Source organism: Arachis hypogaea, chromosome 4, assembly GCF_003086295.3.
Source record: "Arachis hypogaea cultivar Tifrunner chromosome 4, arahy.Tifrunner.gnm2.J5K5, whole genome shotgun sequence".
Lineage (NCBI taxonomy): Eukaryota > Viridiplantae > Streptophyta > Magnoliopsida > Fabales > Fabaceae > Arachis > Arachis hypogaea.
Window position 1 is genome coordinate 126254525 of NC_092039.1, and position 71544 is coordinate 126326068.

General features: G+C 33.3%; 8 protein-coding genes, 1 long non-coding RNA gene and 1 pseudogene across 18 annotated transcripts; 4 read left to right on the plus strand and 6 right to left on the minus strand.

The window, feature by feature from the left end:
- Positions 1 to 9479: 9479 nt before the first annotated feature.
- Positions 9480 to 21027, minus strand: LOC112740718 (F-box/kelch-repeat protein At3g23880-like). Its single transcript, XM_025789312.3, has 2 exons — positions 20951 to 21027; positions 9480 to 11071 (listed from the first exon to the last, which is right to left on the minus strand). Exon 2 carries the CDS (start codon positions 10843 to 10845, stop codon positions 9865 to 9867), a length of 981 nt encoding a protein of 326 aa, XP_025645097.1. The 5' UTR covers positions 10846 to 11071; positions 20951 to 21027; the 3' UTR covers positions 9480 to 9864.
- LOC112743418 (F-box protein CPR1-like) lies at positions 15399 to 16523 on the minus strand. Its single transcript, XM_072234604.1, has one exon. It carries the CDS (start codon positions 16521 to 16523, stop codon positions 15399 to 15401), a length of 1125 nt encoding a protein of 374 aa, XP_072090705.1.
- Positions 19775 to 20980, minus strand: LOC112743419 (F-box protein CPR1-like). Its single transcript, XM_072234605.1, has one exon. It carries the CDS (start codon positions 20978 to 20980, stop codon positions 19775 to 19777), a length of 1206 nt encoding a protein of 401 aa, XP_072090706.1.
- A 5398-nt stretch (positions 21028 to 26425) lies between the features above and the next one.
- Positions 26426 to 31227, plus strand: LOC112744748 (putative late blight resistance protein homolog R1A-3). Its single transcript, XM_072233982.1, has 3 exons — positions 26426 to 27186; positions 27360 to 30140; positions 30874 to 31227. Coding segments are annotated over exons 1-3 (3270 nt in total). The 5' UTR covers positions 26426 to 26698; the 3' UTR covers positions 30875 to 31227.
- Positions 31228 to 32685: 1458 nt separating this feature from the next.
- On the minus strand, positions 32686 to 36344 carry LOC140183998 (uncharacterized). 2 transcript variants are annotated; one of them, XR_011880636.1, is made up of 2 exons: positions 36060 to 36344; positions 32686 to 34972 (listed from the first exon to the last, which is right to left on the minus strand). It is a non-coding gene; the product is annotated as an uncharacterized lncRNA (long non-coding RNA). The 2 variants fall into 2 exon arrangements; XR_011880635.1 differs by having other exon boundaries at positions 32686 to 33131; positions 36060 to 36305.
- A 2685-nt stretch (positions 36345 to 39029) lies between these two features.
- On the plus strand, positions 39030 to 52882 carry LOC112744749 (putative late blight resistance protein homolog R1A-3). 9 transcript variants are annotated; one of them, XM_072233983.1, is made up of 6 exons: positions 45486 to 46100; positions 46265 to 46376; positions 47216 to 47321; positions 48232 to 48654; positions 48828 to 51626; positions 52514 to 52882. In XM_072233983.1, the coding sequence occupies exons 3-6, from the start codon at positions 47257 to 47259 to the stop codon at positions 52572 to 52574; spliced, it is 3348 nt and encodes a 1115-aa protein (XP_072090084.1). In that variant the 5' UTR covers positions 45486 to 46100; positions 46265 to 46376; positions 47216 to 47256; the 3' UTR covers positions 52575 to 52882. The 9 variants fall into 9 exon arrangements, 3 of the variants coding, with proteins under 3 accessions (XP_072090084.1, XP_072090086.1, XP_072090085.1); XR_011880637.1 differs by lacking the exons at positions 45486 to 46100; positions 46265 to 46376; positions 48232 to 48654; positions 48828 to 51626; positions 52514 to 52882 and adding exons at positions 39030 to 39802; positions 39967 to 40118; positions 40918 to 41023 and having other exon boundaries at positions 47216 to 47590; XR_011880638.1 differs by lacking the exons at positions 45486 to 46100; positions 46265 to 46376; positions 47216 to 47321; ... (1 more) ...; positions 48828 to 51626; positions 52514 to 52882 and adding exons at positions 39030 to 39802; positions 39967 to 40118; positions 40918 to 41023; positions 43361 to 43765.
- Positions 52883 to 54273: 1391 nt separating this feature from the next.
- On the minus strand, positions 54274 to 56235 carry LOC112744750 (F-box/kelch-repeat protein At3g06240-like). The gene is made up of 2 exons (XM_072234710.1): positions 54972 to 56235; positions 54274 to 54707 (listed from the first exon to the last, which is right to left on the minus strand). The coding sequence occupies exons 1-2, from the start codon at positions 56152 to 56154 to the stop codon at positions 54670 to 54672; spliced, it is 1221 nt and encodes a 406-aa protein (XP_072090811.1). The 5' UTR covers positions 56155 to 56235; the 3' UTR covers positions 54274 to 54669.
- A 3730-nt stretch (positions 56236 to 59965) lies between these two features.
- On the plus strand, positions 59966 to 65078 carry LOC114925169 (putative late blight resistance protein homolog R1A-10; annotated as a pseudogene).
- Positions 60364 to 61297, plus strand: LOC140184269 (TMV resistance protein N-like). The gene is made up of 4 exons (XM_072234606.1): positions 60364 to 60377; positions 60452 to 60598; positions 60706 to 60987; positions 61168 to 61297. Exons 1-4 carry the CDS (start codon positions 60364 to 60366, stop codon positions 61295 to 61297), a joined length of 573 nt encoding a protein of 190 aa, XP_072090707.1.
- On the minus strand, positions 63730 to 64887 carry LOC112743420 (F-box protein CPR1-like). The gene has a single exon (XM_072234607.1). The coding sequence runs from the start codon at positions 64885 to 64887 to the stop codon at positions 63730 to 63732; it is 1158 nt and encodes a 385-aa protein (XP_072090708.1).
- Positions 65079 to 71544: the final 6466 nt, after the last annotated feature.

The window sequence follows — 71544 nt, forward strand, 5'->3', positions numbered from 1 at the left end:
ATAATTAGGGTAGTGACTAGTGAGGGTCTTAATTTTAACTACTTTATCCACATTGTTATCCTAAAAAATTTTATTGGTATTTTTTTTTTTAGAAACTAATTTATTCGAAAAATAAATTTTCAGAAATTTATTTGTCACTTTAGTTTAGTTAAAATTTGTAAATTTATGAGTAATAATAAAAAAAATTGGTTTTTTAGGATATAAAAGTGAGAAATTAGTCTCTAATTTTTTAAACTTTTATATTAGATATATTGCTTTTCAAAAATATAAAACAATAATAAGTGTATTATATTTATACTAAAAATAAGTTATCAAATTAGTTATTTCACTTATTTGAATAAAACATATACTAAAATATAAAATAAATATTAAAAATAATTTAAAAAACACGTGTATTCATACATAAATATATAATAACTAAAAATTATAGTAATTAATTTTTGTTTTTTTATTCTAGAGTAAAATAACAATTAGGTTCCTACAAATTTTGGTTTCTGACTAATTAATTTTTGAAAAAAAAATACCAATATGATTCTATATATGTATAAAAGATTGTCATGTAGATAATATATTGAGTTAAAAAATTAATTAATATAATTGATGATAACAAATATTAGATTATTGGGTTAATTACCCAATTAGTTTTGATTATTTTAGTTTAGTGTTGCAGGCTAAAATAAACATGAAGCAGCAGCCCAAAAAGTAGCCCAAACTGGATGAAATCAAGAAATAAGGCTGGAGGGCAATAAAGCAATGAAAGTCCAAAGAAAAACAAAGCAAGACATATAACGGGCTGAACTTGAGTGATAATCAACCCAAGCCCGATTTGGTTTCAGCAAGCAAATCCCTCCATCATTGCTTTCAAAGCAACGTACACTTTTGCCTGCTTTGGTCAGAACTCAAAGAAAGTGAGAGAAAGCTTCCTCACTAAGCTGATCACCAAAGAAGCAAGAAAAAGAAAGATTGAGCTTGAAAGGCAGAAGTCTAATCAACCATTTCAAACCAAATCAAGCTTAGGTAAAAGTTAAAGTTAACCCATTTCTTTATACATGCATCATATCTTCTTCTCTTCATCTTCAACGTTCTGCCTATCCATTCTGAGATACATGGGAAAGATGTTGTATGTTCTTCACTGCTGTAAATCCACGGTCTCAAACGTATCTTGAGGACCAAGTTGGTTTTTAAGGGCTGAGATAAGGTATTACCATTGGAAACATTTGTTCATGATGACTTGTGGCTTTTGGTCAACCAAAGAGGTCAGAAGCAAAGTCCCAAATTTAAGTAAAAATGGGAGAAAGTGAACGGCTGGGTTGGTGAAGCACATTGCTCAAGAAGTTGACCTAGGAAGAGCAACGTAACCAAGCAACATGCAAGGAGATAAAAGAGGTTTGCTGTTCATTCAGAAGTCAAGGAGAGAAAACCAGAGTTTGGTAAGTTGTGTTCTGTGAAGAGTTTCCTGAAGAAGTTCCTCTACTTGGATAATGCTTTCTTTCAAAGAAGCATTCGGCCAATATTGAAGAACTAAATCAGAGGCTTGCAAATTTGGTTTATCACATAGCAAAGAGGCTTTGATGAAGTCAATCTCTTTCATATTTTACAGATTGTAATTTACTTTTCAATATTTATCTTTCTGTAATTTCTTGAGTGAAAATGCATATTGAGAGAGCTCAAGTAAAAGCCATGAGAGGAAAGAGGCTGAGTGATACACTTGAGAGAAAAGTCTAGAGTTATTCTCAGATTTCTTTAGGTATGTCTGTATCTTATATCTTGTACATGTGAGGTATCACTTTCTTAGTTGGGTCAGCACTAAGAGTAAAGAGTCAGGTATTAGCATAACCAATGTCAAGTTAGGTTAGAACTTGAGAGTGAAAGGATTGTGTCAATCTTGTGGAATTGGTGTATGTAATACTTTTAACTATAGTGAAAATTCCTCCATCGTTGTGGAGGAAACTGGACGTAGGTTGCATTGCACAAGGCAACCGAACCAGGATACATGCTGGTGTTAGCTTCTCTCTTCTCTGTTGTGTTCTGTTTTCTGATATTCATGAGACAAAAATAAATTGTCTCATAAATTTTTCGCTGCTGAGTCTAAACAGAATCAGAATTGAAAGTTTATTTTAAAGGATCATTTCAGTAACTGAAAAGAAAGGCACATATTCAACCCCCCTTCTCTAAGCCTACCACAACCTTCATAATATTTTTTGGAGCAAAACTTTACTTATTTTTTGTAGGATTTGTGATAAATAGAGAGCAGTTAATAAATATATATATATATGAAAACTTAAAAAACAATGAATGTTTCACAGTTCAAAACTATATCGTTTACATACTAATGTGTTAGCAACTAGACCCACACCACTTTAGATAATGTAAATATATGGACAATTATGTTTTGTTTCACACTATTTATTAATGAAAGGACATACAAGATTTGATATCGTAAAGAATTTTACTGGTATTCTTTTAAGAACTAATATATTCGAGATCGAAATTCTCAAAAATCTAATGGTCACTTTACTTTTAATCCTATTTATATTCTAAAATGATGTTCAAAATACGATCTTATAATTTATCTTTTTAAAACATATTTAAGTATTTCTCTATTATGAAATTGTTTGAGTAGTATTAAGTTATTAAAAAAACTTTTTTAAAAATTTATTTTTTTATCTTTTAGTATATTTGAAAAACTTTTAATGGTAGAAATAAAATATATTTTTTTTAGAAGTTATAATTCATGTACAGAAAGAAAACTAACGAGAAAGGCAATATTAAAAACACAAGGAATTATTAGTTAAACTTAAGGTATTAACCTCAAATTGTTATTTTTTAAATTTATGAGTAATAATAAAAAGAAATTGTTTTTTTAGGATATAAAAATGAGATATTAGTCTCAAATATTTTAAACTTTTATATTAAATATATTACTTTTCAAAAATATAAAACAATAATAAATATATTATGTGTATGCTAAAAATAAGTTATCAAATTAGTTATTCTATTTATTTGAATAGAATACATACTACATTACAAAATTAATATTAAAAATAAGTTAAAAAATACGTGTATTCATACATAAATGTGTAATAATTAATTTAGAAACTATTTTTTATAATCGGCTAGCATTTTTGTTACATCGATTTAGTCTCTAGATTTTTTAAAGTTATAATGATTAATTTTTGTTTTTTATCCTAAAGTAAAATGATCATTAGATCTCTAAAAATTTCGATTTCAAACTAATTAGTTTTTAAAGGAAAAAAAATACTAATTTAGTCATGTATATTTATGAAAGATTGTCATGTAGATAATAACTTTTAGAGCGAAATTTTACTTATTTTTTGTAAAATTTATGATAAATAGAAAACAGTTGATAAAAGGATATATGAAAACTTAAAAGATAGTAAATGTATCACTGTCCAAAACTATATCGTTTACATATTAGTGTGTCAGCAACTAGACTCACACCACTATAGATAATGAAATATATGAACAACTCTATTTCATTTCACACTATTTATTGATGAAAGGACATACAAGATTTACTATGGTATCTTCGAGAATCTATTATCCCTTTATTCTGTATCCTATTTATATTCTAAAATAATATTTAAAATACGATTTTATAACTTATCTTTTTAAAGCATGTTTAAGTAAAACATTCTCGATTGGAACCATGGAGAATGCACTAAAGGCAATCTGGGGTAAACCAGAGGGATTCAAAGTTTGCGACATGGGCGATAACAAATTTCAATTTTTCTTCTTTAATAAAGTGGATGTAATCCGTATTGAACGTGGAGCACCGTAGTTGTTCAAAGATTATGTGCTTCATGTCAAACGGTGGAATAAAGAGTATAGCCCTAATGTGGAGATCATAACTAGTTTTCCGGTCTGGACACAATTTTGGGGATTGCCAGAGCCGTATAAAATGCTAGAAGTTTCCAGGAAGTTGAGGGAACAGATTGGCCCAGTACTAGAGGTCGGACTCTTCCAGATGCAGGGTAGAGAGACAAGGATTCTCAAAGCGAAAGTCAGTATGGAGGCAAGCCAAAGAGTTAAAGATAGTTTAAAAATTGCTGGGCCGAATAGGAAGGAGATGGTGATTGGCATTCGATATGAGAGACTTGGGATATGTTATCCTTATTGTGCTCGCATAGGGCATGATGCAAAACACTGTCATCACCTGATAAGAGACATGGAGGCTGATAAAGTTACTCAAGATAGAGTAGAAGAATGGGTGAAAGCCAGCCAAGTTGGTGTGCGTATATTGATAGAAGGGGAAACTAACCATAACCATTCCAATCAGACGCAGAACAGCAGCACACAAAGGAAGAAGAAGCCCGTTCTAAGTTGTCTTTTAGAGGAGCTTGCTGGGATTAACATGAAGGATAAAGTGGAAGAAGAGAAAGCAAAGACACATTCTGCATTACCAGCATTTCCCTTACCCCAAAACCGTGAAGATGAGACTGAGAAGATGGAGGTTGTTGTAATTGCGGAACCATCTCCTATGGATGCCCGGGACAAGTACCCGCAGAGTAACCCTAAACAGAGCCCGAAGATTGGAAATGGTAAGAAGTGGAAGAGCCTCTCCAGACAAGGACTATACTCAACAGAAGCCCAGTTAGGAATAAAGAGACGACTGAAGAATGGGGGGACGGATGAATCTCCGAAAAGGGCCAGATTCGAAGAAGATCAGCTAACATGTTTAATGGTGGAGGGTACCAGCCTTCAAATGGTACCCAAGGCACCATGAAAGTTTTAGTGTGGAATTTTCGGGGTTTAGAGAGACCCCTGACTATCCACAACCTTAAAAGGATGAGTAAGTCCCACTCCCCCGAGATTGTTTTTTTTAGTGAGACAAAGAATCAATCTCGACTAGTGGAAGCAAAACTTCGTTCACGTGGATATAGTAATTGGAATATTGTGGACCCAGTTGGGGTGGCTGGTGGCTTAGTTTTGGGATGGAGGGACAGTATCAATCTGCGTATTCGAAATAGTGGTGATTACTTTATAGCAGCAGAGGTTCATGACACAAGCAAAAGCGAGATTTGGGGACTCATTGGAGTTCACCTAAATAGCTCGGACACTATTCGAGACTCTTAGTATAATGAGCTCTTCTCTATTATTCAGTAATTCCAAGGCAGAGTGGTTATTATAGGTGACTTTAATGCTATAGCCGAACAAGCAGAAAAACAGGGTGGTAGTAAAAAATCAGCAACCTCAATTCTAGCATTCAATAACTTCATTAATGTTAATGAGTTATTGGATATTGGAATGGTGGGTCGCCCCTTTACATGGACAAATAGAAGGCAAGATTCAGAATTAGTACAAGAGTGACTGGATCGCGGGTTAGTTGGATTGAGTTGGAAAACACAATACCCGAGTGCTATACTAAACAGGCTTTCAGAATCAAGCTCAGATCATGCCCCCCTCTCTTGGAAACTGATCCCCAAATCTGGCGCAGTAAACGAAAGTTTAAATTCCAAGAGCGGTAATGTTACGAAAGAGAAGTCAGACAGATTGTGGCAGAGGCCTGGGGGTTGGAAGTAGAAGGTTCAGCAATGTATTCTTTGGCCCAAAAACTAAAGCATTGTAGACACAGGATAGTCCAATGGCAGATTCACCATAAAACTAACTCGAAAAGAGAGATTGAAGAGTTACAATCAACCATAGAGGAACTTCGGGCAAGGGGAGTTCATGGTGGTCAGGAGTTGAATGGATTGGAAAAAAGTTAGAACTGGCGTTCAATAAGGAAGAAAGTTATTGGAGAGAAAAATCTCGTGTTAAATGGCTTAAAGAAGGGGACCAGAGTACAAGATTCTTTCATCAGAAATTCCAGTCTCGGATGCGGAAGAATAGAATTTGGAGATTGATTGGTCGAAATGGTGAAGTCGCATCCCAGCCAGAACAAATAGCAAGAGTGGCAAAGGAGTATTTTCGAGATATATTCACATCCAACGATACGGCTGATCCAAACTAGTTCCTTGAGGATTTGGAGCCTAAGGTTACAGCTTCCATGAACCGGAGGCTCCAAGGACCAGTTTCTATGGAGGAGATCAAACGTGCAACTTTCAGTGTCTATCCTCAAAGTGCTCCGGGTGATGACGGTTTCACTGCGAAATTCTTCCATTCCTTTTGGGATATTGTAGGGGGTGATGTGTTTAAAACTGTTAGGAGTTTCTTCCATAATGGTTAGATCCTAAGAAGTTTTAACCATACTCATATCTGTCTTATCCCTAAAATTCTTAATGCTAGCACTATGAACCAGGTGAGACCTATTAGCTTATCTTCTGTTATATACAAAATTATTTCTAAGCTTATGGTGTATAGAATGCAGAGCATTATGAATAAAGTCGTTAGTCCCAATCAAAGTGCATTTTAAAGGGGAGACTTATTTCAGACAATATCCTTATTGCACATGAATGCATGTATTATTTGAAAAATAAAAGAAGTGGTCTAGACTCTGAAATGGCTATTAAGCTCGATATGAGCAAGGCATATGATAAGGTTGAATGACAATTTCTTTGGTTTATTATGGAAAAGCTAGGCTTTGATTCAAAATGGATTAATTGGACAAGAGAACTAGTAACGACTGTTTTTTATTCTGTAGTTGGGGAAGGACAACCTTTTTGGTTTTTTCAAACCAAATAGGGGTCTTCGCCAAGGCGATCCTCTATCTCCATATCTTTTTTTTTCTGTGCAGAAGGGCTATCCTTCTTACTACACAAGACAGAGCAAAATAGGAAAATTCAAGGTGTTCAGATTAATCAAAGATGTCCATCAATTAATCGCTTGCTTTTTGTGGATAACTCTATTTTATTTTGTAAGAGTTCAACTGAGGCAACCCAGAGAATTTTGGAGCTCTTAGACAATTATGAGAGTTTCAGTGGTCAAAAGGTGAACCTGGATAAGTCTGCGGTCTTCTTTAGCCGTAACACCCCCAGGAAACTAGAGTTAACATTGCTCACAACCTCAATATTAATAATATCGGAACCCAAGATAAATATTTGGGACTAGCCTTTGTTGTTCAGAAAACGAAGAAAGCCACGTTCGGAGACATTAAAGATAAAATTCAAAAGAAGATACAGGGCTGGAAAAAAAGTTTGTTATCATCTGGTGGGAGGCATACTCTATTAAGGGCAGTTGGTGAAGCAATTCTCATCTATTCGTTGTCTTGTTTTAGACTCCCAAATACTTTACTCGATGAGATTCATAGAATGTTGTCTCAATTTTGGTGGGACCAACAAGGCTCAGAAAGGAGGATCGTATGGATTAAGTAGGATATTATGACAAGACCCAAAAAGGAAGGTGGGCTCGGAATTAAAGATTGGAAAGTCTAGAGAACCAGCAACTTTTTTAAGTTCTGGCCAGCATGTAACCAGCAAAGAAAAGTGAGCCATTGGATGAAATCTCACATTAATCTCACACCATTCAAATCATCATTGATGGCTACAACTCACAAAAGTTGCTAGCCCCCTAGCACTCCTCTAAAAGATTTAAGGGCACAGAACCTAGCTCTACTCAGAACCTAATTCAAATATTTCCAGATTACTAAAGGGCAAATACTTCAGATATAGTGATATACCGAGAGCTGAGTTAGGAAATGTACCTTCTTGAGGCTGGCGCAGCATCTTGGAGGGCCGAAAAGTGGTTGAAAAGGGCTTGTCATGGAGAATAGGCTTTGGAACGTCAGTTAAAATTACCCAACATCCTTGGTTGCCTCCCCCGGTGCCATTCATTGTTCCTTTATCAGGCTTCCAACAGCAATCTAACCACACTCTATTCTATGTCAGCGATCTAATGACTCCTGATCAAAGATGAAACCAAACGCTAATAGAGTCCACCTTCACTGCGGCTATTAGCTCGAGAATCCTGTCAATAACACCAGCAGAAGGAGAAGATGAAATTAGTTGGATCTGGTCTAAATCAAGAACATACGAGATAAATTCAGGTTATAAAATTGCTTATTCTTTCTACCATCTACCACTTTTTCAATGCCCCAATCTTTTCAAAATCATAAAGTCTGGGATAGTCTATGAAAAATGAAGTTGCTGCACAAGATAAAGATTTTTTCTGTGGAAATGCTTACATGAAAAACTCCCGGTGAGAGCTTATTGCATAGCAAATTTTCAGGCACTCTTTGTACTTATCCTTGTTGTCTAGTCCAAGAAAAAACCATCTGCTACTGTCTCTTTCAATGCCCCCTCTCTATAGCAATTTGGATATCAGCGTTGATTAATGAAAATATGTAGAGCAATTGCTTTGAGTCATTCTTCCATTAGTGGCAAAAAGTTTGCATGCGTGGGGCTGAAAATTCGGATGGATGCCGACTAAACACATTTCTGATAGTGCTCTGCTGGAATTGCTGGAAGGCGAGAAACCGGTACGTCTTTGACAAGGAAATGGGCTCTGCATATAAATTGGCTCAAGATTCTCACAAGCTAACCAACGAGATTCTGGAAGCAAGCCTTACTTGATTTGTTTGGTTCCCGTGCTTGAGTGCTTCACCACATACCTTTACCCTTTCGTTTCTCCTTATCTTTAATTCTTTTTGCTTTGACACATGTATTAGTGTCATTTGGAAGCTCCCCATTTCTTGTATTGTTTCAATTTTAGATCTCTTGTTATTTTTTTAAACTCTAATAAATAATATATATCTTTGGGGAAAAAAAAGTAATTTTAGTAAACACTTCAATTATGAAATTATTTGAGTAGTATTAAGTTATTAAAAAAACTTTTTTAAAAAATTATTTTTTTTTTATCTTTTAGTATATTTGAAAAACTTTTAATAATAAAAATAAAAAGGTTCAAAGATAAAAAATATTTTTTTTAGAAGTTATAATTCAGGGTAAAAAACGCATATAAGTCAAGGACAGATTTTAATTACGCAATTCAGCCAAACCAGATTCTCATTCATCAATCAACCAAAACACACTATTACGAAGCAACAAAATTCGAATTAGATTTGTTCATAATTCGAATCGACTTAGCTCGAATTATGACCAACCATTGCGCACAAGTAGTTCGAATCAAGTTGCCACGAATTACACGACCATAGTTCGAATTTAGTCAATTCGAATTACATGCATTTCGTGACATGGGGGAAGTTCGAATAGTATCAATTCGAATTACTCTTTTTTTGCATGTGTGCCACTGACGGAGGAGAGAGAGACTTAAAAGTGTTAAAGATGAAAGACTGAGAAACCAGCGCTATGTCTCTCACCCAATGTTCTGTGTTCTATCATAAAAACAATTAAGAGTTAACTAACGAGAAAGGCAATATTGAGTTGCATAATTAAAATCTGTCCTTGGCTTATATGCAATTTTTTACCCTATAATTCATGCGCAGAAAGAAAACTAACGAGAAAGGCAATATTGAGTTTTTCTTTGCACACTTTAAGCACGTAGAAAATTAATCAGTAAACTGACAGAAATCTGAATTAAAAATCTACGGCTTATACATTCAAAAATTAAGAAAAGAATACTGAAGAGAATACGTACAAAGTCAACATTTCAAAGTGCAGTTCACATCACAAATCTCATTCGGAAATGTGATATTCTGTTTAGAAAACATACCAATTAATTACATTGTTTCTACTTTCTACCAACCACAACACAAAAAAAAAAGACAATTAATTATGTAAACGCTTTATAATCATCTAAAAAGTCAAAAGCTTTAGACATGAAAAATATCTAAACTTCAAAACCCCACTACAAGACCAGACTATAAGAAGCAAGACAATGATTAATGATTCCCTGCATTGATACATTCAAATTTCAATATCCATAGACTAAAGTGATATTTTATTGCAACTTGATGCATAATGCATATTACACATTCCTTATTCATTTATCACAATGCAGCGAAAACTAACACGAATATCTCGTTGCAAAGCAAGGAGAATAGGTACATCCAGCCTTCCTCTTATTCTTCTTGTCCTTATCCTTAATGTCGCTAGGGAGGGACAAGAGACTCTCTGTATACACCGCATCTGCTCTACGGATGGGACAATAAAGATTTTTAAAATGCTTAAACAGGTCTCCTCTGACGTTATATATTAAGTACCCTTTTTGATCGGAGAAAGGATGACCTTTTCCAATAATATCACCGTTACTGGATAAGCACAATGGCTGAAAGGTTTTGCAAGGAATCTGAAAGAGAGTCCAAGATGAGTGCACTTTATATTCTTTCATCACCCATATCTCAGTTGTATGGCTACTATAATTGTGACAATACAAAGATAGGCAGTCTCCTAGTAGGGCGAGACATGGAAAGAGGCATTTACTGATTAGCAGTTGTCCCGGTGCAGATATCCTTGAGAAAGTCCTTTCCTTAAGATCAAAGATAAGAATAGCATCCCTGTAATCTTTAAGACAGGAAGGCACCCAATGAATAGCGCCATTCAAGAACAACCCACAAGAATTGCGGTCAAACCAATCCAATGGTCTGGGGAGTACAGCATCAAGATTAATCCATGAATTGGTTCTCAAGGACAAGCATTCCAAGTGATCTTCTTGCCTTTCATAATCCCTATAAGCTACAACAAGTAAGTAATCATCCTGTGATGCATCATAACCAAATCCATGCAGATTCCTACTGTAGGGAAGCCTAAAGCCTTGGTATTTAAGACTACGAACAATATGAGAATAGAATATTCTTTTGCTGAATCCAGTCAGTGGGTTCCATACCACAAGAAAACGTGGGTTTCCACGCAAGAGAATAAATCCTCTGCAGGATCCCAATACCTCAAAATCATAATCTGGTTTCTTCTCGAAAGGGGGAGACACTTCTTTTTGTGATGCATCGTTTTCGTCTAAGTAAATCAAGTAAGCCATAGCGCCTTTTTTCATGAAGACGTTGGTGGCAGCGGAAGAGTGGCAAAAATGCAATTCCGCAAAGTCAGGATCAGAAATTAGAGAGCACCACAGCTTGGAAACGCACTTGAGGCGAGCGACATGTCTGATAGGCACCCGCAATAGGATTATGTGAATCAGGTCACGAGGGAGAATGTCGTGAATGCTTTTGCTCTTTCATTCATCTTCTTCTCCATGGTAGATTCCTTTTTTGCTTTGTTCACTGTGTGCTTCAGCTTCTTATCTAAGCTTGGATTGATGAGCTTTTTGCAATTCAAATACCAATTCACTGTCAACTCCGGTCCCTGGGACTTGTAATTGCCTTGAAATCCTAAAAATAAGGGAAGGGGAAGCGTTAGTTTTGGATTGGATATTGGAAAACAGTTCAACTAGGTATCCTTTAAAAATCGTACAACATTCAGCCTTTTATTATAATAATTAAAGAAAATTAAAACAAACACAACTAAAAAGTATGAATAGATTTATTGTCTTTTTAAAATTAAATACACATTCAAAATACAATTTAAAAAAACTGAAATTTAAAATTTAAATTTTAAATTTTTGTTTCGGATTTAATATATTTAATTATTAATATATTATAATTTAAATATATATCTAAAAATCAAATTATTCAAAATTCAAAATTTTAATTTTAAAAATATAAAATAAACCTTAAACTATCAAATTATTAATTAAACTCATACAAAACACTCAAAGAAGCAGAGAAGTCACGTTTGCGCCATGTCGAAAATTCATAAGCGCACATGGAAAACTCAGAGGTGCACATCGAGAAGTCATCCTCCGCTATCGTTTATCCTCAAAACTCAGAGGTGCACATCGAGAAGTCATCATCCGCTGTCGTTCATCCTCTTCTGCGCTCATCCTCAACGCTGCCTTCCTCCTTTTCGGCACTCATTTACAACGCTGTCTTTTTAATGTTTAAATTTAAATTTTAGATTTATGATTTTGGATGTGTTTTAAAAATATTTTCTGTATAACATCATAATTTTAGATGTGTTACAGTTATTTTTTAATGTTTAAATTTAGATTTTAGATTTATGATTTTATATTTTCTGTGTAACTTCATAATTTTAGATGTGTTACAATTAGTTTTTAATGTTTAAATTTAAATTTTAGATTTATGATTTTGGATGTGTTTTAAAAATATTTTTTGTATAACTTAATATTTTAGATGTGTTACAATTGAAAAAGAAACTACAATTGAAAATATTTTAGTTTATGTATATAATTATATTCGACCATTCATAATTGTATTATTAACATTTATATTGTATTATTAAAGTTGACTGATTTTAGATGTGTTTTAAAAATATTTTGTATAAAATATCATACTATCAGATGTATTATAATTAAAAAATAACAACACAATTTTAAATTAATTGTTGATTATATACTTTATTTGCAACAACTTTATTAATAAAATTAAATAAGATCAACCTTGTTCCAATTAAATCAGCAGAGTGTTTTTATGTTTAAATTAAAATATAATTAAAAATGTTGAACATGATATTTCTTAACAAATTACATAAACACATGTGTGGAAAATAATGATACCTTTCACCAATGCAAAATGAGAGAGTGCTTCAGCTGGAAGGTGGTGATGGTCTTCACCAATAAAGACGAGATGGAGAATTCAGCTGACAGCGTCCTTTTTGGTTTGGGATTCACGTGTGAATATCCCGTAGAATAAGGAATTTTAAAAACTGTATCTGTTACGTGAAGTTACGAAAGTAAAGCAAAATCACCGTAACTACCAATGAAGTGGGTGTGTTTTAAAATTTAAATTTAAATTAAAATCTAATTATAGATATGTATCTACAAAATAGAACATGTTACACTAAAAAAATAATTAAATATTATTTAAATCTGATTAAAGACTGATTAAAGGCTGATTAATACTTAGATAGAGACCTAGAAAAAATAAGGAAAAATAATAAGAGACACAAGACTAGTATTAGTATCCATAACATAGTTTACAATAAAAAATTTGTAACAATTCTAAAAATTGTAAAAGCCTATACTCAAGACAGTTAAATTTTTATACTGTATGTGTAGATATTTAAATCCTAAATATACAATACTAACTGTGTATTTGAGCCTCATTGCAGTCTTAACAATTAACGCATCAAAAAATCAAATTAGAAAACTGAATTGAAAATCTACAGCATAAAAAAATTTATTACATTTAAAAATCAATATTGTAGAGAATATAGTAAAATAGACAATTTCATCGAAGTATTCTATCATCATCAAGCAATAAGCATAAGCAAGGTTAAACGGGTGTGTTGATTTAGTTTCTGAAAATAGGAAAATTTTAAGAGAATTCAATGTATCTGTAACTTCTAATTCAGGTAAGCATATCTGCCTCTACATCAATTCTTTAGTTAATTACCAAAAATTTTTTACTAACAATTTTATCAGTTACATATTAATTACTTATATGTCATTAGGATGAATTTTCTGAGTCTTATTTTATTGTAATGTACCTAATAATATTACAAAAGATACACATCAATTAAAAATTATTTACGTGTTGCCAAAGCTAACATCTTAACTGAAAGTATACAATGAATAAGAAAAAGTATATTATGTGAATAAGCGAGATGTCTGATCGGCACCCGCAGTAGGATTATGTGAATAAACTCAAGAGGGACGATGTCGTGAATGCTCTTACTCTTGTCATTCCGATTCTTCTTCTCCATGCTCATGCTCGATTGTTCTTTTGCTCTGTTCACGGTGTGCTTCAGCTTCTTTTTCTTATTTATGTTTGGATTGCCGAGCTTTTCACAATTCATATAACAATTCACTCAACCCAGAGACTTAAAATTGCTTTGGAAACATAAAGGGAAGGAAATGGTCAGTTTTAGTAAACATAATTTGCTTTTTAATATAGTAAAATATTTACATTTTATTACAATCACCATTATAGTAGTGATTAAGATAAAGTGAACTTTTTAATTAGTTTTTTATTTTATTTAATTCTATTTTGAGTTTGCGTTAAGCTTATTTTGAAATTTTGCTAATTATTCTAGATTGATTTATCTATCTTAGAAGGTAGTTTCTTTTACATTAAATTTAAGTGTAGCATTTTGATGTAAGGATATAAAATAAAAATCCTTAGTAACAGAGATGATAACAATATGATGAAGAACAATTTTTAGGATTCAGAGAGAGAGAGAGAAGAAGCAGAAGATAATGAACAAAATAGATAGCAAACTCATAAAAAACAATTTTGTGATTTCAAAAGAAGCTGACATGCCAAGAAGTGTACATTAAGCACTCAAGGAGCGTCACCTCCTTGGAAGCTTTATTTGTGTACACTACTGAAATTTGTTGCTACTTGCTACAGGGAGAGTGGGGGTCAATATTTAATAATAATGTTTGATGTATTTGATATAAGAAAAAAATGCTTATACATTTTATCCAACCACCTCACCTAATGCTTATTCATGACATCAAGTAATATGCATCGTGATAGCTTTCCAGCATGAATGATTCCTTTAGCATTTTGTCATCACCAAATCAAAAGCATAAGCAAGGTTAAACGGATATGCATGACATGACTATCTCCATGTATACAAACGGGTAGGAACAGAGTGGATATCCGCGAATTTGGATAGTGTTGCGATGTCTGGTCAATGGTCATACGTAAAATTATAAAATTTACACTACTATAACAACTATATCAACATACTACAAGGTTTCATTCCCGATACAACAATTAATGTGAAAATAGAAAATTTAAAGTGTTTCAATTAACCTACCATGATAGAAAGCCCTACTATTACAAGCACATGCTCTATGAACAATTAAGAATTCAAGTGGCAAACATAAAGATCCTAACTGTAATCCCAACAAACAAAATACTGAAATATTTACCACTAAGACCAAACTTAATTGACAAATTAACAATTTGTTTATAAGTTAAATCTCATATTGGCGAGTGATATTCTGTGTAAATATGATAATGCAATTAAGAAAATATTGAATAAAGATAAAGCATATAATATAACAGATTAGATTCAACAAGAAGCTATATTTACACTTTCAAAAGTTTCAGTTTTTTACATTCATAGTTGGAAGGAAAATCATACTTTAAAACAAAGGCAAAAAAAAATTTCTAGAAACTTCTTCCAGCTCAACTTGCCAATCCTACCCTTTATTTACAATAGAATTAAGTGTCTCAGTTGTTCAGTCAAGCTCTCGAAATTCTCTTTCCTTGTTTGACATCTTTCTGATTCTGATGGTGTACAGAAAAGATCACCATTGCATTACACATGAAAAAAGAAATAACTTAAAAGTTAAAACCCCTCACCACAAGACTAGGCTTGAGGAAGCAAGACAGTGATAATGATTTTCCTAAACATCGATAAAATTCAAATTTCACCATCCATAGACAAAAATCAAATTTGATTGGAACTTAATGCAAAATGCATATTACTCATTACATTTTCATTAATCACAATTCAATGAAAACTAACGGGAATAGCTTGATGCAAAGCATAGGAGAATAGTTTACATACCGTTCTTTAGTTATCCTTATCCTTAATGTTACTAGGGAGTCGCAAGAGACTCTCTGTATACACAGTTTCGGTTGCATCAAATGAATAGCAAAGATTTTTAAAATTCATGAGCAGGTCCCCGCTTGCGTTATACATGAAGTATCCTGTTACTTGATAAAATCTTCCAATAATATACCTATTACTAGATAAGCACAGAGGCTGGAAGCCTCCCAAGGAAGGAATCTGATAGAGCGTCCAAGAACATTGCACTTTATATTCTTTCATCACCCATATGTGAGTTTTATAGCTATCATTATTGTGATAATACAAGGCTAGGCAGCCTCCCAGTAGGGCGAGACTTGCATAGAAGTATGCACTCGTTGGTAGTTGTTCCGGGGCAGATATCATTGAGAAAGTCCTTTCCTTGAGATCAAAGATAAGAATAGCATCCTTGTAATCTTTAAGATGGGAAGACACCCAATGAATAGCGCCATTCAAGAACAACCCACGAGAACGACCGTCATAAATACCCAAGGGATTAGGAAGTGCAGCATCAAGATTAATCCATGAATTGGTTTTCAAGGACAAACATTCCAAGTGATCTTCTTGACTTTCAGAATCCCCCCAAGCTGCAACAACTAAGTAATCATCCTGTGATGCATCATAACCAAATCCATGCAGATGCGTACTGTCGGTAAGCCTGAAGTCAAGGTACTTACGACAAGGAACAATATGAGAATAGGATATTTTTTTGCTGAATCCAGTCAGTGGATTCCATACCACAAGAAAATGTGGGTGTCGATCCAAGAGAATAAAGCCTCTGCAGGATCCCAAGACCTCAAAATCATAAGGTGGTTTCTTTTGGCAAGGGGGACATACCTCTTTTTGTGATGCATCATTGTCGTCTAAGTAAACCAAGTAAGCCATAGTGGGGTTTTCTATGAAGAAGCATGCGTTGGTGGCAGCGGGAGAGTGGTGAAAATGCAATTCCGCAAAGTAAGGATCAGAAATTAGGGAGCACCAGAGCTTGGAAACACACCTTAGGCGAGCGAGATGTCTGGTTGGCACCCGCAGTAGGATTCCGTGAATAAGCTCAAGAGGGAGGATGTCGTGAATGCTCTTGCTCTTGTCATTCTGATCCTTCTTCTCCATGCTCGATTGCTCTGTTTTGAAGGATGACTAGAAGAAAGTAATGGTAAATATTTCTTGTGTTTAAATTTTATTCGAGTAGATCAAATTTAAATACCTACTGGTAAAAACAAATTTTTTTTAATGGTACAAAAATATAATACGTATTCATGACCAATTTTTGTTTGTCAACTTTTTTATTAATAGATATCTGATCTAAATTAAAAAAAATTTTTTACAACCTTTTATATATCTTAAACTTTTTTCTCAAGATATATATGTAAAGATAAAAGATTAAAATTTTTGGATTGGTTACTCTTTTATATATATATATATATAATGAAATTTATTATTAATTTTAAATTTAAACTTTAATTTAGATTTTATCTTATTTCAAATTTAAAATCTTATAAATCATATCATATCATAATTGAATTTATAATAAAATCAGTTAAAATCTCGTCTAAATTTAAAATTTAAATTTAGAAATAGAATAATTAATTATTTTTAATTCTCATTTATTATTCTCAATTATATTATTATTATTATTATTATTATTATTATTATTATTATTATTATTATAATAGTAAATAATATAATAATATTTTATTTAAATTAATATAATTATTTATTTGATCAAATCAAAATAATAATTAAATAATTTTATAGTAAAAGTTAAAACACTTATTAGTGTGTGACTCCATAGATTCAGTAACAACACTCCTTAATGATCGGATAGTATGAAGTAATATATTTTTACTAAGAACCTAAGAAGAATAAAATATAATTTTTTCCATCTTTCATGTTCTTGATTAACCCTTAGAGTATGATTTAATTGTCAAACTCTAACTTGTTACCATTATTATAATGAACTGTAAATGATCTAAAAAACTCATTTCTTCATTCGGTCAATTTCCTTAGCTAAGATTTTATTCATCTCAGTTATAGAGCTCAAACTCTTTACCGAAAGTTGACGAATTCTTTATTGACTAATTATTAATTTTATAAGTATTTAAATAATATACAATATCCATTCAACTAGCACCCTAGAGTCTAGGGTATTAGCCTATTAGATGTTGGAATCAAAATATATTAAATACATTGTTAATTACTATAACGATCATAAGTCAAAAGAAGTTTTATTACTATATTCATTTTAAAAATATCTTATTGACATATATGCCGTAATTATAACTATTAAAAATTTTTAATAAATAAAATATATTAATTTTCATCCAATAAAAATTGTTATATATATATATTTTTTGTTTTTTTTTTAAATTAAATTATTAAAAAAATTATTATTATGATTACTATCTTAATAATAAATCTCTAAATTTAATAAAAAATATTATTAATATTAATTTTTTAATATACAATAATAATAACAAATTATAAATTAAATTGTAAATTTGTGCTCATACTACTTTTTTTTCCAACACTTTTGGTTTGTTCAGCGTTTGCTTCAGCTTCTTCTTCGTAATTTCTTATTGGCTGTTGAAAACATAAAATGGAAAGGGAAGGGTCAATTTTGGATAGGCTATTAAAAAAACTTACTTTTTTTTTAAATAATAAAAAAGTTTAATTTATTTTAAAAAATTAATAAAAATATAAAAAATTATTAAAATTTATTATTTTTTACTATTAGTTAACCATCAATATTTAAAAATATGAATTAAAATATATTGTTAGATTATTAAAATAAAAAATTGAGTTATTGACTAAAAATAATAGCCAAAAATAATAAATTTTGATGACCTTTTAATACTTTTTTAAAGTTAAATATAATATTTTTAGATTTATTAAATGAAAAAATATATTATTTTTCTATTTAAATTGTATAAAATGGTAAATTTTTTTTAAGTGTATAAAATAATTCTCGAACATGCATTTTCCCAACGGTGAGTCAGATGTATATGCAAGGTGAGATACTGAGATGTATATGGATAAGGTAAAAAGTTTTCATACATTGAAATGACGTTTTTCTGTAACATTTCTAAATTCACTATCTCATATAGAAAAAATTTAAAATGTACCAAAAATATTAGTATTCCAATTGTTTTAACGGTTAATTTCAATTAATATATATTATATATATTTTTTATAATTCAGATCAACTATTAAAACAATTAAAATACTGGTATTTCTTGTACATTTAAAACTTTTTCTCATATATAGCTCTTAAACCCACAAATAAAATGCCTGACTCTTAGTTTCAGAATATGCAACTATTTTTCATGCTATTGATTGATTTGAATTCTATATCTTAAGCTAGCCAACAAGATAATTGAGTAAAATAATCAATATAAAATTCTACTACCAAAAAAATCATATATACCAAGATATATAAGGGAAAGATATCTCCGCCACTAGAGTTGGTAATTCATACCCTAGGCGCGGATATCTAACTCGGTCCAATCCGTTTGAGTAGAATAGGCTACTCGATCCGCTGCGGGTAGGATACGGTCCGAATATGCCTATGGATAGGGTAGGGTACGGGTTTAAGATATACCCTACCCTACCCTACTCTATCCGCACCTCATATATAATACATATTTTATTAAAAATTAGATATACAGTGAAGGAAGTGAGAGTTAAACCCACAACCATTCTTATGTAATGACCTACCATAAGTGAACAACCACTAAACTAATTAGTTAATTTAGTAATTTAGAGCATTAGTTTTTTATTTTTTATGTTATTATGTATAAAATTTGAAATGATTGAATTTTATATTTACTTTACAAAAATTTGATATTTCTGCGGGTAATATAAAATAGGGTAGAGTTTAGAACTTTAGGGTATGAGTAAGGTTAGGATTGAGAGATTCTCAACCCGTGAGTAGAGTAAAGTAGAGTTTTAATAAAATTTTCAACCCGCGGATAAGGTTAGGGTAAAATCCAAACCCTACCCAATCCTACCATTGCTAGTCCTATCCGCCACACACTCAAGGAGAAGAAAATAAAAAGTTTAGTTTTTCTAAGAATTTTAACTTAAAAAACTTCAACTAAAGATCTCAATAAAAATTAATTTAGTAAAACTTTAGACATGAAAAAGATCTAAACTTCGAAACCCCACCAGAAGACTAGACTATAGGAAGTAAGACAATTATTAATGATTTTCTAAACATTGATAAATTCAAATTTCAATATCCATAGACTAAAGTAACATTTGATTACAACTTGATGCATAATGCATACTACACATTACTTATTCATTTATCACAATGCAACGAAAACTAACAGGAATAGCTTGTTGCAAAGCAAGGAGAATAGTTAGAGTTTTCTTCCTCTTATTCTTCTTGTCCTTGTCTTAATGTCGCTAGGGAGTGGCAAGAGACTCTCAGTATACACAACATCCACTCCACGGATGGGACGACAAAGATTTTTAAAATGCTTAAGAAGGTCTCCTCTGACATTATATATAACGTATCCTACTTTATCATTAGAAATATAACCTCTTCCAATAATATCACCATTATTGGATAAGCATAATGGCTGAAAGTCTTTACAAGGGATCTGATAGAGAGTCCAAGATGAATGCACTTTATATTCTTTCATCACCCATATGTGAGTGTTACAGCTATCATAATTGCGATAATACAAAGCTAGGCAGCCTCCTAGTAGGGCGAGACTTGAATAGGAGTATGCACTCACTACAGGTTGTTCCGGCCCAGATATCCTTGAGAAAGTCTTCTCCTTTAGATCAAAGATAAGAATAGCATCCCTGTAAGCTTTAAAACGCAAAGGCACCCAATGAATAGCACCATTCAAGAACAACCCATAAGAATAGCTGTCAAGATCACCCAAGGGTTCGGAGACTGCAGCATCAAGATTAATCCATGAATTGGTTCTCAAAGACAAGCAATCCAAATGATATCGTCTTTCCCAATCGCTCCAAGCTACAACAAATAAGTAATCATCCTGTGATGCATCGTAACCAAATCCATGTAGAAGCGCACTGTAGGGAAGCCTAAAGCTATGGTATTTACAACGACGAACAATATGAAAATAAGATATTCTTTTGCCGAATCCAGTGAGTGGGTTCCATACCACAAGAAAATGTGGGTGACGATGTAAGAGAATAAAGCCTCTGCAGGATCCCAAAACCGCAAAATGAGAAGGCGGTTTCTTCTTGAAAGGGGGAGACATCTCTTTTTGTGATGCATCATTGTCGTCTAAGTAAACGAAGTAAGCTATAGTGTCGTTTTTTATGAAGACGCATGCGTTGGTGGCAATGGGAGAATGGTAAAAATGCAATTCCGCAAAGTCAGGATCGGAAATTAGAAAGTACCACAGCTTGGAAACGCACCTGAGGCGAGCGAGATGTCTGATCGGTACTCGCAGTAGAATTCTATGAATCAGCTCAAGAGGGAGGATCTCGAGAATGCTCTTGCTCTTCTGATTCATCGTCTTCTCCATGGTAGATTCCTCCTCTTTTGCTTTGTTCACCGTGTGCTTCAGCTTCTTCTTCTTATCCATATTTGGATTGCTGAGTTTTTCGCAATTCATATAACAATTCACTCAACACCGAGACTTCAAATTGCTTTGGAAACATAAGGAAAGGGAAGGGTCAATTTAAGATTGGAAATTGAAAAAACAATTACTTCTTTTTTAAATTAATTAAAAAGTTTAATTTATTTTTAAAATTTAAATATAATACTTTTAGATTTATTATATACAAAATTTATTTTTTTTATTTAAATTATGTAAAATGATAAAGTTTTTTTTTAAATGTATAAAAGAATTAAGTCTCAAAATAATTCTTCAAAATGAAAACTAACAAGTTAAGTCTTCATTTACTATGATTTTTTTCAGAGGTCTAAAACAAAGAAGGCAAAGAAGAGTAAAGAAACACAAGAAGAGTAAAAGCATCCTATATTGCTGAGCAACTAAATTCATCCAAGTTATGATTACTATTAAGAGATTATTTTTTAAAAGTTATAGTATTTATGTTTGGTAAATTAAATTAAAAATAGTTTTTAATAAACAAAAAAAAACAACAATTGTATTTAATAAAATAGTTTTTAAAATTTAAAATAATATAATAGACATAAATATAAGTATTAAATTTAAAAATTAGTTAACATATGAATTTATATTAGACTTTTAAATTTTGAAAAGCAGAATCCAATTTTAAAAAGCTCTATCTTAGGTGATTTCAAAATATCTCCATTTTAGCTTTTTTGATTTACCAAATATAAAATGAGAAGCTTGAACTTTTAAAAAATACAAGTACCTCTCAAAAAATTTTACCAAACCAAGTCTAAGTATATTCTGAAATCTTACTAATTATTCTATTTTAATTTGTCTGGTAGCTTTTTTTACATATTAGTTTTTTTTTTTTATTAAAGATAGGAAAATTTAAATTCGTAACGTTTTAAGTGAATATGAAAAGATTATACCATTTGAGTTATAACTCATTGACTTTTACCTATTAGTTTAAGTATAACATGTTAATGTAAAAATATAAAATAAAAATCTTTAGTAACTGACTAGATAACAATCTGATCAAGAACAATTTTTAGGTTAGGGTTCAAAGAGAAAGAAGAAACAAAAGGTGAACAAAATAGATAGCAAGCACATCAAAAATAATTTTGTGGTTTCAATTTTTCTATTTAATTCACTAATTTTAGATAATAATTAAATTTATTATAATGCTAGATTGCTAGCTAATCTTCTCTATTTTAAATTAATTAATAATAAATACCGTTTATCAATAATAAATTATAAATTATAAATATTATTGTTTTTATTTCCTAATTCAATTATTTGCAATTCTTATTCTCACTTATTTTTATCCAAATTATTTTTCATAATAGATTTAGGGTCTATTTGAAAAGTTTTAAAAATAATTTTTTTAAGCTTTTAACTTTTAAAAAGTAGTAGTATTAATGTCTGGTATAATTTTCAAAACCAAATTGCAGCTTTCTAAGAAGCTATTTAGGAACGTATAAAAAATTTAAAAAAATGACTTCTCTCATAATACTACTATTTTTTATCACATTTCTATAAAATAAACACTTTTAAAATTAAAAACCCAAATACAAAATAACTTATTTATAAGTAACTTTTTTTGTGACTATTTATAAGCTACTTTTAATATAGTCATAGTGAGGAGCATAGAAAACTGCCTTGTATTGTTCTTTCTTGTATTGAGGCAATCTGATGGGGATAAGCTGAAAAGCAAGTATGTTTGCCCAGTTCTTATTGGCAATCTCATCCTTCTGGTCATCATTCGAGAAAAGAAGGCGTTCGAGCCATGAGGGACCACAGTTTCGACGCAAGAAAGGAAGTGAAGTTGAGGTCTTCATTGTTGAAATTTTTACAGGAATGAAAGAGAGAAAAAACAGCCCAGATATGATCTTCAGTCGATTGGACGTCTGGAAAATTTGGTTAAAAGGAGGTCAGTCGAAACCCTTCGACGTGTTGCTTGCCAGATGAACTGTCCCTATCTTTATGCATGAACTTCTCAAAAACAACATTCAACCAAAGTTGGAGAAGCCAGAGGGGACCACCAACATTAATTCGAGAGTTATTTCGAAGACAATTGACCAGATAGCAATTTCTTCGAACAAGTGACCCTAGAGTAGCTTGGCCAGATTGAACTTGTATCTCTCATGTAAAAGGGCAGTCAGGGGAGGAAGAATTTCTGCATTTGGACACTTCAAGAGCAGAAGATAATGGCATTCAGCCAATAAAACAGAAACGCAACATGCTCATCATCAGTCACAGGTTTATTCTCATGACCCATGTTTTGAGCGATAAAATCGCTGTAGCAAGTCTTGTGGATTATCCTATATTCTCGATTCGGCTGTGCATAAGAAGTTAATTCGGGAAAGTTTACTGGGAGGCTAGTAATAGCAGATTAACAGCCACATCAAGGAGTGAGAGGCCAATCATTCCACAGTGGAGTTAAAAATTGTTGGTGGTCTTGTTCCAGAAGTTGACCACAGCCCCAATCATCCAGGGGTGAATTGAGGGTGTGAAATGGGAGAGTTGTAAGAGGTCTTGGATGCTTAGGGCCTCCAGGCAGCATCCTTCTCCGACTCAAGACACCTATGCCAGGTCCTAAAGTCGACCCCTCGAAGAGTAATTTTAGGGTTATTCCTAAAATGTTTTTGGGGATTGATGAAGGGAGATATGAGGAGATTTTGGTTAATCAACAATTCCTCCCCTTATGCATTGGGAAAGAATTGGAGACGTTTGTTTGCTTTCTCCAGAGATAAAATATGGCCAACAAAATAGTGAGTTTCTTGGCCGATGTTAAAGGGGATAAGAATCCTTGGGTCTTCGATTTGAGATTGAGGGTCTTCAATAATCTCATCGTTGATTCGGTTGAGTATTTGCAAGGTAGAGGGAGCTGATTGATGAGCCATAGGGTCTTTGCCCTTGTCTTGAGCAGTAATGCGAGTTGAAGGGGAAGCCATTGTTAAGCAAAGTGAGAAATGGGAATGAGAAATTGCAGTTGCAGAATAAAAAAAAGTCCAGAGGTGAAAAAGAAATTGGAGTTTCAGAAAGTAAGAATTCGGGAGGTGAAATGATGGTAAGAAAATTTAATTTAAGGAAGAAGGGTTGTTCTTTTAACTGTTGTTACAGAGGAGAATTCAAAAAGAGAGACAACTTCCTGAAGAAGGTGAAGTGGTGGAAGAGGGAGATTGTGAATCGTGTGAGACGTGTCAAACGGATGAAAAGTTAATGAGAAAAGTGAATGACATTTATGACTAATCAAGGTGATTTCCGTTAATGATTAAGTCAGGATTAAGTGTTTTGTCTTTCAAAAATGATTTTGAAAACAAAACACATTAATCCTAGGGGATAATTTGTTAGTAAAAAACAATTGAATTCGAAGAAAGAGATCACTTGAATTGTTAAGTGAGCTTACGGAGAGAAGTTGGTGTTGAAGGAGACGTGTTTGGGGACATTGAGTAAGAATTCGATTAACTTAGCAAATCGAGGAGTTATTCGACAAAGAATATCGAAGACTTTGAAATCGAAGGCTATTCTCTAACCGTCATATGATCAGGCAAAAGAGTGGGAACAATTATCCACATTTTCGCACACGTGGAAGTTTCATTTCAAATTGATCGGTTAAGAAAATGGCTATAAATACTAGAAGGCTCAAAGATACAAGGGTTGGAACTTTGTTTCAGAAATTACTCACGCACACTTATATCCCAGAGGCTTTCTGAGTCTGTTTCGAGTTAATTCTCTGTAAGGTTCCTTCTGTATGTCTTTATTTTTCATTTATCGTTTCTACAAACTTTACTTTTCCTGTTCAATTTACCTTTAAAGCAATGTTTAATTTCTTTGCCCAATTTATATTTCAGTATCTTTAATTTCCATGTCAAATAAAGTCCTTTGACTCAGTCGAAGGCATTTTACTGCTTTGTTTAAATTCAATGCAAACCATTTCAATTTCAGTCAATTCTATTTTTCAAAATCTTTATTTTATGCCTTTTTAGTCTTTCCTTCTAAATCTCGTCTAATTCGAAGATCTTTGATACACTTTTAAAAAAATTGGTACCTATAAAAAAAGAGTAAATTTCACATTAAGACTATTAGAATCAAACCACCATCGATTTGATAAAAATCGACACAAAAACACATTAATCACAAAGTAATAAAACCTAGTAGAAATAATGTGGTGCCAAGAATAGCAGAATAGTACTTGTCCTTTCAAAACGTGGTTAAGTAGTTTCAGTAAACACCTCTACTATATATCCTTAATTAAGTATATAAGAATTATCATAACTATAAGAATTAATAATCTATGGTTTCAAACCATTCAAATTTAATGTTAGATGACTTAAATTTTCATCAATAGTGGATTGATTTTCATGTTGTTTATTTAATTTTTTTCTGAAATATGATTTAACAGTTGCCATAATACCATTTTTATATCTATAGATAGTCCTTAACTCTAGTTTGGATATACTAAACACCAAAAAAATATAAATATAGAAAAATATTACATAACTTTTATCTAAAAATAATCTTGACACAAAAAATGTGAGAATAATCTTAGAATATTAAAATATTTATTTTTAATTATTATTTTTACTTGATATATTGATTTATATCCACAATAGTAATAATAATAAGAGAAAAGGACAAATAGGTCTCTGATCTTTTGTCCCACGGATATTTTCGTCCCTAACTATTGAAAAATACTTTTAAGTTCCTGACATTCATAAAACTTGGATAGATCAGTCTCTGACGAAGGCATTTGGACGGATCAGTCCCCGACGGAAGCATTTGGATGGAGGAACTGATCCATCCAAGTTTTGTGAAGGTCAGGGACTTAAAAGTATTTTTCAATGGTCAGGGACGAAAATGTCCGCGAGACAAAAGGTCAGAGACCTATTTGTCCTTTTCTCTAATAATTATGATGAAAAATATTAGAAGATTATTAAAATTTATTATTTTTAGTTATTAATTAATTATTAATATTTAAAAATATGGAATAAAGTATGTTATTAAATTATTAAGGTAAAAGAATTGAGTTGATGGCTAAATGATGATAAAAATAATAAATTCGGATAGCCCATAATATTTTTTATTGTGATAATTGATAACTAGAATGAAACCTATGTGATGGCAGAGAAGTAAATTATTTATACTATATAGTGTATTTTAATAATATTATATTATTTAAAAATTGATTAGATAATATGTAAATTAATGTTAAATTAAAATATTTTATATTAAAAATATTTTGCATAATATCTATTTAAAAATTTGTATACAATTATATATATATATATTCAATTAAAATGTAATACAAATTGAAATATAGTTTTTTGTTTTAAGATTTTAAATTCATTTATTTTTAGAAAAACCATAGATTATTTATACTAGAGTTATACAAAGTTCCATCTTTATTTTTTGTTTTTATTTTTAGATTTACTTCACTTACTATATTTTATCTCCTAATGCGATTTTCTTTGGTTTGCAAAAAAACTAAAGAACAATGAATGAATGAAAATGAAAAACATCAAAAATGCAATCTATTAATGACTAACAGCTAGCAGTACTTTACCTTACCTGCTTGACTCACCAAGTCAATCTATGAAGAAAAATCAAAATTATAGTTGATGCATTACTTGGTTTATTCACTTTATACCTAATTGCTTGTAGTTGTTACCCATTTTAATTCTCACAGATGTGAAACTCTGCAAGGACTATTATCATATTATCATGGCGGATCATGATGCAGAATCCTGCTCCTCACAATTCATATACGATGTTTTTCTGAGCTTTAGAGGCTCCACAAGATGTGGATTCACGGATACTCTCTACACCGCTTTGACCAATAAAGGAATCACTACCTTTAGAGATGATGAGAATCTTAGAGTTGGTGATAGAATCAGAGATACTCTTCTTGAAGCCATTAAAAGATCCAGGATGTCCATTGCTGTGCTGTGTCAGAACTACGCCTCTTCAGCATGGTGCTTGGATGAACTTGTCCAAATCATGGAGTGCTCTAACAAAGGATCAAAACGACCAGTTTTCCCAATTTTTTACCATGTGGATCCATCAGATGTAAGGCATCAGAAGAATCAATATGACCAAGACATGAAGCAGCATGAAAGCAGATATGGCAAAGACTCGCACAGGGTACAAGCATGGAGGTTGGCTTTGTATGAAGTTAGCAATCTAAGCGGAAAGCACTGTAAAGTGAATCGGTGAGTAACCTTTAGTTCATGAAGTCTCCTCATTGTTATATCGTTAGCTTCTATTTTCACAGCTTCATTACAAGATTTTGAGCATTTATAGCAACTTTGTTTCATTTATTGTTGTTGTATGTATATAGTTCTTTATATAAAATGAGTACATCTTGAAGAGGTATTTCTTGCAGCTATGAAAGTGAGATTATCAAGAGTATTGTTGAAGAGGTCTCGGCAAAGCTTCCTCCTGAACCACTATATATTAAGCATCCAATTGGTTTTGATTCTCACTTTGAAGCGGTGGAATCACTTTGGAATATCAAATCTCATAATACCATTTGCATGTTGGTCATTTATGGAGATGGTAACAAGACCACATTTGTTGGAGAGTTGTTTAACAAGTTCCAGCATCAATTTGAAGCTGCGAGTTTTCTTGATAAAGTCTCTGAAAAATCAAGAGGTGTTGATGGCCTAGAAAACCTCCAAGTAGCACTTTTGTATGAGATGGGTGTGCATAAAAAACCTATGCTAGGAAGTACATTAAAAGGATCTTCTGATATAAAACAAAGTCTCCGCAATAAAAGAGTCCTTCTGGTTCTTGACGATGTTGATAATACCGAACAATTGGATTCATTGGCAGGAGGAGGTGATTGGTTTTGTCCTGGTAGTAGAATTGTTATAACAACAAGAGATGCCAATTTTCTAAATAATCAAGTGTTAGATGGATTCAAGATTGAGAAATATTGCATTAATGAAGGTGAATTTGATAGAATGGAAGCTCTCGGGTCAAATCATCAAAAGCAAGATGAGGTAGTCGAGGAAGATATGGTGGGATTTGTGAATATCTTCAACGATGTAACTAAGCAGTTGAAGGAAAATGACTCATGTGTTGATGTTATCTCCATAATAGGCATGGGTGGTTTGGGTAAGACTACTCTCGCTAAAAAGATTTACAACAATAATGAGGTGAAGAAGTTGTTCCCTTGTTGTGTGTGGGTTACCGTTTCTAAGGACTACAAAGCCAAGGAGCTTCTTCAAAGCCTTCTAAAAGGTTGTGGGTTATCCGAGTCCATTAAAGGCGAAGACATAAGCGAGGATGATCAAAAGAGCAAGGTCCAAAAGTTCTTAGAGAACAAGAAGTATTTAATAGTGCTTGATGACCTATGGGAACCTGAAGTTTGGGATGAGGTAGATTGCTTATTTCCGGAGAACAATAATGGCAGTGCAATATTGATAACTAGCCGTAATGATGGTGTGGCAAACTATACAGGATCAAAATCTTACTACCCTCCATTGCTAGATAAAGATGAAAGCTGGAAATTATTCTGCAAGAAGGTGTTTAAGAGAAGAGAGTGTCCTTCTGTTTTAGAACATATGGGTAGATTAATGGTCGAAAAATGTCGAGGTTTACCACTTGCTATTATAACCTTAGCGGGAGTTGTTGCTAAGAAGAGGAGACTTCCAGTTGAGTGGACGAGAATCATGCGCAACGTCCTTTGGTATGTTGACAAGGATGATGGCAGAGTAACAAATGTGTTAAAGCTCAGTTATGACAGCTTGCCTAAAAGATTGAAGTCTTGTTTTTTATTTTTGGGAGTGTATCCCGAAGATTATGAAATTCCTGTGAAACGATTGAAACAATTATGGATTGCTGAAGGGTTAATACAACCGCCAAAAATAGGAATATCAGATGGTCTAGAAGTAGAAGATATTGCTGAAGAGTACTTGAATGAGCTGGTGGATCGTAGTTTGGTGATGGTGGTGAAAAGAAAGAGTGACGGAGGGGTCAAAAGTTGCTGGATTCATGACCTTCTCCTTGATCTTTGCATATCAGAGAATAGAGCTGAAAAAGGTATAGAGATCTGCACTGGAAAAGACATTCCATCCCTTGACAATGTCAAATCTTGTAGGTTTTCCCTTCGAAATACCAACCGGGATTCATTTAAGCAGTGTGATCACTCCTGCATCCGTTCTTTAATGTGCTTCTCCGGTCGCTACTTTCCAGAGGGACTTGATCTAATGAGTTTCAATTCAGCTCGCATTTTGGAATTTAGATATGGTTATGCTTTATCATTAACTACCCAGGATTTGAGTATGATCATCCATTTAAGATACTTGAGACTCTATCGAGTTGTGCACTCTCCAACAAAGAATCACCTTGATCCAATCTGCACCCTTCCGAATCTAGAAACTCTAATTCTTGACACAAATGATGTTGTTTATAACATTCCGCATGGAATATGGAGGCTCAAGAAATTGAGACATCTTGAAGGAATATTACGCATGAGGAGTAAGATCGTTCCACCTGAGACGTCAGGAGAAGACTGTTTGCCAAATCTCCAAACTCTCCAATATTTGATTGTTGAAGAACGAACGAAAATATCCTCCATTGTTAATGGAAGATTCCCCAAGCTGAGAAAATTGGGTTTAAAATGTTGGAAGCATGAGCTAAAAGGCTTGCATCACCTGAAAAATCTAGAAAAACTAAAACTTGAGGGCTTTACGCAATTGCCATCAAAAGCACATGAATTTCCTTCTAATATTGCCAAGATAAACATAGGGTTAAGGTCAGCCAATTTTACACTTGCTGTCATCAACTACAGTTGCTTGAATACTCTAGGACACCTTACCAGCCTCCGTGTTCTGAAAGCATGCTCGGGGAAGGTCAAGGGCAAATCTCTTTGCCTTGCCGCTGGAAGCTTCCCAAATCTTGAAGTGCTTCATTTGACAGACATAAGTTTCAAAAGTTGGATATTAGAGAAAGGTGCAATGCCATCTCTCCAACATCTGTTCATCAAAGACTGTGATGACTTGGATAAGCTTCCAGAGCAACTGTGGTCCTTGACTAACTTGCAAGATGTGCGTGTGGTGAACCCAAATCCAAAATTGAGAGAAAGCCTCAGGGAACGTGCTAAGCCCAAGGATGGTTGTAAGCTCATCGTAAGCGAAGTCCCAGATAAGTGGATTATATGGTAAGTTTTTTTCCCCTTTCTAAACCCACAGCTGCCTTATTAGTTATTATTTGTCAGTCTATTGCATATCTAGTAGAAATTTATATCTTTTTTTACCATTGAATTTGACCCTTCTTTTGATATATGACACTCTGATGTGATGTAGTAAACATAATTTATTTTTTAATACGATAAATCACCATTATAGTGATTAAGAGAATTTTTATTTTTTATATTGGATTATGAGTGGTGAAGTCTTTAAAAATGATCTAAATGTTATGAGTATTTACAAAACGTTAGTGACATTTTCTTCTTATATAATTAAAAAATATTTTTTTTTTTTTACAAAACATTAGTGACGTTTTATCTTTTTATATTTAAAAAATATTTTTTTCTACAAAACGTCAATTAAAATGAACAAATATTATCGTATTTCACATTAAAATTATCCATATCTAAAAATTTTAGCCTGATTAAGACCAAGTGAATTTTTTAATTAGTTGTTATATATCATTCTTTTGAAGCGGTTTATTGTTGCTTTATTTCTATTCAATTCTGTCTTGAGTTTGCATTATGCATATCCTGAATATATTGCTAGTTAGTAGTTACTCTAGTCTGATCTATCTGTCTTCGATTGATAATTTCTTTAGAATATTAATTTAAGTGTACCAGGTTGAAGTAAGGATATAAAATAACAATCTTTAGTAACTGACTAGATACAAATCTGATCAAAAACAATTTTTTCATTTCTAAGATATTTCATCAGAGGAAGAATAAGATGAGGATGATGATGAAGAAAATAGATAGCAAGCTCATCAAGAACAAGTTTGTGGTTTTAAAGAAGCAGACAGGCCAAGTGCACATAGTGGATTGGCCACCAAAATAGTGTTGTCACTTACAAGCCATGGTGGTGGTAGCGGTGGGTATGTTTTTTGTTTTGAAGTGTTGTGATGTACTATGTTTTCCTATTTAAGTTCGTGTAACTTTGTAGGTTCTTTGTTTCAGAGACCAACTTTACTAAATTATAAAAAGAGAAAAAGAAAATTGTAGTTAAAAATACAATCTTTATCAACAAGCTAAGAAGTGCACTATAGCATTTACTCTACCATTAGACCTGAGTTCTTGATACTTAAAGTCTTCAACAAATTCCCTGGTTAGTTATATTTGATACTCCAACATATCCAGTCATCATATTTAGTTGCCATTTTAAAATGCAAGTTGATTTCTCGACCTTTTTTTTCCCAATATAGATATAATGTAAATTTCAAAGGCCAAGCACCTGAATATTTTAAAACTAACTTTTATTTATTTATTTATTTAATAACAATGTAAGACTAGTTTTATGATATTTAAGTAGAAATAGTTCGCAAAATGGCCTCGGGTAGGCATCAATAATGCTGACGCAGAAAAATCTAAAATATTATTATTATGTAACATTTCAGCATTTATCACCTCATACATAGCTCTTAATCATCCAAATAACATGCTTGACTTTCATATCAGAAAATAGAACCCTCAACCCTGAATAACAATCCACTTTTGCTTAACTTATACTCAAGATGGTTATATTTATATACTACTTATGTGCAGAAAATGGAACTTCATGGAGCCAATACAGCACACTCTTGTCAAATAGCAAATCATTCAGAAATCTGAATTGACAAATCGATACATTCACAATTTTATAAGTGGAGTTCACATGCTAAATCTCATACTAAAGTGTGACATTCTGTGTATACAATGCACGACCTATTACATTGTTTCCAACAACCATCAACGCATAGAAGAAAAAAAAAAAGAAGAAAATTGAAGAATCAAATATGGAGCCCTTAAACTAGATATAACAATGATAGCTCCATGCTCTTGATCCATATAATCTTAAATGGCCAAGAAGAAAATTGAAGAATCAAATATAAAACTATCTCTACTATTAAGAAAGGTATATTTAACATTTCGGTCTAAAACATTTATTTGTATCTAGTTCTACTCATGAATCTCAGCCATCCCCTTTTTTTCAGAGTGCAAGAGCTTCCATGTTTTATTACACATCCAGAAAGGGGGTTAAAAGAAAATGGAAGCTAGCAAGTTAAGTCTTCATTTGCTATGATATTTTTATAGAGGTCTAAGAAAAACAGGGCACAGAAACACAAGACTGTTCTCACTGTCCATATCCCAGCTTAAAAATATATCTAAAAGCTAATCCTAAAACTAGGAAGTACGTGAATAAAATCAAGCTGAAAGCCATAAGTAAAATTGTAAAATTTACTCCACTATGGCAATTGTATCAACATGCTACAGGGTTTCATTACCAGATACAACAAAAAAAAAAAGGTAAAAAATAAGAAACTTAACGTGGTTCACTTAACCTACCATAAAAGAAAGACTTGCGAGCACATGCTATATGAACAATGAAGGATTCAAGTGGCAAACACGAATATACCAACTGTAATCCCAACAAACAAAATAATGAAATACTTGCTACTAAAGACCAAACTGAACTGACGAATTAACAATTAGTTTACATGTTAAATCTCATACTGATGTGTGATATTTTGTGTAAACATGATAATGTAACCAAGGAAATATTGAATAAAGATAAGGCAGATAATATAAGAGGGGTTTAGCTAACATGTGTCCCTTTAGGATATAGGTTACATTATTCTATAATAACTTTCTTAATTAGTAACTTTAACATGGGCTCTAAGGAAGGGCACATATTAGATAAACTCATATAAGAGATTCTATTATTACATTTAATACGAAAAAGATATTGGATTTATCTAGAGGAAATTCAATTTGCACTTTCAAATGTTCCAGTTTTTCACATTCATTGTTGGAAGGAAAATCATACTTTAAAAGCAAACGGAAAATAAAATAAAATTCTCTAGAAACTTCTTCCACTTCAACTTGCCAATCCTACCCTTTATTTACAATAGAATTAAGTGTCTCGGTTGTTCAGTCAATCTCTCCAAATTCTCTTTCCTTGTTTGACATCTTTCTGATTCTGATGGGCTACAAAAAAGATCACTACTACATTACACATGAAAAAAGAAATATCTTAGAAGTTACAACCCCTCACCACAAGATTAGGCTTTAGGAAGCAAGATAATGATCAATGATTTCCTAAACATTGATAAATTCAAATTTCCCCATCCATAGACAAAAGTCAAATTTGATTGGAACTTAATGCGAAATGCATATTAATCATTACATTTTCATTAATCACAATGCAATGAAAAATAACGGGAATAGCTTGGTGCAAAGCATAGGAGAATAGTTTACATACTGTTCTTTTTCATTTTCTTCTAGTTATCCTTATTCTTAATGTCACTAGGGAGTGGCAAGAGACTCTCTGAAGGTTGTGGTAGGCTTAGAAAATGGGGGGTTGAATCTATGCCTTCCTTTTAGTTGCTGTTATGACCCTTTTTAAATAAAATTACAATTCTGATTCTGTTTGAACTCAATAGTGAAAATTTATGAGACAAATTATTTTTGTCTCATGAATATCAGAAAACAGAACATGGCAAAGAAGAAAAAGCTAACACCAGCATGTATCCTAGTTCGGTTGCCTTGTGCTATGCAACCTACATCCAGTCTCCTCCACAACTATGGAAGAATTTCACTATAGTTAACAGTATTACATACACCAATTTCACAGGATTGACCAAATCCTTTCACACTCAAGTTCTAACCTAACTTGACATTGGCTATGCTAATACCTAACTATTCACTTTTAGTGCTAACTCAACTAAGAAAGGGATACCTCACATGTACAAGATACAAGACATAAACATACCTAAAGAAATCAGAAAATAACTCTAGGCTTTTCTCTCAAGTGTATCTCTCAGCCTTTTTCCACTCATGGCTTTTTTTCTTAAGCTTTCTCACAATGCTTTTTCTCACAAGAAATTACAGAAAGATAAACTTAGAAAAGTACATTACAATCAGTAAAACATGAAGGAGATTGACTTCATCAGCAGCCTCTTTGTTATGTGCAAAACCAGATTCGCAAACCTCAGATGCAGTTCTTCAGTATTGGCCGAATGCTTCTTTGAAAGAAAGCATTATCCAAGTAGAGGAACTTTTTTACAGAACACTGTTCTCACACTCTGGTTTTCTCTCCTTGCTTTCTGAATGAATAGCCAGCTTCTTTTATCTCCTTGCATGTTGCTGGGTTCTTCTTCCAAGGTCAACACCTTGAGCCTTGAGCTTTACCAACCCACAGATTCACTTTTTCACCTTAATCCTTAGAGTAGAAACTTTGCTTCTGACTCCTTCATCTTGACCGAAAGCCTTAAATCAGTAACCATAGAAATCTTCTCATGGTCAACTTGATCTTAGCCATTGAAAGACTACTTGGTTTCCAAGTATCACTTGTAACCGTAGATGTGAAGCAGAATAGGGCAGAGAACAACTTTCCCTTGAATGCCATTTTCGGATAGAGCAGAGAATTGGAAAGAAGGGAAGAAGATTCGATGCAAGCAAGATGAGATGGATTACCTTTAACCTAAGCTTGATTTGGACTAGATTTTCTGCTTTAACTTCTGTGCTTCAAGTTTCAACTTTCTCTCTCTTACTTCTTTGGTTACTAGCTTATGGAGGAAGCTTTTTCTCCCTTTCTCTTTTTTTCTTTTCTGAAGTCTTGATTTGACTTGATTAGAGAGGAGAGGAACGTTGCTTTGGTAAGAACAAGATGGAGGGAGTTGAAATCAATTCGGGCTTGGATTGGGTATCCATTTGCTTGGCCCGTTTTGATTTCTCAACTTTGATTCCTTTTGGGCTTTGTTTATTTCATTAACCCATTAGCCTTGTTTTATTTTCCATTCCATTTAGGCTGTAATTCAGATTTTGGCCTGCAGCAATTTTATAAATAATTAGTAATATGCAATTATAATTAATCAACACTAATTATTTATTTGCCCAAAAATAATGTTTTTCATCACTAATTAATTTAGTTAATTTCTTAACTCAACATTCTCCATATGCACAGTAACGGTTCCACAGATGGGAACGGACAACAAAGATTTCTAAAATCCTTGAGCAGGTCTCCTCTAACATTGTATATGAAGTACTCTAGTTTATCATAATCTCTTCCAATAATATCACCATTACTGGATAAGCCCAATGGCAGAAAGACTTTGCAAGGAATCTGATAGAGAGTCCAAGATGAGTGCACTTTATATTCTTTCATCACCTATATCTCAGTGTTACAGCTATCAGATACAAGGCTAGGCAGCCTCCTAGTAGGGTGAGACCGTGACCTGGATAGGGGTATGAACTCGTTCCCAGTTGTTCTGGGGCAGATATCATTGAGAAAGTCCTTTCTTGTAGATCAAAGTAAAGAATAGCATCCCTGAAATCTTTAAGATAGGAAGACACCCAATGAATAGCGCCATTAAAGAACAACCTACGAGAATGACCGTGATAAAAACCCAAAGGGATTAGGAAGTACAGCGTCAAGATTAATCCATGAATTGGTTCTCATGGACAAGCATTCCAAGTGATCTTCTTGACTTTCAGAATCGCTCCAAGCTACAACAACTCAGTAATCATCCTGTGATGCATCATAACCAAATCCATGTAGACGCCAACCGTATTTAAACCTAAAGTCAAAGTACTTATATGGAACAACATGAGAATAGGATATTCTTTTGTTGAATCCAGTCAGTGGGTTCCATGCCACAAGAAAAAGTGGAGGTCGATCCAAGAGAATAAAGCCTCTGCAGGATCCCACGACAGCAAATTCATAAGGTGGTTTCTTCTCGAAAGGGGGACACACCTTTTTTTTGTGATGCATTATTGTCATATAAGTAAACCAAGTAAGCCATAGTGGGGTTTTCTATTAAGAAGCATATCTTGTTGGCAGCGGAAGAGTGGTGAAAATGAAATTCCGCAAAGTCAGGATCAGAAATTAGAGAGTACCAGAGGTTGAAAACGCACCTGAGGCGAGCGAAATGTCTGATCGGCACCCGCAATAGGATTATGTGAATCAGGTCAAGAGGGAGGATGTCGTGAATGCTATTGCTCTTGTCATTCATCGTCTTCTTCTCCATGGTGGATTGCTCTTTTGCTTTGTTCACCGTGTGCTTCAGCCTCTTCTTCTTATCCATGCTTAAATTGCTGAGCTTTTCGCAATTCATATACCAATTCACTCAACTCCGGTCCCAGGGACTTGAAATTGCCTTCAAAAAAATCTAAGGGAAGGGTCGGTTTTGGATTGGCCATTCGAAAAAAAAAAAAAACTTTTTCTTTTAATTAATAAAAAGTTTAATTTATTTTTTAAAAAATTAAATATAGTATTTTTAGATTTATTAAAGAGTAAAGTATCGTTTTTGTCCCCAACATTTGGATAAGTCTAAAGTTTTCCCTCACGTTTCAATTATCCTAATTAAGTCCTTAATATTTTAAAATTGATTCAATGTTGTTCTGCCATTAGGGATCAGAATTAACGGCGGGACAAAATTGAGACGATTTTAAAACGTCAGGGACTTAAATAGGATGAAATCATTGGGGACAAAAACGATATATAAAAATAAATTTTAATTTTATCCTTCAATAATATCTTGTTTTTTACATAGTATTTAATTATTTTTTAATCACATCTAAATAAATTACATTTAATCACATTACTTTCATTCTAAATAAATTTATTTTTTTATAATTTTACATTTAAAATAATATAATTTTTTTATAAATAAATAAATTTTACACTCTTATTTTAAATAATATAATTTTACTTTCATTACTTAATCACATTACTTATAATTTTTTTTTATAATTTTACACTTTCATTCTAATTACATTACATTATTTATTTAGAATGAAAGTATAAAATTTATTTATTTATAAAAAAATTACATTACTTTAAGTGTAAAATTATAAAAAAATAAAATTATTTTGAATGAAAGTAATGTGATTAAGTGTAATTTACTTATATATGATTAAAAAATAATTGAATACTATGTACAGAAAAAATTGATATTATTAAAGAATAAAATAAAATTTTATTTTTATGTATCATTTTTGTCCCTAACGTTTTCATCCTATTTAAGTTCTTAACGTTTTAAAATCGTCTCAATTTTGTCGCTGCCGCCGTCAATTCTGTTAACTGTTCTCTAACTGCAGGACAATATTGAGTCAATTTTAAAACGTTAGGAATTTAAATACGACGATTGAAACGTTAGCGACAACTTTAGGACTTACTCCAAAAGTTGAGGACAAAAATAATACTTTACTCTTTATTAAAAAGAAAAAAAATAGATTTATTAAATAGGAAAAAATATTTTTCTATTTAAATTGTATAAAATGGTAAATTGGCTTTTTGAAAAGTGTATAAAATAGTAAAGTTAGATTTATTTAGTATTCCTATCTAGTTCAGTAACATATCACTCTAAATTAAATTTTTTTATTCAATATATTTTTTACTCTCACATTTCAATTATTTATTTAATATTTTTTATTTTTATCTTCCATAAATATTGTGCAATTAACATCAAAATATTTATACTATAATAAATTAATCAAATAAAAATATTTGAATAAACATTTTTTTAATCAATTCCTGAACAATCATAGTTTTATTTTCTTTTTTTTTTTTTATAAAAAAAAAATGTCTTTTGTTTCGGTACATTTTGTATGCAAAACATTATCTTAAGAAACTAAATTACATTTCATATTAAATTTTTGTGGTTTAACATACAAGATTACAAGGTAATTAAGCATTAATTTATTTTTATTTGGGTCTGCCATAATTTGCTAGAGAACTACTTAAAAGTTAAAACTAACCGCACTAACACCAGGATTAAAAAGAATAGTGTATATTTTGTGTATGTAGTTGATGAAATTAAACATCTTAAGTCTTGCATAGCTAAATTTACTTGTACATTCATTACTTCATCTTTGGTCATTAAACAGCCAAATGATAAAAATATAGGAGCAAGCAAATTAAGTAGTTTTTTCTGCTATGATACTTGGGTAGAGGTCTAGAAAAAATAGGAAAAATAATAAGAGACACTAGACTGGTATTAGTGTCCACAACATAGTTTACAATGCAGAATTTGTAACAATTCTAAAAGTTATAAAAGCATATACTCAAGACAGATAAATTTTTATATTTCATGTGCATATATTTGAACCCTAAATACACAATCTAAGTGTGTGATTGTAATTGTGTATATGATCCCTCATTGCACACTCTTAACACATCAAAAAATTTAATCAGAAAACTGAATTGAAAATCTACAGCATATAAAAATCTATTTCATTTAAAAATCAATATTGTAGAGAATATATAAAAATTGAAAATTTTATCCAAGTATTCTGTCATCATCAGGCAATAAGTATAAACAAGGTTAAACGGATATGCATGAAGTATGTTGATTTGATTTGTGAAAACGGGAGAATTTTAAGAGAACTAAATGGGGTACTAAATGTATCTGTAACACGTAGTTCAGATAAGCACCTCTGCCTCTATATCAATTTTTTGGTTAATTACCAAAACTTTTTGATCGGTCACATATTAATTATTTGTATGACATTAAGATAAATTTTATGAGTCTTATTTCATTGTGATGTACCTAATAATATTACAAAAGATACACATAAGCTAAACATTATTCATAGTGTTGCCAAAGCTAACATCTTAACTGAAAGTATACAATCAATGAGAAAAGGTATATTTATGTATAGCACTCAGCACAATAACGAAGCATAGTGCATCAATGCAACTTGATGCACAATGCATCTTGCTCAGTACTTTTACATTAATCACAAAGTAATAAAACCTAGCAGGAATAATGTAGTGCAAAGAATAGCAGAATAGGACTTATCCTTTCAAAACGTGTTTAAGTAGTTTCAGTAAACACCTCTGCTTAAGATACTATATATCCTTAATTAAGCAGTAAGTTTTATATAAGAGTTTCCATAACAATAAGAATTAATAATCTATGGTTTTAAACTGTAACATGTCAAGTTTTTTTTGAAACATTTTACATATACCCCCTAATTTTTATGAAAATACCTAAACTACCCTTTACCCCTTTTTCTAAACCCTAACCCTCTCCTAACACACACACACGCTAACACCAACGCTTCTCACTCTCTGGAACCACAAGGAAAGAAACAGAGGGAGAGGGAGACGGAAGAAGAGAAGAGAGGGGGGAGAAGAGAGACCGCACGGCAAGGCTTGGTCATGCCGCCGCATTGCTGTCGCGTCATTGTCACAGGGGAGAGAGAGAGATGAGCCCGCACACGAGATTGCGACGGAGAAGAATGGAGATGTACCGCCATTACCGTCAGGCACCGTCCTGCCTCTGGAGCCAATTGGAACCTTTGCCGTCGAGTCACGCCGTTGCCGTAATTGTCGTCGCTACGGCGGCAAGCGTGAGGGTCGACCAAGGAGAAATAGGTATGTGGAGGAGGGAGGAGCTGTTACGCCGTCGTCGAGCAACTGCCACCGCCGGAGCTCGCCGTTGAGCCTACCTGCTTCGCGTTCTGCCCTTGCTCTGCTCCGCCGGGGGCTGAGCCCTGCCTCTCCCTGTTCATCAGAGCTTGTGGTGTTGGTGTGGGAGTCGCTGTCAGAGGAGAGGGACTGCCGCCACCGCTGTTCCATTGTGTCCTTCACCGTCGACGTCGGGCGGTCACCGGAGCTGCTGATGCTCCATCCCTTATTTTCTTTTTCTTTGGTAAGACTAATCTTGTTCTGCCTTGTCTTGCCATAAAACTCTATTATTGACTCTATCCTATCCTTCTTGATGTTTATTTCTGTTTTTGCTCAGTTTTTAAACCACTGTAGGCTATTAGATTCACTGCCATTGTTACTATGGTTGTTCTATGTTATTGATACTAGGGCTGTTGTTGAGGTTGCTGCAATGAGAAATCGAAGTTGTTGCTACTACCTCGGTCCGAATTTCGTGCTCTTTCATTCCATTCTACTTCAACCTTCCTCACCTTTTATCTTGGTACTCTAGTTTGGTTTCCTCGGTCCCTTAGGACCAATTTGTGAGTAGGCTTTACATTTATAACCGTTACATTTTTTTGGTTTATGCTATTCTGAGTTTTTAATTATATTTACAAATCTATTGTTGAAGAACTTTGATTTGATTAGAATAATTAATTTATTACAATTGAAAAAATATTTTTATGAAGTTCATATCTTAGAAATTTTACATGAGACTATATATATTTGATGAAGTTTTATATTATTTTAGAACATTTGATTTTACTTGAAAATATACTTTTGAAACATTGAAGTATTTGTTAGTACTTATTGACTTTGAAATTGTGAAATGTGTTTGAAATTATTTATGATTGAAGAAGTTATGAGTTGAGAAAATATTTCTGATGAAAAAGTATTATCTGATTTGATTTGATTTGATTCGATATCTTATATATTTGAGAGATTGAAAATTCATTGTATTTGAAACTCTATGTTTTGAATTGGTTTGGGAGGCTCGTATTAGAAAACCGTAGTTAACGGCGGTTATGACGTTAACTTAGATGCATCTAACTCAGACTCCAGCTAGCAGGAGTGTTGCTAGCCTAACGTGTAGGCCACACGTTAGATCTGATATTCCGTTAGGACACACAAGAGGAAAGGGCTACCCATAGAGGTGGAGCCGCCCAAGTGTGGACTTTTGATTTAATTTCTGTATGAGAACTCCCTTATTGATTCACTTATTTATATAAATTATTATCTTCTAACCAAAATTATGTTTATATGGTCTCATGTGAATTATAGATGTACTGTCTAGTCACTGGGTTGCAAAACTCACTCCGTTTTTCTAAAAATATTTTTCAGGAATAAATATTTGAGTATGTGAGCCTTTCTATCCAAGAGTAATGATCTGCAATGGGTATCTATTCGTTGTTGAGTTCTTAGACGTCATCTGCTCCATATGTCACAGGTAGGATCCACCCATATTTATTTTATTTTATTTTTGTTTGTTAAAAATATGTAATTATTTATTTTAGACATTGTAAATTTATTTAAAATATTTGTAGTTTTCTTATTCAACTTATATTTGAGTCGGTTAGGCTTGTTTGGGGATTATATTCCTGAGCGCCGATCATGGCTCATTTTGGGCCGTGACAAAGTGGTATCAGAGCTTAGGTTTAATCTGTGTAATATGGAGCAAGTGTCCTATGGTAGGATCACAATTGTATAAATAGAAGCGTGCCTATTTGTACAAATTGTGGCACTATCAGAGGCCTATAGGAATGTCATCCTTGTCTTTTTGTCATCCTTGTCTTCTGGTTCTTGTCATCACGAGTCATCTGTCGATTCTTGACACCTCTTTCCTCTTCTTTATACCCAACCTTGAGTTATTATTTGGTAGCTTTTCTTGAACTTGCTTTTGCAATTACTTTAGTTTCGGTTTTGGTTCGCGATTCCTGCCTTGTAGCTAGTTCTAATCTTCCTCGTTTTTGTGAATATTTGCTTTAATCTTCTTCATTTTCATGTTGTTTTCTATGGTTTCTGATTTCAAGATTTCATCCATTATCTAAAAGATTCGATATGTTTTTGCTGTGAATTATTATCTTATTCCTGTTATAGAATTGTATTTAGATTTGTGGATTATGGATTTACTTAGCTACTGATTGAGACGCTTTGTTCTGGATTTTGATAAAACAAGTTTGTTCTTCTTATGTTGATGATCTTTGAAGTTAACATAATTTGAATCACTCGTGATTTTTTCTTTCGAATCAATAAAATAAAAAAAAAAAACTGTTATTCGGTTGCTCAGGTAGAAGAACTACGTGACAAACATATGTATGGAGTGTTATTCTTGTTTGCTAGATTGGAATTATAATTTTCTCTGTTTAAGTGGCAAATTTTTTTATGAAGTGTTAGCTGATTTGAAGATCTTTTCCGATCTGAAAGTTTGATTGAGCTTTTTGTTTGATAATTTGTTCTGCTATGGTTTTCTTTGTTGAACATGGCTTTTCTTTCAAGGGCACTATTTCTTCTGGGACCTTCAAGTTCTTCCCTTTTCAATCTTATGATTCCTTTAATTCTAAAATTTTTGGATTTCAACTTTGACTCATTTTGCTTATGCTCTGTACTGACAGCGCTTCATATTTTTCATGGTAAGAAAACTCAAAATAGCATGCAAATTATGGGGCATGAATTTTGTGCATAGAAATTTCTGTGTAGTAGTCACTTCTTCAAAACCCGTGCTTTCTTTTTTCTTTTCCTTTTTCGTTTTCCTATTGGTTGGTGCTGCTTTGGATTAATACTCTTACCTTGCTGTGAAAAATAACTCAAACCAGTTTAGTTTATTGTGTACTGAATGTTGTATTGAATTATGAAAAAGTTCTTTCTTTCCTCTTTCATTTGTTTTTCAATCATGTTCTGAAATCTAAGTTTTTTTTGTTGTTTTTCAAAACCCGAGTTGAGCATTGTTTTGAATACCTTTCAAAAGTTTTGAACTTATACTTGTTTTCATTTATTTGTTTGATTTTTGAATACTATAACATTATTTATTTTATGGAAAAGTGCTTTGAATGTTCAAGCTTCCTTCCTTTATAGACCTTTGTTTTAATCAATGCAAGTTTTACCCTTGTGCTTCTACAATGCTTTGCTTGCTTGGATTTTCACTGAAGACCCTTTACTCACAAGTTCCTAATTCGTTTACTGATTTTCGGCTGTTTCCTTGTTTCAAATTTACGATTCAAAAAAAAAAAAAAAATTTTGTTTAAAGTTACTTTACCTTGTACAAGTTAACCATGTTCTGATTTGAACCTTGAATTGTTGCATATGTTGGGAGTTCTACTGTTAAGTGTTATGTTAATGGGGTGCATGGGATAATACTACTATTTATATTTTTTTTATCACCATGAATTAATTGGTGAAAAAAAAAAAGAAAAAAAAACTTTTTTTCTTTTCTTGTTGTTAATTCTTACGACAAAAATATTGAGACGAACCACACTTATCATGTCTCATGCCATTCATGTGATACAGTTGCTTTTTGGTTTTTGTATTTTGTGTATATATTTAAATGCTATTCTTGTGAATTTTTTTGGCATAGAGAAGACAAGAACTTTTGACTTAAAATAGAGATTCACCAATAAAGCTGCTATACTTTCTAATACATTGAAATTACATCCTTCCCGATTTGTCTTGCCAGGTTTTGTACCTTGATTTTGATAATCTAAGTGATACTTTTACCTCAATTTTATTACAGTATTCTTAATGTTAATTTTGCCATTTTGACGGATTTTTTTTATATTCTGATAACAAGGTAATAAAATCCAGCATGAGCTAGATGTTCTTTAAAAAGCTACAAGCCTACAATTCGTATATATGAGAACTCAGGACAATGTATATGAAGAGAAAAGTGATGAGTGAATTCCTACTATGATTGAACTCAAAATGTGATTATATGACTAATATTAATAGAGATCATTGGGATTTTCTAAGTAACAAGTCAATTTCTTTTGTGATTGATTGGACTTATGAGTTTCTTGATTTGTATGTAGTGATTATTTTTGTGTTTCTTAGTCGGGTTGTAATTTTGTCAAAGACACTGTATAAAAAAAAAGGGGGTTCTTTTTTTTATGATATATTTTTCAAGATACGACAAGAATTTCGGAGATATATTTTTTTATATTTAGATCCAATATATATATATATATATATTTGAGTTTGTCTTTAGTTCAGTGAACTATTTATGAAGGTGAATTCTCTTTTTGGTGTTTTATCTTTACATGAAATATGATCCCATACCAATTTTCTGAAATTCTTTTGCTATGTGCTTGGGTTATGTCAAAAGCAAAAAAAAAAAAAAAATAGTTATGGTAACTGATCTTAGTGTGTTAATTGCCAATACTTTAAATTTTAGTTTTATTATTATCATTATTTGATATGTGAATTTATTTGTAACTTAATACTAAGTCTAATTGCATGATTATAGGAAATCACATTATTGTATTTTACCAACAGTGACCATAATGAGTTAAATACCTAAATGTATATGTAAATTGTCTTAAAGGACAACGAGAAGATCAATTGCATTTCTTGTCATGTTTTACATAATCTATTTACTATTTTGAGTTAGGAGATATCAAATTTTTATTGACATAATTATTTAATGTCCAAAGTCATGATAATAATCTCAAAGGTACTTAGTTGAAGGTTTCTATTAAAAAAAAAAAGGAAAAAGAAGCATACTAATTTTTGGGATAGTTACTGTTTTCGATTTTTTATGACGGTTAAGTTGCCTATTCTAGAATGTGTTGTTATATTTTTAATTTGTGTTTTGCTTTGCTTTCTCTGTTGTTGATTTTGTTTTTTTGTTTATGCATATCCTTGCTTGATGGTACACCTAAGTGTCCTCTAGGGTTTTTGAGGGAAAATATTTGCATATGACCCCTATTAATCTTCAATTCATAGACCTTTCATCTTTTGTTTCAACTTGAATTTGTTTGACGTGATAGTATTTATGCTTTTATAATTTCTTTTGAAATGTTCGTCTCATATCTTTTCTTCGAGATTGTGAAATTATTTTCTCTTAGTTGTATCTGTTGTAGATGGATATTCTACATGATTGTGTTCTTAATCATTCTCTTAAATCATTGTGAACACTGCCATCGACTTTAGTGGTCATCTCTTGTGAGCTATGCACTCCTATTCAACTTGAATTTGTTTCGACCTAATACTCTATCTTTCTTTTATTGTTTCTATCGAAATTTCTGGATTCAGATTTCATTGTTAAGACGTGATTGGACTCTCTTTCTAGCACACTTCGTTGTTTCTGAACATCCATGTTTAATTGCGATCTTACACATCCTTCCGAATTCTTGCGAACATCATCTAAGATGCTTGTTCTTCTCTTCCTAAGTTTTGTATTCCTTTGAGTAAACTCGAGATTCTATTGGTTAAAGTGTAATCTCTAGATACAGCGAGCAATACGTTAGTTTTAGGACATGGCGACGTCAAGAAGATTATGAAGTAAGAGTATTTCGAGGAGGAAGTTAAGGAGATTTTGGTACAAGTTGAAAAGTTAGTCTTGATATTTGACTTTCGGATTTAATTTGGGAGTGATGGACAAAGAGAAAAGCGCCATATGTGTTTGACTTATCAAAAGAACAAGAGTGTTAAATGTCAACCGCATCTTTTTAACACACACCTATGTTGTAATTTTTGCACCCGATAATACTTCTTTCTCATGTTTGGTAAAAAGGCTAAAACCATATAACATTTTTTCATACTGTATCAATTTTCGAGGGCAAAAAATTTTTTTAGGAGGGTAGAATGTAACATCTCAAGTTTTTTTTGAAACATTTTACATATACCCCCTAATTTTTATGAAAAATACCTAAACTACCCTTTACCCCTTTTTCTAAACCCTAACCCTCTCCTAACACACACACACGCTAACACCAACGCTTCTCACTCTCTGGAACCACAAGGAAAGAAACAGAGGGAGAGGGAGACGGAAGAAGAGAAGAGAGGGGGGAGAAGAGAGACCGCACGGCAAGGCTTGGTCATGCCGCCGCATTGCTGTCGCGTCATTGTCACAGGGGAGAGAGAGAGATGAGCCCGCACACGAGATTGCGACGGAGAAGAATGGAGATGTACCGCCATTACCGTCATGCACCGTCCTGCCTCTGGAGCCAATTGGAACCTTTGCCGTCGAGTCACGCCGTTGCCGTCATTGTCGTCGCTACGGCGGCAAGCGTGAGGGTCGACCAAGGAGAAATAGGTATGTGGAGGAGGGAGGAGCTGTTACGCCGTCGTCGAGCAACTGCCACCGCCGGAGCTCGCCGTTGAGCCTACCTGCTTCGCGTTCTGCCCTTGCTCTGCTCCGCCGGGGGCTGAGCCCTGCCTCTCCCTGTTCATCAGAGCTTGTGGTGTTGGTGTGGGAGTCGCTGTCAGAGGAGAGGGACTGCCGCCACCGCTGTTCCATTGTGTCCTTCACCGTCGACGTCGGGCGGTCACCGGAGCTGCTGATGCTCCATCCCTTATTTTCTTTTTCTTTGGTAAGACTAATCTTGTTCTGCCTTGTCTTGCCATAAAGCTCTATTATTGACTCTATCCTATCCTTCTTGATGTTTATTTCTGTTTTTGCTCAGTTTTTAAACCACTGTAGACTATTAGATTCACTGCCATTGTTACTATGGTTGTTCTATGTTATTGATACTAGGGCTGTTGTTGAGGTTGCTGCAATGAGAAATCGAAGTTGTTGCTACTACCTCGGTCCGAATTTCGTGCTCTTTCATTCCATTCTACTTCAACCTTCCTCACCTTTTATCTTGGTACTCTAGTTTGGTTTCCTCGGTCCCTTGGGACCAATTTGTGAGTAGGCTTTACATTTATAACCGTTACATTTTTTTGGTTTATGCTATTCTGAGTTTTTAATTATATTTACAAATCTATTGTTGAAGAACTTTGATTTGATTAGAATAATTAATTTATTACAATTGAAAAAATATTTTTATGAAGTTCATATCTTAGAAATTTTATATGAGACTATATATATTTGATGAAGTTTTATATTATTTTAGAACATTTGATTTTACTTGAAAATATACTTTTGAAACATTGAAGTATTTGTTAGTACTTATTGACTTTGAAATTGTGAAATGTGTTTGAAATTATTTATGATTGAAGAAGTTATGAGTTGAGAAAATATTTCTGATGAAAAAGTATTATCTGATTTGATTTGATTTGATTCGATATCTTATATATTTGAGAGATTGAAAATTCATTGTATTTGAAACTCTATGTTTTGAATTGGTTTGGGAGGCTCGTATTAGAAAACCGTAGTTAACGGCGGTTATGACGTTAACTTAGATGCATCTAACTCAGACTCCAGCTAGCAGGGGTGTTGCTAGCCTAACGTGTAGGCCACACGTTAGATCTGATATTCCGTTAGGACACACAAGAGGAAAGGGCTATCCATAGAGGTGGAGCCGCCCAAGTATGGACTTTTGATTTAATTTCTGTATGAGAACTCCCTTATTGATTCACTTATTTATATAAATTATTATCTTCTAACCAAAATTATGTTTATATGGTCTCATGTGAATTATAGATGTACTGTTTAGTCACTGGGTTGCAAAACTCACTCCGTTTTTCTAAAACTATTTTTCAGGAATAAATATTTGAGTATGTGAGCCTTTCTATCCAAGAGTAATGATCTGCAATGGGTATCTATTCGTTGTTGAGTTCTTAGACGTCATCTGCTCCATATGTCACAGGCAGGATCCACCCATATTTATTTTATTTTATTTTTGTTTGTTAAAAATATGTAATTATTTATTTTAGACATTGTAAATTTATTTAAAATATTTGTAGTTTTCTTATTCAACTTATATTTGAGTCGGTTAGGCTTGCTTGGGGATTATATTCCTGAGCGCCGATCATGGCTCATTTTGGGCCGTGACATAAACCATTCAAATTTAATGTTAGATGACTTAAATGTTTCTCAATAGTGGATTGATTTTCATGTTAAGTTTTTTTTCTGAAATTATGATTTAAGAGTTGGCATAATACTACTTTTATATATATAAATAGTCCTTAATTCTGAAAGTTTGGATATTCTAAATACCAAAAAAATATATATAGAGAAATATTACATAACTTTTACCAAAGAATAATCTTAGAATATTACAATATTTCTAAGAGTTATACCAAAAAAATTATAAAACTCTTTTATCTTTTCTTCTTCATTTATCCTTATTATTTTTACAATAACAAACCATCAAAGTGTACATTAAGTACTTAGTCATGAATACCTCAGCCATTCACCCTTCAGCTAAGATTGATTACTTAATACGTTAAGAAGGCAGGGGAAGTCAAGTCCATGTTTCTCACAAAGCAACTTGGTGGAAATTAGCTGCATAATTATTGAACATGGCTGGTCCACTTATTAATGAATTACAGCTAGCAAGACTTTACCTGCTTGACTCACCAAGTCAATCCATGAAGAAAAATCTATACCATAGTTCATGTATTGCTTGGTTTATTCACTTCATTCCCAATTGCTTGTAGTTGTTACACATTTTAATTCTCACAGATGTGAAACTCTGCAAGGACTGTTATCATGGCAGATCATGATGCAGAATCTTGCTCCTCACATTTCATGTATGATGTTTTTCTGAGCTTTAGAGGCTTCACCCGCTACGGATTCACGGATCGCCTCTATCATGCTTTGTGTGAGAGAGGAATCACTACCTTTAGAGATGATGAGAATCTTAGAGTTGGTGATAGAATCAGAGACACTCTTCTTGAAGCCATTGAAAGATCCAGGATGTCCATTGCTGTGCTGTGTCAAAACTACGCCTCTTCAGCATGGTGCTTGGATGAACTTATCCAAATCATGGAGTGCTCTAACAAAGGAACAAAACGGCCAGTTTTGCCAATTTTTTACCATGTGGATCCATCAGATATAAGGCATCAGAAGAATCAATATGACCAAGACATGAAGAAGCATGAAAGCAGATATGGCAAAGACTCGCACAAGGTACAAGCATGGAGGTTGGCTTTGTATGAAGTTAGCAATCTAAGCGGAGAGCATTGTAAAGCGAATCGGTGAGTAACCTTTAGTTCATCAAGTCACCTGAATGTTATATCGTTAGCTTCTATTTTTACAGCTTCATTACAAGTTTTTGAGCTTTTATAGCAACTTTGTTTCATTTATTGTTGGTGTATGTATATAGTTCTTTATATAAAATGAGTACATCTTGAATAGGTATATCTTGCAGCTATGAAAGTGAGATTATCGAGAGTATTGTTGAAGAGGTCTTGGCAAAGCTTCCTCCTGAACCACTATATATTAAGCATCCAATTGGTTTTGATTCTCACTTTGAAGCGGTGGAATCACTTTGGAATATCAAGTCTCATAATACCATTTGCATGTTGGTCATTTATGGAGATGGTAACAAGACCACATTTGCTGGAGAGTTGTTTAACAAGTTCCAGCATCAATTTCAAGCTGCGAGTTTTCTTGATAAAGTCTCTGAAAAATCAAGGGGAGGTGCTGATGGCCTAGAAAATCTCCAAAAAACACTTTTATATGAGATGGGTGTGCATGAAAAAGTTAAGTTGGGAAGCACATTAAAAGGATCTTTTGATATAAAGCAAAGTTTGCGTAATAAAAGAGTCTTTCTAGTTCTTGATGATGTTGATAGTACAGAACAGCTGGATGCATTGGCAGGAGGAGGTGATTGGTTTTGTCCTGGGAGTAGAATTGTTATAACAACAAGAGATGCCAATTTCCTAAGTAATCAAGTGTTACACGGATTCAAGATTGAGAGATATTGCATTAATGAAGGTGAATTTGATAGAATGGAAGCTCTCGGGTCAAATCAAAAGCAAGATAAGGTAGTCGAGGAAGATATGGTGGGCTTTGTGAATATCTTCAATGATGTAACTAAGCAGTTGAAGGAAAATGACTCAGGTGTTGATGTTATCTCCATAATAGGCATGGGTGGTTTGGGTAAGACTACTCTCGCTAAAAAGATTTACAACAATAATGAGGTGAAGAAGTTGTTCCCTTGTTGTGTGTGGGTTACTGTTTCTAAGGACTACAAAGCCAAGGAGCTTCTTCAAAGCCTTCTGAAAGGTTGTGGGTTATCCGAGTCCATTAAAGGCGAAGACATAAGCGCGGATTATCAAAGGAGCGTGGTCCGAGAATTCTTAGAGACAAAGAAGTATTTGATAGTGCTTGACAACATATGGGAGCCTGAAGTTTGGGATGAGGTAGAATGCTTTTTTCCAGATAACAATAATGGGAGTGCAATATTGATAACTAGCCGTAATGATGGTGTGGCAAACTATACAGGATCAAAATCTTACTACCCTCCATTGCTAGATAAAGATGAAAGCTGGAAATTATTCTGCATGAAGGTGTTTAAGAGCAGAGAGTGTCCTTCTAATTTAGAACACATGGGTAGATTAATGGTCGAAAAATGTGGAGGTTTACCACTTGCTATTGTAACCTTAGCAGGAGTTGTTGCTAAGAAGAGAAGACTACCAGTTGAGTGGACGAGAATCATGCGCAACGTCCTGTGGTACGTTGACAAGGATGATGGCAGAGTAACAAATGTGTTAAAGCTCAGTTATGATAGCTTGCCTCAAAGATTGAAGTCTTGTTTTTTATTTTTGGGAGTGTATCCCGAAGATTATGAAATTCCTGTGAAACGATTGAAACAATTATGGATTGCTGAAGGGTTAATACAACCGCCGAAAATAGGAATATCAGATGGTCTAGAAGTAGAAGATATTGCTGAAGAGTACTTGAATGAGCTGGTGGATCGTAGTTTGGTGATGGTGGTGAAAAGAAAGAGTGACGGAGGGGTCAAAAGTTGCTGGATTCATGACCTTCTCCTTGATCTTTGCATATCAGAGAATAGAGCTGAAAAAGGTATAGAGATCTGCACTGGAAAAGACATTCCATCCCTTGACAATGTCGAGACCTGTAGGCTGTCCCTTCGAGGCCAGTATTCGAATTTACTTGAGCAGTGTGATCTCTCCCGCGTTCATTCTTTAATGTGCTTTTGGGATTATTGCTATTTTACAGAAACGCTGTGGATCAATGTAATGAGTTTCAGTTCAGCTCGCATTCTGGACTTTGGAAAACCCTGTTTTGGTTTATCACCAGCGGCCCAGAACTTGGGTACACACATCCATTTAAGATACTTGAGAGTAAATCAGGGTGCATGCGTCGAGGATCATCCTGATCTCATTTGCAGCCTTGCGAATCTAGAAACTCTAATTGTTGAAGACTTTTCTGATAGGCATTTTTTTAAGCTCCCGCATGGAATATGGAGGCTCAAGAAACTGAGACATCTTGAAGGAAGGCTACGTATGACGAGCAAGACGGTTCCACCAAACACGTCGGGAGAAGACTGTTTGCCGAATCTCCAAACTCTCCAACTTGTCACTCTTGAAAAAGGGCTGACAATGTCCTCGATTGCTATTGGAAGATTCCCCAAGCTGAGAAAATTTGGTTTGCGGTGGAATTTTGGAAGTGGATGCACAGAGCATGAACTATTACAAGGCTTGCATCACCTAAAAAATCTAGAAGAACTAAAACTAGTGGACTTTCATGAATTGCCACAAGCACATGAATTTCCCTCCAATATTACCAAGATAACGATAAACATATTAAGTCCTACAGATTGGTTCGGCTTCAACTACCGCTACAGTAGCTTGAATACTCTAGGAGATCTTACCCGCCTCCATGTTCTGAAGGTAACCACACCAGTGCATTACCTGGAGGACTCTCTTCGCTTTGCCGCTGGAAGCTTCCCAAATCTTGAAGTGCTTCATGTGACAATGATGCGTGTCAGAGAATGGATATTAGAGGAAGGTGCAATGCCATCTCTCCAACACCTAATCATGGACCAGTGTTACTTGGATGAGCTTCCAGAGCAACTGTGGTCCTTGAATAACTTGCAAAATGTGCGTGTTGTGGACCCACCTCGAAAATTGGGAGAAAGCCTCCTACGTGTTAAGCCAAAGGATGGTTGTAAGGTCATCTTAGAAGGACAGGACACGGGGTAATTTTTTTTCTTTCCTTTTTTAACCTACATCTGCCTTATTATTAGTCTGTCTGCTGCATGTCTAGCAGAAATTTCTAACTTTTTATGTTTACTAAAAGTTGAAGGTACTTTTCCCCTCCTCTCTCTCACTCTCTCGCACACACACATCATGGCTTAGTTCAATTTTTTCATTTAATTGCAAATTTCATTTTGCCACATTGGGTTAATCAAGCATTTTCTCTCATTTTATTGTTTAGGATACACTTTGCTCTTTGTTTCAAAAGGTTACGTTATTTGTATCTATTATTTAATTACTAGAGAAAATGTTATTAATGCCTATATCAACAAGAATCTTGATATTGATTTTGATCTAACAAGAAAAGCGTCCTTATATTGCTGTTTCTAAAACAAGTAAATTCATCCAAGTTATGATTACTGTCATGTCCTATACCACCAAATAAGAAACTACCGTTAACTTGTTTTATCCATCGTATAAAAAATAAATAATTAGAATACAGCATACCTATAGCTTGTTTATGACATTCTGATGTGATGTAGTAAACGTAATTTGTTTTTTAATATGGTAAAAAAATGTCACATTTTAGCATTTTTATTACAATCGCCAATATAGTGATTAAGACCAAGTGAAACTTTTTAATTAGTTGTTGTATAGCATTCTTTTGCAGTGGTTTATTGTTGCTTTACTTCTATTCATTTCTGTTGAGTTTGCATTACGCATATTCTGAAATATTGCTAGTTACTCTAGTCTAATCTATCTGTCTTGGATTGGTAGTTTCTTTTACATATTAGTTAAAGTGTAGCAGGTTGATGTAAGAATGTAAAATTCAAATCCTTAGTAACTAACATATAGCAATCTGATCAAGAACAACTTTTTGGTTTTAAAGATATTATGATGATTATGTTGTTGAAGAAGAAGAAGAAGAAGAAGAAGAAGAAAATAGATAGCAAGTTCATCAAGAACAATTTTGTGGTTTCAAAGAAGCAGACAAGGCAAGTGCACACAGTGGATTTGCCACCAAAATAGTGTTGTCGCTTACAAGCCCAAGATGTTACATATGTGAAGGATTGAAGAGAGAGATTCTTAGATGGGATATGCGAGAGTTAACTGGAGAGCTGTTCTATTTTGGATGTTGTGAGGTTGGGTCTTAGATATAATCGTGTTTGTTTGGTTTTATGTGTGATGTATTTTTTAAGGCACTTACTCAAATGAAGATGCTAAAACTATCTTTTCATAAAGATACTTGTGTTAAAACTTAAAAGTGTGATTTGTTTATTTAGCTATTAAACTTTGCAATTCATCATCTAATGGTAAAAAATAAGTATATTTATATAGAGACAATTATAAAATCTTCATGGTAATATCCATTATTTTTTTATCACCTTAGTTCATATAAAAGGAATACTCGTTTTCCTCTGTTTCTTAGAGGTTTTTTAACGAGGTTCCTCTTTATCTGTGTATTCTATTGGTGAGTGGCATGATAATGGTGAGTTTCATTTTGTTTTAAGATTTTGTTAATAGTTACCTGTTTAAGCTTGTATAGCTTTGTAGTTTCAGAGTAAAGCTTTTAACATTTACTCTACCATTTGCTGAGAATTGATTTTTAACAATTCACTTTTGCTTGACTTATAATCAAGATGATTATATGCTTATATTTATGTACTTACATGGAGAAAATGGAACTTAATGAGCCAATACAGCTCACTCTTAAAGCAAATAAAAAATCATTCAGAAAATTGAATTAGCAAATCGATAAATCTCAAGGTAGAATTCACATGTTAAATCTCATAGTAAAGTGTGATATTCTGTGTATACATTGCACGACCTATTTAGGGCTGGCAATGGGTAGGGTAGAATAGGGTTTAGACTCTATCCTAACCCTACCTGCGGGTTGAAAACTTTTTTAAAACTCTATCCTACCCTATCCGCAGGTTGAGAATCTCTTAAGCCTAACTCTACCTGCACCATAAAGTTCTAAACCCTACCCTACTCGATCCTACCCGTAGAAACAAAAAAAAAATCAAATAAATATAAAATTCAACCATTTCAAATTTCATACATATTAATAAAATAGAAAATAAAAAACTAAGTTCAAATTAAAATTAAAAACAATAAAATCTTAAAGAAATCCAACACAAAATTACAAATAATTTGATCATCAATTAACTTAGTGATTATTTCAAATTTTTATAAGAAGAAAATTGTGAGTACAAGACTCACTTTCTTCAATACATACATAACTTTTACATATATATTATATAATATATTAAGGATGCGGGTAGGGTAGGATAGGATAGGATAGTGTATATTCTAAACTCGTACCCTACCCTACCCTACCTGCAGCGGATAGGGTAGACAACCCTATCCGAACGGGTTGGTTCGGGTTGGGTACCCGCGAGTAAGATATATATTGCCAGCCCTAGACTTATTACACTATTTCTACCAACCACCAATGCATAGAAGAAAAGGCAATTAGCAATGAGAAGTGCTCAACAATTTTTGTAATTTGTAGTCATCAAATAGCTATCAATGATGATTTTAATGGTGTGAGATTTCATCCAATGACTCACTTTTCTTTGCTGGTTACATGCTGGCCAGAATTTAATAAAATTGCTGCCCCTGGACTTTTCCATTAGCAATATAAGCTTTTTAGAATCATTTAAACAGAGGAATTAGCATTGAAAGAACCGAATCTAATGATAGACCAGTCATAGATAATGCAACAAAGGAAATATTGTACAGCGATAAAACATAAAGAGGTAAATCTAAAACTTCAACTGCATACTTAAGCTAAGAAATATTAATTTACTATTATATATAATTAAAAGACATATTGAATTTAACTAGAGGAAACTCAATTGCATTTTCAAATGTTGAGTTTTCCCCAAATATAGTTGGAAGGAAATCATACTTTAAAGCAAAAGAAAAAATGAAAAACAGCACAAGAGTTTTGAGAAACTTCTTTCCAGCTCAACTTGCAAATCCTACACTTCATTTACAACGGAATCAAGTGTCCAAGTTGTTCCCACGTTAGCTCCTAATTCACTTCCCTTGTTTTACCTCTTTGTGATTCTGACAGCCTGCAGAAAAGATCAACCAGTAAAATTCACCACATTAGACATCAAAAAAGAAATAATCCTAATCTCAAGGAACCTCAATGGGAGACGTGACAATGAGAAGCAAGACATGGGTTAATGGACTTCAAATTCACTATCAATGATGAAAACTCACATTTGGTTGCAACTTACTGCATAATCCATACAGCTTATTTGTTTTAAATGAATAATATGCAAGCAAAATTAACAGCAAGAAAATTGTGCAAAGCACACATTACAATTATATACCCTTTTTTCTCTTCTTCTGCTTGATGTTGCTAGGGACAGCCATGAGACAGTCCACATGCACAACGGACCTTATGTGGTTGGGATCACCATAAAGATATTGAACATTAACATGTTTGAGCAGCTCTCCTCTGACATTATATATATAGAACCCTACTTCACCATCTGAAGGATAACATCTTCCAATAATATCCCCATTAGCAGATAAGCACAGAGGCTGAAAGAATCCAAGGGGAATCTCATAGAGGGTCCAAGACGACTGCACTTTATATTCTTTCATCACCCATATCTCAGTTGTAATCTCTTCATAAAAATACAAGGCTAGGCACCCTCCTAGCAGGACAAGACAGGGGTGATATAGGTCTGTTGTTTCTATTGGCACAGATATCTTAGAGAAACTTCTTTCCTTCAGATCAAAGATAAGAATGTCAATACAGTACTCATAAGTAGACCAATGAATAGCCCCGTTACAGAACAACCCCTCAGGTTTCCAATAACCCCAGTACAATGATTTGGGAAGTGCAGCATCAAGACTAATCCATGAATTGCTTCTCAAATAACACAGATCAAAATGGTTTTTGTCGTCTTTATCCTTATATGCTACAACTACTACATAATCATCTTGCGACGCATCATACCCAAAGCCACATAGAAGCGCATCATGGAGAAAGCAGAAGACCTTAACAAGATAATCATAATCTCTATCTCTTGTTGCGGCATTAACCATGTGAGAGTATGAGATTCTTTTGCTGGAATCCGTGAGTGGGTTCCATAGGATAAGAAACTGTGGTTCGTGCTGCAAGAGTACAAACCCTCTGCAGGAACCAAGAAGATGGAAATCAAAAGATGGCTTCTTCATGGAAGGGAGAGAGAGGGCTATTGCATCAACGCCATCATTATCGTCTTGAAGCAGTGCGTCGAGGTCAACTGAGTAAGCGTGAGAATTGTCTTGGAGGAAGAGGCATGTAAGAGAGGGTGCGAGAGAGAGGTCAAGATGGGATTTTGCGAAATTGGGATCGGAAATAAGAGTGTTCCATAGCTTGGAAACGCACCTGACGCACGCAAGGTGTTTGATGGAAACCCTCAGTAAGATTTCCCGTATCAGCTCCAGAGGAAGGAGATCGTTGAAGCTCTTGAGCTTCTTCTTCTTCTCCATGCTCGATTGCTCCATTTCTATTGGTCCCATTGTTTGGGTTTTTGGCAAGGAAGAAGGTTCATATGCACATCCCCTCAATCCGTTTATAAAGACGAGAATTTTCCCGCGTATTCAACTAAGTATCTTTTAAGAAATGGTACAATAAATATTCAGTTTTTTATTACAATAATTTTAAAAAAATTAAAACAAACACATCTAAAAATTATGAATAGATTTAGTCTCTTCTTAAAATTAAATAACATTCAAAATATAAACTAAATAAAATAAAATTTTAAATTTTAAATTTTTGTTTCATATTTAATATATTTAATTATTAATATATTATAATTTAAATACATATCTAAAAATCAAATTATTCAAAATTCAAAATTTTTATTTAAAATTCTAAAATAAACCGTAAACCATCTAATTATTAACTAAACCGTACAAATTAAAACACTAAGAAGCATAGAAGTCAGGTTTGTCCCCATATCGACCAGAGGCCGTACATCGAAAATCCAGAGAAGTCATTCTCCGCTGCCGTTCATCCGCGCTACTTTCCTCTTCCGCGCTCATCCTCGACGCTGCCTTCCTCCTTCTCGGCGCTCATTCACAAAGCCGCATTCCCCTTCGTCAACACTCATTTTCGTCGCCGTTCGTCCGCATCAACGTCGCCGTTCGTCCACGTCGAAAATTTACCTAAGATTTGGATGGGTCTCTGACACCATTATTTTTTTATTATTCTATATAAATTTTTTATTTTTTTTAAATAAAACACTATTACTTTTTTATTATTCTATATAATTTTTTTTTGAAATAAAAATTGAATAAAATGACCTCGAGATTTTCATATATATTGCAATGTTAAATTATTTTTGCATATGTAATTTCTGGATTTTGGAAGTGTTTCAAAAGCATTTTTGGTATAATTTCATAATTTTAGATGTGTTACAATTGTTTTTTAATGTTTTACATTTGAATTTTAGATTTATGATTTTGGATGTGTTTCAAAAAATTTTTCGATATAACTTCATAATTTTAGATGTGTTACAATTATTTTTTAATATTTAAATTTAAATTTTAAATTTATGATTTTGGTTTTTGGATGTGTTTCAAAAATATTTTCGGTATAATTTAATAATTTTAGATGTGTTACAATTGAAAAAAAAACTACAATTGAAAATATTTTAGTTGGTGTATATAATTATATTCGACCATTCATCACTAGAAAGTCGAATAAAGAAAAATACCGTGTTACAGAGAACGAAGGAACGTAACAAAAGGAAATAATAACTAACTATGAGGTGGGTAGAAAGTTAGAGAAATTTTAGTTTTAAAATTTTAAATTAATCTTAATTATAAATGTGCATCCTAAAAAATAGGAATATGTTTTAATTAAATAATATCAAAGACTAATTAAAAACTTAATTTTGTTGTACAAGTAGCATTTTCCTTTTATCAAAATGTGGAAGCAATTATGCCAATGAGTAATAGCTCAAATGGCATAGACTCCCCATACTCAATTAAGAGGTTGTGGGTTCGAGTCTCCTATCTTTCAAGTCACCAAAAAAAAATATGGAAGCAATTGATTATTTTTTTGAGTTAAGGTTGATTTTAGTCAAAGTTTTTAACCAATGAAAATAGTCAAACTAAGCAACAATAGTATTGACAATGCAAGTAAAGGTTAATTGAAATAAAAGCTTAGCTTGTTTGCTTTGTTTTAAGACTTCTAAGTTTTAAGTATTGATTAACTAAAGAATTTTTTTTATTATATTTCTAGTATTTTTTTTCTTTTTTCTTTTTCCATGACATCTTATAAATAAAAAATACTAAAACTTTAATCAGAAAATATTTTTACTAACCAAATTTTAATGTTGCTCTAAAAGAAAGTGCATTAAAAAAATAATTTAATATCTCATTGTGAAGTGAAAGTAGGGAAACAAGCAAGCTCTGAACTAGTTGCAAAACATGAGACAATGTTACTCTTTTTTTTTCATCTTCTTATCAGATTCATTAATAGTCAAACTAGAAAAAAAATGTGGATAATGTTGTAGCCTCCCCTGTTTCATGACCCATATCTTTGGTTTCGGCATCATCATTATAAAAATACACGGCTAAACTTCACTTGTCCAAGGGCAAATATCTCCGTGAAGCTCATTTTCTTCAAATCAAATTAAAGTAGCTGCACCATTCCACTTAACAATGTAGGTGAACCGGTAATTCAACTCATTTGACTAACATTTTGCATGGATCATAAGCAAAAAATAATAGTAATGCAAGCTCAGATTGGTTCATAACTATAACATATTAAGTTATTATGCACTACCATAGATAGATGGAACCTTAATACTAGGTAATGAATGCAAGATTGCTTAATCTTGGCGCATAAAATCAGTTAGAAAATGACATATTCACAAACTATTGTCTGAATTAAGCCATCACATTTACAAATCAAATCTAAGATAATACATCAAGATTGATTGACATCATGAAATTGGACTACTAGTGGAGTTCATCACAATGCTAAATCTTAACCCAAAAAAATGGAAGGTTCTTCATGCTCACCTTCCCAACCCAGCATTTCAATCTCAATGGAAATCACGCGTCCCTTCCGAATCTGGAAACTCTAATTGTTGAAGGACATGGTTTTCATGACCTCCCGCATGGATTATGGAAGCTCAAGAAACTGAGACATCTTGAAGGAATGCTATGCATGACGAGTAATAAAATCCCTTAGTAACTGACTAAATAGCAATCTGATCGAGAACATTTTTGTGGTTTAGAAGGAAGAACAGCAACAGCAAAAAAATAGATAGCGAGCTAATCAAGAACAGTTTTGTGATTTCAAGGAAGCAGACAAGCCAAGAAGTGTACATTAAGTACTTAATATATAACAATTTTCAGCATCTAAAATTTTTTTTTCTTTTGGTTGCCATAATTTACTTGCAACACTTAAAATAAATCGCGCTAACAGCAAATAAGATTTAAAAAAAAAGTGTATCTTTCGTGTATGTAATTAGCAAAATAAAACATCTTAAGTTTTGCATAGTAAAATTTACTTCATGCTCAATCTATTATATATTTTGAAAAACAATGCTCCTTAAACCGAATAGTATAAAATTAACTTAGATAATTCTTATAACAGCGTAGGAGTAATTTTTAAGATATAGAATTAAAAATAGTTCTATAAAAAGTCGTAGTTACAAGGATCAACCAAATGAAGGAAAAATAGGAGCAAGCAAGTTTACTAGTCCTTTTTGTTGTGATACTTAGATACAAAACTATTATTTCCAACCAAAAAGAAAAAACTATTTTTAGTGTTCACAACATAGTTTACAATGCAAAACTTGTAACACAATCTTAAAGTTGTAAAAGCCTATGGCTATACACAACTTTTGTACTTTATGTGATATTCTGTTTAGACAATACACCAAGTCACCAATTATTACATTGTTCTACAACCACAAGAAGTCAACAAAGAACAAAAGGCAATTAATTATGTAAGCGCTTTTATATTATAAAAAGAGGGTTTAGTACTAAAAAAACAAAAACCAGTAATTTAAAGATAGATCACTCAAAGATAATGCAGCAAAAGGGAGAAAAAGAATATACACAGATAAAAAATAAATATAAAAAGCAAATGAAAATTTTCAAAAGATATATTGGATTTAACAAGATGCTAAACTCCATTTTGCACTTTTCAAATGTTCTTTCCCGTACATATTTGGATAGAAAATTATAATTCAAAGCAAAATAAAACTTAAATTTCTTGAAGCTTCTTTCCACTCAACTTGTGAATCCTGTGTTTTATTTGCAACGAAATTAGTCACTCATATATACATTGGAACACAAAATATGAAGTTATTTTTACACGGATTATTTTCTCAAAGCTAACCATGATTTTGGCTATTACCTCAGACTTTTGATTTCTAATATCTCTTTCTAACGCTACAAGCAAGAGCTGGAGAAAAGGAAGAAACTTCCTCAGGATGTAGTTGTAGCTCTAGACTGTAGTATGAATAGGTATTTTGTCAATCACAATAATGTAACTTTTGCATAAATAATACATAAAACTATGTACACACATGAATCAGGATATGCAACTTTAGGATAAAGCAAGGTAATGGAGAATGACTAAAATAATCTCCATTTATGTGACTTTAGAATTTTAACATTGGCAAAAGCTTTTCTATCAAGCACTGTGTTTTTTCACCTATGCTTTCTCGGTTCATTGAGTCAGAGCTCACTGGTTGAATAACTATGCTATCACAATTGTAAGATCCACTAAAAATTGGTCTCATGATGCAGAATCTTGCTCCTCACATTTCATATATGATGTTTTTCTCAGCTTTAGAGGCTTCACCCAATACGGATTCACAGATCGCCTCTATCATGCTCTGTGTGAGAGAGGAATCACCACCTTCAGAGATGATGAGAACCTCAGAGTTGGTGATAGAATCAGAGATACTCTTCTTGAAGCAATTGAAAGATCCAGGTATCACCTAACTGAAAACTGAAAATAACTAACTGCTTACATCATCATCACCTAACTACTAACTAGTTTAACTAACTAATTGATTTACTCGTGGATCATAATAACAGGATATCTATTGCTGTGCTGTGTAAGGACTATGCTTCTTCCACATGGTGTTTGGATGAACTAGTACAGATCATGAAGTGCTGGAATAATGGAAAACATCAACCAGTTTTGCCAATCTTTTATCAAGTGGAACCATCAGATGTGAGGCGCCAGAGGAACCAATATGAAAAAAACATGATGAAGCATGAAGACAGATATGGCAAAGACTCCCATCATATAAAAGCATGGACGTTGGCTTTGCATCAAGTGGCAGATCTAAGCGGAGTGACTTGTAAAGTGAAGAGGTGAGTAACCTTTTAGTTCATGAAGTCACCTTAATGTTTTAGTGTTAACTTCTGTTTTCACAGCTTCTTTACAAGATTTCGAGCATTTATAGCAACTTTGCTTCATTTTTTTTATGGTGTATGTATATATATCTTTATATAAATTTGAGTACATATTGAAGAGGTATGTATTTCTTGCAGCTATGAAAGTGAGATTATAAAGAAAATTGTTGAAGAGGTCTCAGAGAAGCTTCCTCTTGAACCACTATACATTAAGCATCCAATTGGTTTTGATTCTCACTTTGAAGTAGTGGAATCTCTTTGGATCTGACAATACCATTTGCATGCTGGTCATTTATGGAGATGGTAACAAGACCACATTTGTTGGAGAGTTGTTTAACAAGTTCAGGCTTCAATTTGAAGCTGCGAGTTTTCTTGACAAAGTATCTGAAAAATCAGTGAGAAGTGCCGATGGTCTAGAAAATCTCCAAGAAACACTTTTGTATGAAATGGGTGTGCATAAAAAGCTTAAGTTGGGAAGCACATTAACAGGATCTTCTGATATAAAACAAAATCTTCGCAATAAAAGAGTCCTTCTGATTCTCGACGATGTTGATAGTACAGAACAGTGGTTTTGTCCTGGTAGTAGAATTATTATAACAACAAGAGATGCCAATTTCCTAAATAATCAAGTGTTAAATGGATTCAAGATTGAGAAATATTGCATTAATGAAGGTGAATTTGAAGGAATGGAAGGTGCTAGATCAAATCAGAAACGAGATATGGTCGTCCAGGAAGATATGGTGGGCTTTGTGAATATCTTCAACCATATAAATAAGCAATTGAAAGAAAATGAGTCATGTCTTAATGTTATCTCCATAATAGGCATGGGTGGTTTGGGTAAGACTACCCTTGCTAAAAAAATTTACAATGATAATGAGGTGGAGAAGTTGTTCTCTTATTATGTATGGATCACTGTTTCTATGCACTACAAAGCCAGGGAATTTCTTCGAATCCTTCTCAATGGTTGCAACTTGTCCAAGTCTACTTAAAGGAGAAGAAGGTAAAAGAATACTTAAAGGAGAAGAAGTATTTGATAGTGCTTGATGACTTCTGGGAACCTAAAGTTTGGGATGAAGTACAATGTTTATTTCCGGATAACAAAAATGGCAGTGCAATATTAATAACCAGTCGTAATGATGAGGTGGCAAATTATACAGAATCAAAGTCCCTCTCCCTTCCATTCCTTGATAAGGATGAAAGTTGGAAACTATTTTGCAAGAAGGTCTTTAGGGGAGGAGAGTGCCCATCTGTTCTAGAATCAATTGGTAGATCAATGGTTGAAAAATGTAGCAGCTTACCACTTGCTATTATCACCTTGGCCAGGGTGGTTGCGAAGAAGAAGCAACTGACAGTTGAGTGGATGAGAATCATGCGCAATGTCATTTAGTATCTTGCTAAAGATAACAGTAGAGTCACTGAGGTTTTGAAGCTTAGTTATAACAGCTTGCCTCATCGATTAAAAACATGTTTTCTATACTTTGAGATGTTTCCCGAAGACTATGCAATTCCTGTGAAACGATTAATACTATTATGGACTGCTGAAGGGTTGATACAGCCACCAAAAACAGGAATATTAGATGAACCAGAAGTAGAAGATATTGCTGAAGAGCACTTGAATGAGTTGGTGGATCGCAGCTTGGTGGTGGTGGCAAAAAGAAGGAGTGATAGAGGGGTCAAAAGCTGCCGGATTCATGATCTGCTTCTTGATCTTTGCATATCAGAGAGTAGAGCTGAAAAAGGTATATGCACGGTGAAAGACATTAGATCCCTTGGCAATGTCAAATCCTGTAGATTGTCCCTTCGAGACACCGATTGGGATTCATTTAAGCAGTATGATCACTCCTGCATCCATTCTTTAATGTGCTTTAGGGAGAATTGCATTCCAAGACGGCAAAATCTTGATCGAATGGGTTTCGATTCAGCTCGCATTTCGGACTTTGGATGTAATGATTATGTAATATCATCAATGGCACAGGATTTGAGTATGTTCATCCATTTAAGATACTTGAGACTAAATCGGGGTGCACACTGCCCAACAGAGGATCATCCTGATCCAATCTGCACCCTTCCGAACCTAGAAACTCTAATTGTTGAAGAACATTTCCACTGTTATAAACTCCCGCATGGAATATGGAGGCTCAAGAACTGTCGTGAACTTCTTCCATTTGGCATATAGCATACCTATAACTTCAGTTCTTGGTTAATTACCAATACCTTTTTGCCCAAGGGTTTTATCAGTCACATATTTATTACTAGTATGACATTAAGATAAATCTTGAGTTTTACTTCATTGTGATGTGCCTAACATTATAAAGATATACATCGGCTAAAAATTATTTATGGTGTTGTCAAAGCTAACATCGAACTGAGTATACAAGTATACAATCAATGAGAAAAGTATATTTATCTATAGGAATCAGCATAATAACGAAGCATATATAAGATTTTCATGGTAGAGGTTACAAGCTTTAGAACTGAAAAAGAGCTAAACCCTAAAACCTCACCACAAGACTAGACTTTAGAAAGCAAGACACTGATTAATAATCCCCCAAGCATCTGATACATCAAGTTTCACCATGAATAGTCAAAATTCACATCTGAATGCAACTTGATGCACATGCATCTTGCTCATCACTTTACATTAATCACAAAACAATAAAAACTAGCAGGGATAATGTGGTGCAACGCATAGCAGAAGAGTTAAATAACATTATTGTTCTTCTTATCCTTATGCTTACTATCACTAGGGAGCAGCAAGAGACTCTCTGTATATACAAGGTAACTTCCATATTTGTAAATATCGTGTGGAAGATGAGCAGGACATGTAAAATGTTGGAGTAGCTCTCCTCTGATATTATATTTGGCAAACTTTAATGGTCCAGCAAGAATAGAATCTAGTGCAATAATGTCACTACCATTGGATAAGCATAGAGGCTCAAACTCTAAACAAGGAATGACATACAAAGTCCAAGATGAGTGCACTCTGTATTCTTTCATCACCCATATGTGTGTGTTACCTTCAACATAGTCCTGAAAATACAAGGCTAGGCACCCTCCTAGTATGACAAATGTGGCAGGACCACCCATTATGAGTTGTTCAGGCAAAGACATCTTTGAGAAACTTCTTTCCTTCAAATCAAATATAAGAAGACCTTCACTATAATGTTTGAGAGAGTAAGGCAACCAATGAATAGAGCCATTCAAGAACAACCCCTCAGATTCCCACAAACAAAAACCGAATCGTTTGGGGAGTGCAGCATCAAGATTAATCCATGAATTGGTTCTCAAGGACAAGCAATCTAAGAGTTGGCAGTTACTATCCTTCCAAGCTACAACAACTAAGTAGTCATCCCGTGTCGCATCGTAACCAAAACCATACAGAATCGCGTTACCGGGAAAATAAAAGTACCTGCCCTTACTACGATGAAGAATATTTAACCAAGAGTAAGATAATCTTTTGCTGAATCCGGTGAGTGGGTTCCATACTACAAAAAAGTGTGGCTCTTGGTGTAAGAGAACAAACCCTCTGCAGGATCCCATTACACGAAACTTAGAAGGTGGCTGCTTCTTGAAAGGAAAAGATACCTCTTTTACTTGGTAATTGTCGCCATTAAATACTTTTTCAACGTGAACAAGGTAAGACTTCGTGGAGACTTTTCTGTAGACGCACGCATGGGTGGGTGCGAGAGAGAGGTGAAGATGCGATTCCGCGAAGCCTGGATCGGAAATGAGAGAGTGCCAAAGCTTCGAAACGCACTTGAGGCGGCCGAGATGTTTGACCGGAATCCTCAGTAAGATTATGTGAATCAGGTCAAGAGGGAGGATGTCGTGAATGCTCTTCTGCTTGTTCTCCTCCATGATCGATCACTCTTCAGCTTTGTTCTTTTGTTAGGGTTTCTGCGTTGGTACAACACGGGATTTGAATCTCCTTCTGAACACGGGATTATTAGATAAACTTATAAAGCATTAACCCCAAATTGTTATGTGGAAACTCAGATGCATGCACCTAGTTTTCATCTTTGTAAATTTATGGGTATATAAAGAGTTTTTTAATTTTGATATGGAGTGATTGTTGGTGTATAATATGGTTATGAAAGTATATGATGTTTTATCGGATTGTGATGTTTATGCAGAACCAATTAGACGGGCCGATTCAAAGGACTGTAATCGGACGGTCCGATTACAGTAATCGGACATTACACACGTACTGCTTGACTGCTTTCACGTGGTGCGCATGCAGCTGCTTCTATGGTTGGCTTCATTGCATTTATATTCCATTCGAATGTCATCTTCGTACTGCTTCCACGTGGTGCGCTGGATCTATATAGCTGCTTCTATGGTTGGTTTCATTGCATCTATATCTCATTCGAGTGTCACCTTTGTACTGCTTCCACGTGGTGCGCTGGATCTATATCTCATTCGAGTGTCACCTTGGTACTGCTTCCACGTGGTGCGCTGCATCTATATCTCATTTGCTTCTATGGTTGGCTTCGTTGCATCTATATCTCACGAGTGTCACCTTCGTACTGCTTCCACGTGGTGCGCTGCATCTATATCTCATTTGATCTCATTTGAGTGTCACTTTTGTGCTGCTTCCACGTGGTGCGCATGCAGCTGCTTCCGTAGTTGGATTCGTTGCATCTATATCCTATTCAAGTGTCATCCTCCCTCTCTGTGTAAAGAAATCAGACGATCCGATTTCTTTCTCCTTAAACATGGTATACTTTATATCACTCTAAAACTCCATAACCCCAGCGTAACTCACATGTGTAAATCATATAAAAAAAAATAGCCTAGTAATAAAAGTTTGATTTTTAAATATTTAATTACTCTATTTGTCTTTGCTTTTAATTTTGTAATTATGTATTTGTGAAGGAAAAAAAGGAAAAGTCTAGGGGGCCAGCAATTTTATCAAATTCTGGCCAGCATGTAACCATCAAAGAAGAGTGAGCCATTGGATGAAATCTCACATTAATCTCACACCATTAAAAGCTTCATTGATGGCTTTTTGATGGTTATAAATCGCAAAAGTTGCTGGCCCCCTAGCATTCCTCAGAAAAAAATAGTAGAGTTAACGAAATATTTTTTTACAAATTGAAAACACTCACAAGGAAGAATCTAATGAGATCTTTGAACACATATTTTTTAGAAGGAATATTCTAATAATTTTAATGCTTTTGATACAGAAAAGACCTATATAAAGATCCAATTGAAAGGAAACAAATATAATAACCAAATTGCGAATTCGATAAACATAAAGATCAATAGAGTAATTAAACTTTTTTTTAAATATAAAATAACAATAATCATATTATGTGTATACTAAATAATCTGTCACAAATCTGAGCTTCATTTAAGAGTCTAACCAATGAGTTGCTGGCGAGTGAGCTGATCACTCGACCAAATCAATTTGGTTAAAAAAAATATATGTATTTATAGACAAATATATAACAATTAATTTAGTGACTATCTTTTGTGGGTGGTGGTAACACTGCAGGTGGAAGTTCTATTCGTTCCCTGTCTAACTGGAACCGAACGAGAACGCCAAGCAAGAGTAGAAGATCGGGACCGTCAGAATGGTGCGGTTGTGGCTGCTGGCCGGTTTTCAGATGATCTGGCACAAATTCAAATCCAAACAAATCATTTTATGGTTGCCCCAATTATAATGTGGGTTAGAAAAATTACTTGTGTTGTTATAATTTTCCTTACCTCATTGTTCTTCTATTGTTCTTGTTTGAAGTTTGATCGTTTCTTAGTTACAGACAAGTGAGAAGAGATGTGTGAACTTTTTGTTTAGGCAGATTCTGGAAATGATGAACAAGTTGATAAGACAGAATCTTGTGGTGCTGATTATGAAGTGAAGGTGAACTTTGATTGGAGGCTTCGGAGGTTGGAGAAAGATGTCCAGATACAAAAAGTGATTACCCATTTGTTAGTGTTAGTTGTATCTGTATTGATCGTGTTGGTGGTTATCCTGTATTGTAAATGACGAAAAAGTTGGTGGTAGATTTCCTGTGAACAATAGATGTAAAAAAAATCTCCTGTTGATGGAATGAAAATGTTGTTTACTATGAAATTATTGTTATTTATGTTTATTCATGGAATGAACCAAAATCAGTAAATGATGAAGAAGGCAATAAAAGTGATTGAAAAACCACAAAGCATAGTGTATTAAGATAAATTCCATTGTTTGGTAAAAAAAATAGCAAATGACAAAGATAAAAGGCAGTCAAAGAACATGAAGCTGCTATGAGTAGTTTTCTCAAAAGTAAGACAACACAAAAGAAGCATAAAGGATCACAATTCACCGTCTAGTCATTGCCTATTGGAAAAGCCTAATTACACAAAATAGAACCCCTATACAGATTTATCTAAAGTCTTCAATTCTTCTTTTTTGGAGGCTTAAACCTTAGAGTTGGGATGAACTTCATCAAATTGGCAAATTTTGTTGATGTTGCTAAAGACGCACCCTGCAAGGGATTCACTGTTGGAAAGGTTGCCGGTAGAGAGGATTTTCTTTTTGGTGACAGTTTTCAAAGGCTTTTTCATACCAGGATCCTATATGAAAAAAAGTTGACATTAAATATAATTGAGTAGTTCACTTAAATCATGAAAGCATAAATATATAAATATTAAGCTACCTGTTGATAATCTTCTGCCTCAGAAGCTGTTGGCTGAGATATCTCGATCTCTACAAGTTGTGAAACGGGGTTGCTTTCCCCATCACCTTGGTCACCATCATCTTGGGGCTGCTCAACTTGCTGCTTAGGCGCAGGATGTCCTTCATCTTTTTTCTTCTTCTCAGCCGCTTCGACAGCAGCGGCAACATCAGCCACCCTCTTCTTTTTGAAGACCCTCTTTGTATGCCCCTTTTCACCACAGAAGTTGCAGGTAAAGGTCTCTAACTACAATTTTAGATGTACACCGTTTTCACTGTTACTCAACAATTTTAGATCAACTTTAGGCTTTTTAGTTCCTAATCACTCTTCTCATCTGCATCCATCCTCCTCTTCATCTTAAGTTTTCCAGGTTTTGTCTTGGTTTGGAGTCCTTAACACTGGTGGTGGCTGTGTGACTTTAGATATGGTGTGAACTTTGGTTTTGGCGTGTGATGGTTGTGTTTGCTGTAGAGATGTCTTGTTTTTGTTGGGGCTGAATTTGCAAGAACCATTGGGTACGGAATTCCCTGTAGGAGCAACTATGAGTGCACTAATCTCATTGAGTGGAGGACTCACATCAGCATCTGTAGTAGTATTATACCCCTCTCCACCATCATCATCCAGAAATACAACTGTTATCTTCCTCTAACTCCTCCGGCACTTACACTCCATGCTCAAAATACACATCAATCACCCCCGTCATTTTTCCTAGCACAATTCACCATCTCTTTTATATTTTTGTCACTGCTTACGTTTCTCAACCCATTATCCAAGCATTTTCTAGGAACATGCCACTAGCAATGCTTTATGTTATTGTACCCAAGCTCCTTATGGTAGTTCCATATGAAGAAAACATCTAGAGTATCAGTGTCTAGATCACTTAAACAGGCTTTGTTATCCGGAGAATATACCATAATCCCTTCTACATTTTTTTTGAAGTCACCCCCATATGATGAAACATGATGTCCAACCTCTCTTCCATCTGCAAGAAATTCAAAATTTTCACTTAATACAAGCATATTTTGTTGGCCTATTAATGCATAATAAAAAAATACAAAATCAATACCACAACAACACATATTTTTTCAATTCTACATATATCATTTATCATATCCTGTTTCATCCGTATTTTATTCGAGTAAAATAGAGCAATCCTACAAAACCCCAACCAACCTTCAAACCCTAGACACTACAATGACAACAAAACGAGTAAACCTCAACCACACTAACAACTTGCATATCATCAACCAACACTGTATTGAAAATTCAAGGAAAAAAAAAGAAGGTTACCTTGAGTCTGATCACAATGTCAAAACCTTGTATTTCTGATGGAGGAGGGGAACAACGAAAAGAACCTTCAATCAGATTACTTCTTCTCTCAACTTTTTCAACCCAGCAAATACAACTCTACCGTAATGCCATTGATGAAGATGAAGTGAGAGGGTGGAAGAAGAAGAGACGAGTGAAGTGTTTGTATTGGAGAGAAAACAGTTTTTCATGTTAAATAATATATAAATGTCGTCAGTTTTTGCACTCAAGGGTGCCAAACCAAAACGACGACGTTTTGGAGCCCTCCAACGTGGCAAAACATCACTACATCAGCGCTTTGGCGATGACTCATCACCAGAAATATGTCCAGGGATCACTATGAGTGCTCGGAGCTCTATCTGAAAGACTACAACGAAAAATTTTGGGTCTTGAGAACTGCATTGGGTATTTACGCGAATCTCAAGGACGACTATGTGGATTTACTCCAATATTGAGCAAGAAAATTAAGAAACACTAGAAAAAGAAAACACTAGTAGGAAGAATATTTTTTTACTCAAACATTATAAATGACTCATATACAAACTCCCATTATAAACTTTATAATTTTTATCTTTATTTATAGTCATTCACATCTTCAACGAATAATTAGAATTAAGGACCCGTTTGGAAAATTCTAGAAGTAATTTTTTTTTTTACTTTTGACTTATGAAAAATGGTAGTATTAATGTCTGGTGCAATTTTCAAAGCCAAATTGTAACTTTCTAAGAAGCTATTTAGGAGCTTATAGAGAAGTTAAAAAAAATGAATTCTCTCATAATACTTATACTTTTCATCACATTTCTATAAAATAAGCACTTTTAGAGTTAAAAATCCAAACACAAAATAACTTATTTATAAGTTACTTTTAACAGAGTCATTTATTGTTTAAGTTATTTTATCAAAAGGAACTTAATTAAGTTGGTTACCCAAACTGGACCTAAATCTAATTAAGGGTTTAGATTAAGTATCTAAATTTTTATTATAAATATCTAATTATAAAATTTTTTTAAATATTTTTTGATTATTTTACCATACTTTTGGTATTTTTATATATATTCACACTCTTTTAAAATAATCTATCACTTTTTAGAGTCTTTTAGAATAATTTAAAGTCTTTCAAAACTTTTTAAAGTATTCTAAAATATTTTAAAACCATTCAAAACATTTTCAAATGCTCTAAAATATTATACAAACACCATTAAATATAACATTTTAAAATTGACCGTGAGATAGAGCTAAAATGTACACGACAATTTTGCCCTTAAAGAAAAAACAGAAGATTTGATTTTTTTTTGTTACAATAGGAGATTTGAATTTGCTTTTGAACACAAGGGTTTATTAATTGGATAAACCACCAAAAATATATTTGTTTATAAAAATACACTCAAATTTTGTTATTAATAAAAATATCCTCAAATAATTTAAAAATGCAACAAAATACTAACATTAAATACATATTCTCAAAAGATATTTTACAGGTTGAATTTTGATGTTTTGCTAGCATGATTAAGAAAATAATATATTTTTATCCTTAAAATTTGGTGAATTTTACTAAGTATATATATATTTTTGTCAACAACCAATAATTTTAAAAAATGATAAAAAATATATAATTCGCAAAAAATTACCAAATTTTAAGAATAAGAATATCTCATTTTTTTAATCATACTTGCAAAAAACCACATCAAAGTTCAATCTTTAAGACATTTTTTGAGAAATACATATTTAATATTCGATATTTTTGTAGCGTTTTAAAATTATTTGAGGACATTTTTGTCGATAAAAAAATTTGGGTGCATTTTGTCAACAACAAAATTATTCGAGTATATTTTTGACAGTTTACCTTATTATTTTATTAGTTAAACTTAGCAAGTAAACCCCAAAATGTTATTTTTGTAAATTTATGTGTAATATCTAATAATAAAAAGATTGTTTTTAAGAATATAAAAGTGAGAAATTAGTCTCTAATTTTTTTAAACTGTTATATTAGATATATTATTTTTTAAAATAATAAAATAACAATAATTATGCTACATGTAAACTAAAAATTAGTTATCAAATCAGCTAATTGTATAAAATATATGTCAAAATATAAAATAAAAATAAAAAATAAGTTAAATAATATATGTATTTAAACACAAATACATAGTAATTAATTTTTTATATGAATTTTTCATTTTTGTAATAGATTATTTTTTATTAATAAAATGTGTAAAATATGAAAATAATATGTATAAAAATATACATTATATGATAAATGATTTAATAGTTAATTGTAGGAATAAAGGCCCAATTTGATCCTTATCCATTTTGACGAAGGACAAGAGCCTTGTTTAAAAAAGAAAAAAAAGAGACATTTCGGGTCTCAACTTTTTTATTTTAGGATAATACAATTTTTCTATTAAAAATATATTAAATAATAAGAAAAATTAGTTTTGTGGGAGTTTTATTTTTATTTTGTGGGAGTTTTAAACTCGCATAAACTATTAATAAGTTTATTTTTGAAAAATTCTTTTATCGGTGGTGGTTAAGTGGAGAAAGACCATTA

Coding starts and splice junctions, on each gene's coding strand:
- LOC140184269 (XM_072234606.1), top strand. Junction 60,599..60,705: donor GAAGCAATTGAAAGATCCAG/GTATCACCTAAC, acceptor TCATAATAACAG/GATATCTATTGCTGTGCTGT. Junction 60,988..61,167: donor GTGACTTGTAAAGTGAAGAG/GTGAGTAACCTT, acceptor TATTTCTTGCAG/CTATGAAAGTGAGATTATAA.
- LOC112744750 (XM_072234710.1), bottom strand. CDS start 56,154: ATGGGACCAATAGAAATGGAGCAATCGAGCATGGAGAAGAAGAAGAAG. Junction 54,708..54,971: donor GCAGAAGAAGAGAAAAAAGG/GTATATAATTGT, acceptor TCTTTTCTGCAG/GCTGTCAGAATCACAAAGAG.
- LOC112744748 (XM_072233982.1), top strand. CDS start 26,699: ATGGCGGATCATGATGCAGAATCCTGCTCCTCACAATTCATATACGAT. Junction 27,187..27,359: donor AAGCACTGTAAAGTGAATCG/GTGAGTAACCTT, acceptor TATTTCTTGCAG/CTATGAAAGTGAGATTATCA.
- LOC112743418 (XM_072234604.1), bottom strand. CDS start 16,523: ATGGAGAAGAAGGATCAGAATGACAAGAGCAAGAGCATTCACGACATC.
- LOC112740718 (XM_025789312.3), bottom strand. CDS start 10,845: ATGAAAAAAGGCGCTATGGCTTACTTGATTTACTTAGACGAAAACGAT.
- LOC112743419 (XM_072234605.1), bottom strand. CDS start 20,980: ATGGATAAGAAGAAGAAGCTGAAGCACACGGTGAACAAAGCAAAAGAG.
- LOC112744749 (XM_072233983.1), top strand. CDS start 47,257: ATGATCTGCAATGGGTATCTATTCGTTGTTGAGTTCTTAGACGTCATC. Junction 47,322..48,231: donor ATCTGCTCCATATGTCACAG/GCAGGATCCACC, acceptor TCTGAGCTTTAG/AGGCTTCACCCGCTACGGAT. Junction 48,655..48,827: donor GAGCATTGTAAAGCGAATCG/GTGAGTAACCTT, acceptor TATATCTTGCAG/CTATGAAAGTGAGATTATCG.
- LOC112743420 (XM_072234607.1), bottom strand. CDS start 64,887: ATGGAGGAGAACAAGCAGAAGAGCATTCACGACATCCTCCCTCTTGAC.